A 70,795-nucleotide genomic window follows, 5' to 3' on the forward strand; every position below is an offset into this window, starting at 1 on the left:
AAACCAAGTCGTAGCCAAAATAAAAGAAGAAGAAGAAGAAAAAAATACTCAGCGAGTCTTCTTTAGATAATACATAATATTAATTTACTAATATCGCGGCCGTCTGGCTAAAAAAACGTACATTTTAACGTGTTTGAATTAAAATTGCAACATTTAGTTATCAAGTTCATTCATTCATCTCTTTTGCTCATAGCGAGATCCTGGCGTGTGCGACAAGGACAAAATACCATACATTTCTATATCCTCAAAAATGCTCAACTACCGTCAAAAATCAACCTTATACTGGCGCTAATGTTGAATAAATAACGTACAAAATCACATTTACTTCATTACACATAGTAAACTAACAATAATTTGTGATAACTTATTCGAATTGTAACTTATTAATACCAAATCCAACAAACCGCCACAAACTTGCTTTTATAAATACAAAATTAACCTGTACACTCAGTGTCAAATAGTTCGTGACACCCAAAGTGGCCAAAAAGTTGACAACACAACCTTATTCCAATGAGGGCTATCGTTTTTATACTTAACAGTTGGCACCCCTGGCGATTGACAGGACCTTACTCTACAGTGGCGCCATCTTGATGAGTGCAAATACGATAATCCTCCTACCACTTTAGCGCTCACAAGTTGGCGCCACTGTCTTCGCTACTAGCAAGTGACAGGACCTTACTCTACAGTGGCGCTAACTGGTGAGCGCTAAAACGATAGCCCTCATTGTAACAAAGACGTGTTGCGAACTTTTTGGCTACTTTGGGTGTGACGAACTATTTGTTGCTGACTGTACCTGTAAGGACTCTTGCAGATGCGTTTCAAGGTCCTTTATTTCAACATGCTGACACAAAATAAAACTTAGATATTTTTTGACGTAGAACAAACAAAACGCAACTTTGTGGCACCCAACATATTTCTCAGGTCGATTTCACCAGTGTAGGTATGTAAATAATATAAAATCTCTACAATTAATAGGGAATTGGACACTAATTATCGTTTTTAATTAAAATCAGAATAGCAAATGAACGAAAATAGGCCTTTCTAAGGCGAGAGTGAATAGGCAATAGGCACTTACAGGGCAGATATGTCCCCTCCTAGACTGCATCTCACTTAACACCAGGTGCGATTACGGTCAAATACCTGCCTAATTATGCATTGAAAACATTTTCATAAATACATAATTTAAATTGACATTTACATGAGTTCTTTTATTTATTTATGGAATTATTCTTTTAAATAGTCTCCTATTGGTGTTATATTTACCACATTGATAAATTTCGACCCAAAAAAAGCTGCCCCTCTAATACATAAACTTTCTATACATAAAGATTTAACAATAACACCTGACAAGATATATGCTCACTTAGGACTTACTTCAACAATATTATTCAGATTTTGACCCTTAAAAGTTCAAAATTTTAATTGAATTTGCACCTTAAAGACAAACCCATACGGTTCAAAATTGAGTGAGCCAATGCACTCTTAAGGTGACTTTATTTTGAACATACAGTTGTGTCTTTTTGACAGTTATATCATATTTTTTATAGACCTTAAGGCAAATGAATAAGGCTTACAATATGGTGGGAAATACATTCCCACTGCCGTATTAATCCAATATCTATTAAATAATGAAGAAAGCCCTTTACTTTAAATTACCAATCAGAAATAACAACCAAACAATAGTTGACAACGTTTTTTCAAACTAAAAGATATACTCATTCTTTAGGTTCTTCCCAATTAGAATGTAAAACAAACATACAAGCATTTTAACTCATAATAAACTTAATGTGCATTTATATTCAAGTTCTGTTACATAACTTCAGTAATGTATAGTCAGAGTCAAATAGTTCGTAATACCCAGTGGCCAAAAAGTTAAGAACACAACCTTGTAAAGCCGGGTACTCACCTGCCATGTAGCACGTATCGTACCATGTAACGTATCTAACCTTAGAAGTGAGTACGGCTCGTCCACGGTCATCGCGTATCTGGCTGCGAGCTCCTGGATCCTACTGCGAGCCGCCTTTGTGCTCGCAGTGATACCGCCACTCGGCGGGTCGCTATGATCTCCCTGCGAACCACGCGCGAGCAGCGAGCAGCTGACTCGTGCCTATGTACTCTCTTGATACAGTATCTGATACATTACATGCTACACAGCTAAAGCCTGGTCCGTGAGCACGTAGAAACTTGTCCAATGACCCCAAGCTACCCATCCTTATCGCTCGCGCGTATGTTGCTGTCGCGCTCGCACACTCACTGCGGGTGCCCGTCGCACAGTCGCGACAGCAATATAATTACGTGCGAGCGATAAGGATGGGTAGCTTGGGGTCATTGGACAAGTTTCTACGTGCTCACGGACCAGGCTTTAGGTGAGTACCCTGCTTAACAAAGACGTGTTGTGAACTTTTTGGCTACTTTGGGTGTCGCGAACTATTTGAGGCTGAATGTACATATCAGAACATCGATCTAAATAATATTGTATCTATGTATAGATCAATATGTATAGCGCTTAAGTCAGTGCCTGAGGTATGTTAGCGGCACGGGAGGGTGTTTTTGAGACGGTCAAATAACCGCCTCTGTGGTCTAGTGGTACCACCACCTGCTTCAGACGCAGAGGTCCCGGGATCGATTCCCAGTGGGGGCAGATTTTTCTGTTCGGTTTGGTTGGTGGTAGGGCTTGTTCTAAGTCCGCCTGGCTAGCTACCACCATCTTACCTAAGTCTGTCGCCATAACAACAGTGTTAACAGCATTGTTGTGTTTCAGCAGTTAGAGGTAAGATAGCCAGTTCCTCGGTGGTTGAGGATTCCGGGTGAAGCTCGCTTCCACCTTCGGCCTGATCGTCACACCATCAGGTGAGATACAGGCCAAGAGCTTCCTCTTTGTGGATAAAAAAATATATCACCGAGACTTCAAATTTGTATGTCACGTCATATGTCAATGTCACCCCTCTCATACCTCAGGCACTGAGTTAAGTGCTATATCTATAATTTAACAAACTTGGTTATCAACGTCACATTTGTCACAATATTGTTTATATTTCTTATACATTAGTTATATTAGCATAGTTGTAAACTGTCACTTTATTATGAATCTTGGTACTTTTTGATTTAAGTTCTAAATTATTTACTCCACAAAGATTTCTTCTATACCGTATACCCGTATTTGTTTTTCTTCATTGTGGAATATGCCGTATCATAATATGTTATCACGATTTTCGACCTTAATGCGATTGGATAATGTTCAAAGTTTGATGCCACTTGCATATAGTTCTAAAATACTGAACTGTCCTATCCATGACATTGACAGTGGGGCGCCACCGTCAATACCAGATCGCTGGTTCCGATTTTTGCCATGTTGGAAACCATATAGTTGAACGACGGTAGCGCCCCCCTGTCATTGAGTTTGGTGGGACAGTTCAGCGTGGGTCATCTATACCTCATAAATCAAAGGTTCAGTTTCAAAACCTATGTAACAAATTACTTTTATCAAACTTGATTTTTAAAACAAATGAACAAGACATAAATGCCAATGTTAAATCGAAGGTGCAGTTTCAATACCCCCTATGTAACAATTTTTCATTTTACAAACTTGAATTTTATGAGTAATCAAGAGACAATTTGCAATGTTTGCTATGTCATTGATGTCAGTTAGGAAGTAAAATAATGCATTTTTAGTTTAGCAAATAATTGTGAACGTAAATAATATCTGATTTTGTATTTTTTATGACGTTATAAAACGCCATGTTATCGTATCGACAAATGGCATCAAACTATGTCCATTATAAAAAACTTCTTGACAATAATGTTTATTTAAAAAAAAAACATTATTTCATAAGAGTTTTCGCTTACTTAAACGATCCCTGACTTTCTAGAAAATCCAAAAAAAAATTGGTCGTATGACTTGTTTTCTTAACTTATTGTATTTTCAACTTATAAATTGCCAATTTTTTACTTACATTGTTCAGTCACGGAATGAAAAAGTTCGTCAGTTTTCAAATTGATTCCTTCAACGAATCGCGAGCACATATTACCTTTTGAAACTATGTTACAGAATAATCTCGAGTTAGAGAAAATAATCTTTAACTGTTCGCCAGTAAAGTTCAAAATTATTCAGATCAAAGTTGTTTGACGATTTATCTTGTCAAGAAGATTATTATGATTGATAAACTAAAACCTTCTTGTTGGTTCAACCTGCCATTATTATTTCTATTAAATATAAAAAAACTATTGTCAATATTGGTCAATGTCATCATTGCATTGCACTGATGGGATAGAAAAATAAACAAGCAAAACCTTATTTGTTAGCAAACGTCATATTTATTTAAATGTTAGCAGCACTGTTTCTTGCACTGTTATGTTGGCAGGTTTGACTCTTACAGTACCTAGTGCAAGCGAAAACCGACACTAAGGTGACGAACCTTTTCATTCTGCGACTGTACCAATTTGCCATGCGCCATGTTTAAAATTTTCAAAAATCTTACTTATGACAGTTTACGCCTCGGCCGTGTATATTAGCAGTAAGGCTTCCTGCACACGAAGAAAACTGAGTCGTACTCGTGCTGCATCATGGAGTTTGGGTTTTGTGCGTATTTCGTCTTCACGCCGGTCTGCTCTTTCTGTAAGAAAGAGAGAAAAGTTTTTATTTGCAAAGCAAAGCACCTGTCTCCCTCTCTCTCGAAAGGAGGAAGGAGACCATCCATAAATTACGTCACGCGAATTTCATGATTTCCTTGACACAGCTAAAGCCCGGTCTGTGACCTAAGCTACCCATCCTTATCGCTCGCGCGTAATTATATTGCTGTCGCGACTGTGCGACGCGCGCCCGCAGTGAGTGTGCGAGCGATGGGTAGCTTGGGGTCATTGGACAAAATTCTACGTGCTCACAGCCCAGACTATAGTAATAGTTATTTGTGAGGATCATGTTTTTTTAACTACACTTACACCCGCATTCACAAACGATACTTGCTAAGTGAAGCAGCAAATCGAACCCACAACGTTGAATAGATCTCTGTGATTGGTTCGTGTGGCACCCTGTGAGTCCACGCGCACTGTGAGACCTCATAGTAATGTTTGTGAATATGGGAGTTAGATTAAAACGTTCAAAAAACATGATCTGACCCCTCCCACCCCCCTTGTCACACAAATGTCACACTTTAACGTATAAAGTAATTTATGGATGGCCCCCAGTATTTATATATCACTAGCTTTCCGCCCGCGGCTTCGCCCGCGTGGAATTTTGTCTGTCACAGAAAAACTTTATCGCACGCGTCCCTGTTTCAAAAACCGGGATAAAAACTATCTTATGTCCTTTCCCGGGACTCAAACTATCTCTATGCCAAATTTCATCAAAATCATTTCAGTAGTTTAGGCGTGTAAGCGACACAGACAGAGTTACTTTCGCATTTATAATATTAGTATAGATTTCACTTCAAAAGACAAGCATTTCGCTGAAGAACTCACCAATATATCGAAGCCCACATCTCTGATGATGTCCAGTAGTATATCGTATGGAGGCTCGATGCTGTTCTCTGTCGTCATATCACTGGAAAAGAAAATACAATTCAAATTATTCATATACTCAAACCTCGCCAGGATAAAATCTTAACGATGAATTTAGACGACAAACGTATGGGTTTATCACGTAAAATCGATAACATGGCGCGATAAAAGCTTATCACGGCGGGTACCTATAGTTCTTGCAACTCACGAAGGCGAGTGAGCTTTACCTGTGTGTGTACGTGTACATGCACATAACGATAGTGTAATGTCTATCAAAACTTATGAAAAACGAACAGTAGCGAGCCACCACACATGTGAAGCTCACTCGCCTTCGTGAATGAGGGTTTTCGCGATTGAAAAATCTGCCAGATGGCAATACGTAGACGCGAGGTCCAAATGCTGCATGATTGGTTATTTTTGACATGACATTGACAGATATGTCCAAATCCACCAATCACGCAGCAGTCAGACCCTACATCCACGTCCCGCCATCTGGCGGATTTTTCAATCGCGAACACCCTCATTGCAACGACTATAATATTCAAGGCCTACTGATGAAGGTCACGATACTGCATAACTTTTGCTATAGCATTGGTACCTTTGTCTCGATTGCGGGTCCAATGACAGTTTAACTTTCCCCGGGACAAACTTGACCTTCACTGGTTGGGTTCTTTGATTGGCGGGGTCTGACGCAGAATGTGCATTTCGCAAAATGACCACTTCAAAAAATGCACTCTTTTCTATCCAAATGTAAAGGCTGAAGAGTTTGTTTGTATTATATTAGTATGAAAAATGTGCACATTCTGCGTCAGACCCGATTAGCGGTCAAGCTGTAGATCCTGGCTACACAGGAGTGGCAGCGGTGGGAACGAGAGATGGGAATAGTCCCGTGTACTGTACTGTACCTGTAGTGGTACAGTAGTTGTCCCAGGTTGATCCAGTAGCCCTCAGGCTGTAGTGAGCTGTAGGTAGATTCTCTGGACGAACTCAATGACGTTCGGTGCGCAGTCTTCTTAACTACTCATTCCAAAGCTCTCAAAAAGCCTACCTTAAATGCTCTAAGCAGATCATAGGACTGAGTAGGACCAAAATGCGCATCTTAGTTCGAGCGCACACTGGATCACTGCAGCTTAAACAAGCACTTGTCCACTATGGGACTGTCCGAAACAAGAACGTGCAGGATGTGCCAAGAGGCAGATGAAACGCCACTACACATTCTCACGGACTGCGGACCTTTGATGCGCAAGCGGAGCTTACTCCTGGGCAAACACATCTTAAGCCCACAAGATTTAAAACATATCCCCCCCAAAAGATACTGCACTACCTAATATCTATTAGGTACTGATCTCAGCCTACGTGTCGTAGTGATACTGGGACTTCATAGAACCAGAATAGCCGCTCAATGCAATAAATTATTTATTTATTACTAGCTTTCCGCCCGCGGCTTCGCCCGCGTGGAATTTTGTCTGTCACAGAAAAACTTTATCGCGCGCGTCCCTGTTTCAAAAATCGGGATACAAACTATCCTATGTCCTTTCCCGCGACTCATACTATCTATGCCAAATTTCATTAAGATCGGTTCAGTGGTTTAGGCGTGAAAGGGAAACAGACAGACAGAGTTACTTTCGCATTTGCCCCCAATTTGTAGGAATTGAAATGCGGGTCTAATTCCTACGTATTTATTTGCCCAAGATAGAAAATAATTAAAATAGTAATTGAGAATGTTACTAGGTATGCAAAATCACTTGAAACCTATGTTACAGTTAAGCTTTTACATTTACAAATACATTAGTTTTTATTTCATTCAAAAATACCCAGTAGTTATGATTTTATAGGCATTCAAAGTTCGCTTAAATATTGAGTCCCGCCGACGGTCACGTGACCCCGCGTGACGTACATTCACAGCGTCCGCTCACAAGAAAACGGATATAAACATACTTAAATATATTTTTTTTGTAAATACAAACTTATTATACATATTAAGACCCAGACCCATCACAGAAATTAAAATTGAACCAAACCCAAACTTGATGCGATTGTGTCGTTTTATTGCGAATTACCTTCCAGCTCCATCATTAGACCCTGATTACTATATAGAATTAAAATACTCATCAATACAAAACGAACGAGCCCAAACTCGATGCATTTAAGTCGTTTTATTATAGAGTTCCTATGGCCACCTTCCAGCTCCATCATCAGATCAGCTCCATGTCATCATAATATTGCATGGTCATCCAAATCACATGTGTTTGCGAAATTTCAGCTTAATCGGTTGCCTGGAAGTGGGTCTTAATTCAGCTTGCAAGATTCCACCCATACAAATATGAGCCAGTCGTTGTAATATGACGTCACGCGCATAAAATGGCGGGCCGGCCGCCGCCCGCACTTTTAAAATTCAATATCTTGGAAACTAATTGACGTATCGAAATAATTCTTTCACGTGTATTTTTTATTTTTAACAGAGAATACAGAAAGCTAAAAAACAAAATTAGTGAACATTCTTCATTCAAAACAATCGTCGTTCGTCTACACGTCGTCGTACGTCACACTCACACACTCTTCCTTCTCTTTCACACATCCTTACGTTCCGTTTCGCACTCATATCCTACATTTATAATATTATATTAGTATACAGGGTGGAAACGATAAGTGATCTCACCCGATTATTTCTTAACTATACAAGATATCGAAAAACTGGTTACTGATCCTGAAAGTGCATCAAGAGATCTTTCAAACGGTACCAATAATAGGTTACAGAATAAACTAGAACTATCCGAAAATTCAACGTTTTCAGCTTCCATACTAAATGTATGCAAACCACATAATAATATTAGAAGTGTATTTTTTTAAATTAAATAAATAACTTAAAATAAACTCGTAAAATGCATTATTATTTAAAATTATTTATGGAATACATCAGTTTTTTAGGCTTTACTTGCTTTAATATTATCAAGAGATGAGTGCCATGACTGTGGTAGAACTAAATGTATGGAAGATAGAAACACTGAATTTTTGGATAGATGCACTTTATTCTGTAACCTATTATTGATACCGTTGGATAGAGCTCGTGAAGCACTTTTAGGATCAGTAAATAGTTTTACGATATCATGTGTAGTTTTTAATATTATGAGGCTGTACCAAATGTATGGAAGCTGTAAATATTTAATTTTCGGAAAGATCCAGTTTATTCTGTAACCTATTATTGATAACGTTTGATAGAGCTCATGAAGCACTTTCAGGATCAGTAATTAGTTTTTTGATATCTTGTATAGTTTAGAAATAATCGAGTGAGATCACTTATCGTTTCCACCCTGTAGATGTTACGGTTAATGTGATAAATTGTAAATTATTAATAATAACCGGTTATTATGAATAATTACCGACAGTCGCGGTAAAAGTGATAAATTAATCACATTTAACAGTGATTATTTAATAATTCAACCTTAGTACTAACAAATTTCATAAAAGAGAACAACATCTTGTGTACGTGCTCGTGTACAGCCAAACTTTTGAACGTTTTGATATCATTTATTAATATAATTTGGCATAATGAGTTTGGAATGTTTCTTGCATAATATTACTTTTCCATGATGCCTATAACATAATGTTTTGATTTAAAATGAAAAATAGGTAAGCCGCCTATTTAGTTTTATACACACATAAATGACCTCATATTAATTACATTTACCTACCAAATCATGCGGTAATTATTCATAATAACCGGCGATTATTCATAATTTTCAGATGTATCACTTTGACCGTAACATAGATACTGTACAGTACCTGTAGTGATACAGTAGTGGTCCCAGGTTGATCCAGAAGCCCCCAGGTTGCAGTATGCTATAGATTCTCTCGACGAACTCTATGACGTTTGGTGCACAGTCTATGAAGAAACACGTCGCCACGCAGTCCCATTCCTCGGCCTCTGTGTATACCTATGGATAAAGTAGATAATTCATAATTATTGTCATCGAATCAGAAATGAGGAGATCTCGACTAAGAGCTAGTGAACGCCAGACCTACGTCATTTTATAAAAGCTGAAAGTTTGTCAGCGTATGCTCATAATATATGTTAGAATGCTGGTGAATCATGGAGTATGGGTCATCGTGGCTCTGGCAGCTATCCTAAAAAACTGTCTGGCAAGGAGTTGGAACTGTCAAAACTGTCTGGCTGATGAGGAAACTAATACCAAAAAATCTGATTTTTACGCATAATATTTGGGCAATGATAAGAAGTTGTTTCCACATAAGCCAGATAGTTTTGACAGTTCCAACTCCTTGCCAGACAGTTTTTTTAGGATAGCTGCCAAAGCCACGATGACCCAAACTCCATGATTCACCAGCATTCTAACCTATATTGGGAGCATACGCTGACGAACTTTCAGCTTTTATAAAATGACGTAGGTCTGGCGTTCACTAGCTCTTAGTCTAATCCGTAAACGAACTAAAGTCGCTGATATAGCCCGACGGATTAGCAAGCTGAAGTGGCAGTGCCCACTGCCACTTCAGCTTGAGCTGAAGTGGCAATGGGCAGGGCACATAGTACGCAGAACTGACGGCCGATGGGGCAGCAAGGTTCTGTAATGGAGGCCGCGGTCCGGAAAACGCAGCGTGGGACGTCCACCCGCAAGGTGGACCGTCGACTTCATAAAGGTAGCCGCTACCAACCGGTCATCATCAATCAATAAAAGCTTGTTTTTAAAAAGGTTTTGTCAATATTAATTTATTCACATTTTATTATCATCATCATCATTTCAGCCACGGGACGTTTACTGTTAAACATAGGCTTCCCCCAATGATTCCACATCGCTAGATTGGAATCGACCTGCATCTAGCGCCTTCCTGCTACTTTTTATGAGGTCGTAATGTCGTATCAGGTATCGTAGCAGGTATTTTTATATAAAAACATGTGTAGATAGTTCTATCCACGAAGACGCGCCCCACCATTCTTCCGCTAATGTTTGAGTGTTATCGGTACACGCTAAATCATCCATGAGTGCACACGCACACTACAATAATGACGCTCGGATTGCTCGGATCAAACTCCCCGCAACTCGCGCTTTCCAAAAATTGGTGGGGCGCGTCTTCGTATATGAAACGATCTACTTTGTAAGTTATTTTATAACCAACTCACCTTAAGAAAATCCCCAGCGGTCATCGAGAAGTTATGGTTAGGTCTGTCCCCAGAAGGTCGCACATCCGGAAACTGTGCAGCCAGCAGTTGGTGGTCACATGTCACGTTGTTCACGTATTGGTGCACCCACGGGTGTACTGTGTATTTATTGGCCTGTGCAGATGAATTTAGGTTTTAAACCTGTAGGAGTATGGTGGAAATTCGATTAAGATTTGGAAGCAACAAAGGCGCTTTTTGGTTGAGTATGTGCAGCCAATAGTTGGTGGTCACGTCACGTCACGTTATTCACGTATTGGTGCACCCAAGGGTGTACTGTGTATTTGTTAGCCTGTACAGATGAATTTAGTTTTTATACCTGTCGGAGTATAGTCCACATTTGTTTAGAAGCAACAAAGGTGCTTTTTGTTTGAGGATATAAGCCAATAGTTGGTGGTCGCACGTCACGTTGTTCACGTATTGGTGCACCTACGGGTGGACTGTGTATTTATTGGCCTGTACAAACGAATTTTGATTTTAAAAGTACTTAAACCTATGGTCGAAATTTGATATTCTGTTAGGCAGTATTGTAGGTAAAGGAGTTAGTAAGTTTAGCAGTAGTTTTTTTAAGAGATAAACGGTGTGATGAATGAATCATGAATCCAAACCTTGTTGAGCACTTAAATTCAAGCCTTGTTAAACGCTACAATTTCTGTGTAGCCAGAATCTACAGCTGGACATGTAAAAACGTAACCAGTGAAGGCCAATTTTATTATTAAATCAATCTGTCATAAAATCCATAGCAAAATTAAGTAAAGTTAATAAGGGACTTGTACCAAGCGAATAATATGACAGATGACAACAAAAAAGGTTTATTTCTTTCAAAAATGAAACTAAAAATAGTGACAAAGTTTCTTCCTACTTACCTCCGGACACCTGTTGAGTATAAAGTTGCTTGCGAACAGCATGAACAGCGAAAACTCGTTGCCCTGGCACGCGAACCCTCGCGCCGCCGTCTCCCAGGCCAGCCGGCCCAGCCCTGCTCCCGGGACCAACACCTTGACCTGGCCGCGGTCACTGCAAGGGTTATGTCACGTCACGGTCGCGTCGCGCTACAGTCGCGCCGCTAGCAGCATGAGAGCGAGCACTCGTTCCCTGATTACACTGATTTGGTATTGGCCGATTCTTCATACAAATTAGAATCGGGCCCAACTATCCGCCAATTAAAAGCTTTTAGAGGAAGTTTTAGGTACCTGGCTACGAAGTGCTGGAATAACCTTCCACCACCCATTAGGCAAGCTATAACCAAGTTTACTTTTAAAAGTAAACTTAAAAAGCACATACTGGCATTCCAAAAAATCTCTAATGGCCAGGTATAGTCAACCCCTCTAATTTGACATTATTTATAATACTGACCTGCTAATCCTATTCCTGACATCTAATTTACATAGTTTAATATATCATTTTGACATTAAACTAATTTTCACTTTTTATTTATTTAATTTTTCTTTATCATTTATCATTTGTGTTTTAATGCCCTTGCGAATTGCTGCGGCGATTACCGCCGCTCTCCACTTTCGTCGGCCGCCGTCTGAAAATCAGCGTCCAGACATTAGCTTGTGACACATGCTGAGACGGAGACCTTTTGCTGCCGCAACTCTGCTCACATTTCATAACATTTCTCATTGTTATTTAATTTATTTTATTTTTTTTTTAATGTGCATGTTAAATATTGTATTATGTTATTTTGTTGAACTATGTATGTGACTTTGTGTGCAGCAAATAAATGCTTACTTACTTACTTACTTAAAAGTCGATGACCTGCACTTAGGCTAACATGTTACGGGACTATTCCCACCTCTCGTTCCCACCACTGCAACTCCTGTGTAGCCAGGAACTACAGCTTGACCGCCATAAAAACCCAACCAATGAAGGTCAAGTCCCGGGGGAAAGTTAAACCGTCATTGGGCCCGCAACGAAATTAATCAGAAGAACATAAGAGTTCGAAATTAAGGTTCGACTTCCCTCCATTGCAAAGCGGACTATGATAGGCTAACATGTTGTCTAAATTACGTCAGTAATACGAGTTCGTCTCAACTCTCGCTGCGCGACCTACATGTCACGTCGCGTCACAGTCACGCCATATGCACGCCACTCACCTGTACTCCTCTTTAGGATACCGTTCCTCCAGCTCGTTGAGTATCGGCGTGTAGCACTGTTCCCTCTCCGCCGCGCCGATGTCGCTCCAGTCTCTCACTATGTTCTTTAGCACCGATTGGACCTGCAACCAGTTTAAACAAGAGCATATTTTAGGCGATTATCACACTGCACCGCGCTCGGCCGCGGTACGCGGGACGACAGATTTAATTATTATATTATTATGCGAGTACCTCAGTTTGTATAGAAAACACGCGCAGCACAACACACTGACAACGCGTTTGCGCGCGGGATTCGTTATTATGTCGTCACGCGGACCGTGGCGGAGCGCGGTGCAGTGTGATAGTCGCCTTATCTATCAGAATAGTGAATTGGCAAAAGAAAGAACCTCAGCGGTTACGCTCTACGTTTGATTCGAATTCATCATAATATTACGGATCTAGAAAACTAAGTAGAGAAATCGGATCTAGTGCATAAACCATACAAAAGCTAGTATTAAAATAAATAAAAAATAAAAGACTAATAAAAAAAACTTAAATTGTTGCTCTTAAAGAACCTTTTCTTGTCTCTTTGCCCTACCAGTGCTTCGAGACAACATTTGACAAGTGCTGAGAAAAAGTTTGGGTAAGATTGCCTGGTTCATGGGTTCATGACAGTTACTTTTTTCCTGGGAAAAACCTGATCTACACTGGTTAAGTTTTTTTTTTGTGGTCAAGCTGTACCTCCTGCCTACACAGGAGTTGCAGCGGTGGGAACTAAAGATAGGAATAGCCTTGTATACTTCATTATCACCATTTCAGCCACTGCTGAACATAGGCCTCCCCCAATTGCTTCCACATCGCCAGGTTGGTAGCGGCCTGCATCCAGCGCCTTGCTGCTACCTTTATGAGGTCGTCGGTCCACCATACGGGTGATATACTTAAGTAACGCTAAAGAACTAACCTTCTCAACATCATGCTGCATCTTATGCTGCTTCTGTGAGGCGATCTCACAGTTATTATAGTTGCATCCAAAGCTCTCCCCATTCGTGCCTATCTCCATACTATTGCTATGGTCCACATTCTCGAACATAGTGTCCACATCCTTGATGATCAGGTGGACTATGGTATTGTTCACGTCAAGGCACTGTTCGCAATTTTTTCCACTAAACCTTTAGTTGCATTGGTTTGTCCATTGATGATTAAATAAATACAATTTACCTAGGTACCTAAGTTAGCAAGAAGTGCGAACGAACGAACAGTGTCACTTTCTGTCTTTCCTTTCTCTGGACCGCAAAGAGGTAATCATCATCATCATTTCAGCCACAGGACGTCCACTGCTGAACATAGGCCTCCCCCAATGTTTTCCATGTTGATCAATTGGTAGCAGCCTGCGTCCAGCGCTTCCCTACTGCCTTTATGATGTCGTCAGTCCACCTTGTGGGTGGACGTCCCACACTGCGTTTTCCGGCACGCGGCCTCCATTCCAGAACTTTTCTGCCCCATCGGCCATTGCCACTTCAGCTTGCTAATCCGTCAGGCTATGTCAGCGACTTTAGTTCGTTGACGGATCATAGCTTCACCGGAGGTGCAACAAAGGAACTAGAGATGGGAATAGTCCCGTATACTTCATCATCATTTCAGCCACAAGACGTCCACTGCTAAGCCGCTAAGCGGCTCAAAAACTGAACTCCGACAAACGTTACTTCGACATTACGTTACTCCGACACTACTGAATATCGACATGACTTTACTTCGACACTACACTACTTAGACAAAGGCGAATATCCTTTGTCGAAGTAGTGTAGTGTCGAAGTAAAGTCATGTCGATATTCAGAAATGTCGGAGTAACGTAATGTCGAAGTAAAGTTTTGTCGGAGTTTACTTAGGTAGCCCTGCTAAGCATAGAGGCCTATGCTTAGCAGTGGTCCTATGATTTTCACATCGCCCGATTGGCAGCGGCCTGCATCCAGCGCCTTGCTGCTACCTTTATGAGGTCGTCGGTCCACCTTGCCAGAACTAACCTTCTCCACATCATGCTGCATCCTATGCTGCTTCTGTGAGGCGATCTCACAGTTATTATAGTTACATCCAAAGCTCTCCCCATTCGTGCCTATCTCCATACTGTTGCTATGGTCCACATTCTCGAACATAGTGTCCTCATCCTTGATGATCAGGTGGACTATGGTATTGTTCACGTCAAGGCACTGTTCGCAATTTTTTTCCACTAAACCTTTAGTTGCATTGGTTTGTCCATTGATGATTAAATAAATACAATTTAACTACTTAACTTTTAGCAAGAAGTGCGAACGAACGAACAGTCTCATTTTCTGTCTTTCCTTTCTCTGGACCGCAAAGAGTTAATCATCGTCATCATTTCAGTCACAGGACGTCCACTGCTGAACATAGACCTCCCCCAATGATTTCCGCATCGCCCGGTTGGTAGCGGCCTGCATCTAGCGCCTTGCAGCCTTGCTACTACCTTTATGAGGTGGGAATAATATAAATCATCATCATTTCTTTCACGGGATGTCCACTGCTGAACATAGGCCTCCCTAAATTACTTCCACATCGCCCGGTTGGTAGCGGCCTGCATCCAGCGCCTTGCTCCTACCTTTATGAGGTCGTCGGTCCACCTTGTACTTAGGTAACACTAAAGAACTAACCTTCTCAACATCATGCTGCATCTTATGCTGCTTCTGCGAGGCGATCTCACAGTTATTATAGTTGCATCCAAAGCTCTCCCCATTCGTGCCTATCTCCATACTGTTGCTATGGTCCACATTCTCGAACATAGTGTCCACATCCTTGATGATCAGGTGGACTACGGTATTGTTCACATCAAGGCACTGTTTGAATTTGGTCAGGTAAGTCTTGTATTTGTCGAGGCGCCGCTGGTGCGTTATGGGCAGCATGGATATGATCTTTTCGGACTTGTGTATTCTGTCCAGGCTGCATAATCTGGAAAAAATATTGCAGCATGTAAAATATTTGTTCATAGTCTACCTCAATAGATTAACTGTGTTACAAACATGCCTTTGTCCAACAGTGGACGTCTTTCGGCTGAAACGAACATATAGAACTAATATCAATTTATAGCCACGATAGCCGAACGGTGAAGGGGTCGGAGTGGCCGACTCGAGATTCGAGGAACGCGGGTTCGAATCCCACCACCGTTCGACTATTGTGGTGAGCCCACTCGTAACACAAGCTTATTTAGCTTACCACGAGGGGCTAACGGGACTATTAGTAATTTGGGCAATACAAATTGTTAATAATCTTTAAAAAAAAATTTAACTGCAGACTTTTAGTCGGCGGATAGTTTGGTCAGCTTCTCATTTGTATGAGGCATCGGCCGATACCAAATCGGTATAATGTGCGTACATCCGTACTGTTCATACTGATTAACAGCCTAACCAAACATGTAAAAAAATATTCGCATTGACATACAAATTAAAGTTGATGATGTTTTTTTTACAAACTGTATCTATACTAATATCTATTCTATACTAATATTATAAATGCGAAAGTAACTCTGTCTGTCTGTCTGTCTCTCTTTCACGCCTAAACCACTGAACCGATTTTGATGAAATTTGGCATAGAAATAGTTTGAGTCCCGGGAAAGGACATAGGATAGTTTTTATCCCGGTTTTTGAAACAGGGACGCGCGCGATAAAGTTTTTCTGACAGACAAAATTCGGGCGAAGCCGCGGGCGGAAAGCTAGTTTATTAATAAATGTATGATAATAGTAATAGAGAAGATATAAAACTATTATTCTTATCACACACAAAAGTCCACTATCGCTTATGTAATTAATTTATAATTTTAATAGTACAGTTACACATAATTGATATTAATTACTTTATGACCTAGTTATCACCACATACTATGTAGCTGTTATCAAACTATAATTAATTCTTATTACATTACCAACATTGACGGAATATGTCTAGAATATGTAAATAAATATGTATGGGTTATTTAAATAAAAGCAGGCTTCAAACTCGGTGGACTGACGACCTCATTTATGAGGCTCATTTCACCTCCCATTCCCATCACTTCAATTTAAAGAAAAAAGTGTGGTTGTGTTCCCCAGTCGACGAAGCACATGATGTGGTGCCCTGAGTGCCCAAACAACTGCACGCGGGAAGATTTAATGAAGGCTACTGACAACGCCACTCTTGTTGGGTTGACACTGTGTAGGTTTGTTGTCGACACGTTAAGAAGAACTCAAAGAAAGCCAAAAATTGGCGATAGGTATAATAACATACAACACTGATTAACGGGGCAGAAAAGTTCTCCAGTGGCGACCACGAGTCAGAAACTCAGAAGGCGTAGTGTGGGCAAGCTTCCGAGCAGATGGACCGATGATCTGGTCAAGGTCAGGTTGGGAAAGTAGCTGGGTGCGGTGGGTGGCGGGAAGTAGCTGGGTGCGGGCAGCGCAGGGCCAGTCGTTGTGGGGTGCGATGGTGAGGGACCTCCTCGTGGTGCACCCTGGGCAACGTCCGCGTGGTCTGTTCACGCGGGCGGCTAACTTCTCACCTGCGCGGCAGGTCTCGTCAACTCGGCGGGCCTGTCGGGCAACCCGTAACCCACAATTGAGTGGGCCGGGGGCCGTCGAGGCATTTGCCCGGGCCACGATGCAGGGGACATCTTTAAAACCCCCACAGGTGGGGGCTGGCGGGGCGTTTGCCCGGGCCCATTCTTTGGAGGGCCGCTCTCGGTACTTCTCTGATCAGCAGAGCTGACCGAGCAGCGGCATAGAGCAGACCGTAACCCGCTACGGCGGGCCGGGGGTCGTGTTTTACCAGGGCCGCGAGGAGAAAACCTCTATAAAAAACAACTGGAGGAGGGGATTGGGGGTTCCCTCGAAGCCAGAGGCTTGCTCGTGAGCGAGCCTTTAGCCTGAGGCGGAGCTGCGGACGAATGTCCAACCAGGACAATAACTCGCGGCTCCGTTTCTTTGGGCTCTGGTGGAAACCGTCGGGTTTTAGTGGGTAGGCCCCGCCTTTAGTGGGTAGGCGGGGAGAGTCCCACATAATCCACTGGCCGTCCCCATAGAGCAGTGGGTATGCGCAAAGCATTTCCCGACGAAAAAAAAAAAAGGGCCAGCCGTTGTGGAAATCCTTGGGGAGGCCTTTGTCCAGCAGTGGACGTCATTTGGCTGAGACGAACTAACGAACGAACAACATTGATTGGGTTTCACTGAAGGCTTACATTGGAGGCAAGACTCCTCAGTCTTACAACAGGTAGCCCTTGTTTTGTACTGCTCATTCATTATTTATTGAGTGGTTTAGGTATAAAAACAAGAGTTTATTTAACCTTTAAAAGCGAAAGGTTAATGACTGACTCACTTATCACGAAATCTCAGAAACTACAAGTGCTAGGAGTCTCAAATTTTGCATGGGGTTCCTTTTAGACTAGGCGCAGACCATCGATTTTTAGTTGGCCGATAGTGGTGCCCGATGCTCACTAAGAACGGATTTTACTAAGGCGGTAAAACGGGATCCACGCGTACGCAGTCGCGGGCGGCCGCTAGATCCTACTTCTTCCTACTAATCCTACTAATATCCTACTAAACTAATATTATAAATGCGAAAGTTTGGATTTCTGGATGTCTGGATGTTTGTTACTCTTTCACGCAAAAACTACTGAACGGATTTTGTTGAAACTTTACAGTATTATTGTTTGTAACCCAGATTAACATATAGATAGGCTATACTTTATGCCGATCTGTGACACTAAATTTCACAGGTGAAGCCGCGGGCAAAAGCTAGTACCTACATATAATAAGTAGGTATGAGTTATTGCACCCACGCTAATCTGCAGCCTGATAAGTAGATATCACCATAATACAGTATTATACAGTATTCACAACGATTATAAACTATGAATCACAAGTAAAAACGTCAGATACACGTGTAGCAGTAGTTTATCCATTGTTTACATGTTATAAAATGTAAATATGTTTGTTGTTTCGTCATACAGTGCTTATTTATTCTGTGGTCATACGACATTGTGTCAATGATCTAAGATTAGAAGATTCTAGAATTTAAGGTCTAGGGTGGAACTATTTTTTCTATTCAGGTGAGGAGGACTGCTTTAGTGAACCCCCTTACAACACAAGCATATTTATTTAGATATGCACCATGATGTGATTCTAAAACTACCATCAAGAAGTGAAAACTCCTGTGATGATGAAATGAATCCTGCTTTGCTTTGTAGAATATTAAGTTTTGTAGTACAATATAAGTTGCCCTGTACTGCTGTAAATATTGTTAATGTGTCAATGATTTTATTTTGTTTTATATTCTAGCTTCAAAAATATTAATTCTAATTAGAATATGTAATTTATTTTATCAAGGACTAGCTGACCCGGCGAACTTTGTTCCGCCTTAATGGCAATAAATAAGCAGACTTTTTTTTAATTTCGAACGGGATAAAAAGTATCCTATGTCCTTCTCCTGGCTCTAAACTACCTCCCGGACAATTTTCAGCTAAATCGGTTCAGCCGTTCTTGAGTTATAAGCGAAGTAACTAACATGACTTTCTTTTATATATGGCTTAAATGAGGTGGAGAAGCCATTTTAAAAGGTATGAGCGGGACGGAGAGGGCCATCTTACCAAGCAGGGATGTTATGGATATCCGTAACCGTAACCGAAACTATCGGATATCCGAAATAAAAAAATATCCATAACCGTAACCGAAACTGATTCAAAAGTTACGGATAGTTTCGGATAAAGGCGGAGTCTAAGGGTACAATTATTCCAAACTGCAAAACTCTATGAAATCTGCAGTATACACGCCGCAGCTGCAATGCCGCGCTGCCGATTTCATAGAGTTTTGCAGTTTGCGGTCTGCGGCCCGTCTTGGAATTGTACCTTAAATCTTAATATTTGTTACCAACTTGTCTGGCATTCCCTGGCACCATCTAATATGCCAGCCTGTTTAACCTTTATCATACATAGGTGTCGTCTTAGTTGGTACATAAAGTAGCTATGTGGGTCACGCAGCATCTTGCTATTTGAATTATACCTACATTTTTGAAATTCTAATAATTCCGTAACCGAAATTATCCGAAACTTTCGGATAATCTGAAATGATTTCATATCCGTGACCGTAACCGAAACCGGTATAATATTATTCTAATATCCGTAACCGTATCCATAACCGAAACTTCATAATTATCCTTATTATCCCTGTTACCAAGTACAAGTGCAGGCAGAGCAGGTAGTAACGGCGCGCACGCACGGGTGACTTTTGTCACAGTATGTCAACTACTAATTACTGTCATGGTGACAAAAGTTTCTGTGACTGACTGTACGGTAGTCAGTCACAGAAACTTGAATTTTGGGCACATTAGAATAATAATTTTTAACCAAGGTAGATAAAGTTAAAAACGGGATTATTTCCAAAAAACTAAAAATTGTCGACAATTACAGCAAGAATTTACCAAGTGTTATACCATTTTGGAATCCTTACTAAATGCGCCAAATTATGACGTCACATGCCACACTTCCGTAGTACTTTTTTTTTTCAGTACAGTCAGTTTAAACTAGACAAAATTTTTATTTTGAAATTTTTTTTGGGAATAATGTATTTTTTTTATCCAAACTGGAGCAGCTGGTTTTGTAATTTTGATAACAATTTAGAGAAGCATTATTCAGGGTTACATAACAAAAAAAAATTTGGAAAAAGTGAAGATTTGTGGCAACACGAGTAAAAAGACCGTCACCTGGAGTAGAAATTTTTGATTTTTTTTAAATGCCCATTATTTTGAAAATATGCCACATAGATTTTTTTATATATTTTTCTGATAACCAGCATAACTTGCCTCAACACCCAGTTCCGGCTTGACGTTACATTACGGGACACCCTGTATATAGAAATGCTGAACTAGAATGCTGTAGATAAGTATACCCTAACTAACTTAAACCAATAGTTGACTTTTGTTACTGAATTCTTTTCTTATTGGAAATTAACATTCTAGAGTAAACAATATACTTTATAATTTAAAGTATCTTTAAGAGAATACTGTAACATTATACTAAGTCCAAATCTAACTCTGTTATTAAATAGGTACATCCTTATTTTATAAATCTTTTTTCAAGTTTACTTTCAATGAATTGTGCAATAAATAATAAATAAATAATGCACAATATACTGTTATCTTTTCTTATCATTTCAAAAACAGTTTGTTAGGTTTTGAGATATAAAAATATGAAGGTCATTAAAAATGTTAAACAAAAAACATCTAACATGTGTCCATTTTAAGTGTATTTATTGATTGAGTAAACAATATTTATTTGTGAAAGAATGCTTATCTTGCAGCAAATAAATCTCGTTTTAAAAATAGCTCTAAACAAATGAATACAGACTGACTGAACCATTATCTCTACAGGGTGTTTTAATATTGATGGCATCATTTTAAAATAAGACTACTCAAGATACATAGTACATTTCCCAAATATGAGACAAATCCAAAGAGTTTTTTGTCTTTATTTTTACTATTTATTTGTATTCAATGTTATAGGTGTATTTTACAACAAAAAATTATGCTTTGATATGCTGTTGACTGTACAATTTAAAGTCTATAAAATACAAATAAATAGTAAAAATAAAGACAAAAGTCTAATTGGATTTGTCTCATATTTTGGGAATGTTTAATTACTATGTATCATGAGTAGTCTTATATTAAAAGGATGCCAATGATTTAAATTTCACTTTATATAGTATGTATAAAGCTACTATCAGATGATAATGACTAACTTATACATTTTTCCTGTTTCCAACAAAGACAATGTAACTATGTAGTTAGTGACCATCTAATTGGAGATCTAGCAGAAAATTTCAAGGCAAAATCCACCTAACGACACAGGGAATTAGGACCACACCGCGGCACGTGTACAGGGGAACAACAAAGCGTATTGTAGTATCTAAATAGGTTAATTATATCAGGCAATACAGCGCAAACAAAGACTTGTTGCTATGTCGGTTTTATCGCGATTTATCACAAAAAATCATCGCGCAAACCCTTGTAATGTATCACTAGAGTATTCTAATACATTTTAGGACTATTTTTAAAACAGATTTACTCACTTGTAGTACTTAAATGCGTTCACAACGGCGACGAAGTGGGCCCTCTCTTTTACCTCGTCGATTTCTTCAGTTGCGGCCGCGAATGACATCTTCGGTGATCTAAAATGATCAAATAACTAATGCCGATAGAAATGATATATTATTTGATATCTTGCGACACTAAATACAGTATTTAAATTGAATATTTTGGGAACGGCAAGCAAATAAATAGATCGCTTCCCGTTTGACAGCTAACTAATGTTCGGATACGCAACCTGTGGGTGGACAAGACGATGTTAAGTTTCTGAAGATATCCGAATACGTTCATGTATTATTTTGAAATTAAATTAAAGTGAGAAGTTAATTATAAATGTATTTTATTTGTAATTTAATTAGTCTAATTAATGTTTTTTTGCTTAATTACGTTATGTAATAATATTTTAATGAACAGTATGAAAATCATGAACAAAACGCCACTTTCAATATGTCGGAAAATGGATTGATCTGTGTTTGTCAACATATTATTGATTTTTCTGTTTTACTGTATTTAATGAAATGGTGCGAGTTTAAATAATTAATCAAACCTGCAAATTATCGGTCACCCATGTAAAAGTTTCGTGTGTGAACTTAAAGAACTTTGAACAAAAACTTTTTGCGTATGTTTGAATTTTAATATTGATCACATTTTTGCATATTTCCGTGCATTATTTACGTAAATTAACTTTTGTAATGTATTTCCCAATTGGCAGCTAGATGAACTGTGTTAAAATATAGTTTAATCACCGCAGTAGCTTACGACAGTGTAAAAAATCGATAAAACCTGCAGTGTCTTGGTTGCTAAGCTGTATGTCACATTATGCAGTAAAAACAGATGTTTTATATGTAATTATGGAGAGAGGAGGAATATAAGCTGTTAAACATGATGGAAAATATTTTATCTCAACGGGTAACGCCGCTGTTAAAATGTATAGTGTTGTTTTTGTTTATTTTCACTGCGAAAGTGTTAACTTCGCGGCCGCAAGAGTCATTGGACTCTAGGAATGGGATACATCATGCAAAACCCTTCCACTATGTGAGGACATTCACCAAATATCACCACAGAAGAACTATACAGTGGAACAATCTCCCAGATTTCTACTGGACAACTCAAGACCATCCCAAAGTCAGCAAAAGATCTGCAGATCCTAAAGAATACAACCCTTACTGGCTGGAAAGACATTTGAACAGAAAAAAATCTAGGTTCTTAGGTCCAGTGCAAGAAGGTAACAGAAAAAAAAGAAGTGTAGAAAACTCTTTTGTCAGTGAAGAGAGTGAGTCAAGTTACTACTGGCCAGATCCCCAGATTAAAAAAAGAAGTGCTATAATTCCAAATTCGAATGATTTTATTGGGGCTGGGAATTCAAATAACGTTGCAGATTCTAAAGACGTTGGATCTACGGAGACTAAAGCAATTGGTACGAGTAAATCTGAGGGTAACGTCAAAAATGGTCTTCCAGAGGCCAAAGTTAAGAATAAAAAGGTCGCCACAACTGGTATACCGCCTATTTCTTGTTTGTACAAACTTCATAGAATAGCTGTGAGTGCTACGCCTTCATATGAAGATGAGGAGCAGGCACAAATGGTGGTTGAAAACTATAGCTATGGTTTGTATTTTACTTTGAGAGATTTATAAGAAAATGTACGTCTAGATAAAAAAAAAATTCAATTTGATGTCGTAATATTACAGATATTGGTCCTATATCAGAGACAACGTTGCCTAACGGAGACACAGCTCAAGTCGAACAGTGTACGGACACAAAAGCAACTTGCTACGCTCTGTGGCATCGTCACACGGATGGAAACATCACTATATTGGGACAAGGTAACATAATATGTGAATTACATATTTTTCACAACCAAATAAATACAAAAGGATAAACAGTGCTTAGTTACATAACTGCTGTATCTTCTTTTTACCCGACTGCGCCAGAAGGAGGGTTATTAAATTATTGTAATCAATGTATGACAGCAGATTCCCCAATGTTGGTCCCAACACCACTGTCTGCATCTCACTGTAGATCTAGAAAATTGCTTGTCCAATGTTGTCCAATGCTCTTTCCTCGATCACTGTAAAGCTTCATCGAAATCCGTTCAGTAGTTTTTGCGAGAAAGAGTGACAAGCATGTAGACATCCAGACAGTCGCACACATACACACACATGCACGAATAAACCTCACTTATACCTACTTGTAATTCAATAGTGTACTTAAGATTAAGTTTCATTTTTATAGTAATAACACCTCTATTCTGTAATACCTACTTATTCACGCAATATTTCAATAGTTATTGTATTGTAAACACAGCTCCGCCATTAATTTTAGATTAAGCCAACAGCTCATAACTCGTACCACAAGCAATACTTTTTTACTCGGGCGAAGTAGCTGCTGCCATACATGTGTAAGTTTTTGCATACTACCCGCATAATATTTTTAATACTTTTGATAATGTTTCGAAATTTTGTTTTTTCCTACCTTAAAAAATTTTCATACTGTTATAATGAAGAATGTTCACTAATTTTGTTTTTTAGCTTTCTGTATTCTCTGTTAAAAATAAAAAATACACGTGAAAGAATTATTTCGATACGTTAATTAGTTTCCAAGATATTGAATTTTAAAAGTGCGGGCGGTGGCCGGCCCGCCATTTTATGCGCGTGACGTCATATTACAACGACTGGCTCATATTTGTATGGCTGGAATCTTGCAAACTGAATTAAGACCCACTTCCAGGCAACCGATTAAGCTGAAATTTCGCAAACACATGTGATTTGGATGACCATGCAATATTATGATGACATGGAGCTGATCTGATGATGGAGCTGGAAGGTGGCCATAGGAACTCTATAATAAAACAACTTAAATGCATCGAGTTTGGGCTCGTTCGTTTTGTATTGATGAGTATTTTAATTCTATATAGTAATCGGGGTCTAATGATGGAGCTGGAAGGTAATTCGCAATAAAACGACACAATCGCATCAAGTTTGGGTTTGGTTCAATTTTAATTTCTGTGATGGGTCTGGGTGTTAATATGTATAATAAGTTTGTATTTACAAAAAAAAAACACAGAATAAGTAATAGTACAGGTACAGAAGGATTACTCCGCAAGACGATTTAAATAAATGCGAGTCTTGCTACGACGCGATACAGTGGAATTCAGCTCGCACAGCACTACGTACCTACAATTTTATTCACCTACAAGTTTTGTCTCTTTCTATCGCGTGTCTCTGAACTCTTCTTACGCTGTTAGGGTTGCTGTCTAGTGAAAAAATAATTAATCTACTTATTTGTAATGAGGTACGTATGTAGGTAAGTATGCATTCATTATGGAAAACCTGCATAGTAGGTTAGGTTCCTATACTATCCTAAGAATTATTGATTAACTACATGGCCAACATACCTTTCAGCATCTTTGGGAAGCGAAAAAAAAAGATAAATCCGGTAGATTACTTTTCGAATTTAAACACCCGAACGCCGCACAATATTTCTTTCTCTTTATGTCCATTTTTAAATAATACTTCGATCATAGAATTATAATCATACTACAACGCACGCCAGCGTCCTGACGAGCGAGCGCGTGACACTCGACTGATATAATACCCGCCGGCGGGGCGCTTCGCTGTAGGTAATTATCGGATGTACCGCGCGGAGTGAGCCAGGCCTGCTACTGGGTATTTTTGAATGAAATAAAAACTAATGTATTTGTAAATGTAAAAGCTTAACTGTAACATAGGTTTCAAGTGATTTTGCATACCTAGTAACATTCTCAATTGTTATTTTCTTAAATGTTAATATAATCTATCTATTTATAACATAGACCATTGTATGGGGTGGAGGGTTGGTAACCTGAGACACAGGAATCTTCCTAGTTCAGGTATCAACCCACCAACATTCTTACTTTGTTTTTCCTGATTGTTTGTTACATAATATTATCTGTTATGTTGGTGAGAAATAAACATTACTTTACTTTACTTTACTTTACTTTACTTGTTGACAAAATGGAGTTGGGCCAACATTTAGAACTGGGCTTAGGCTGTTCTGTGCTGCGCTATTGATATCCCCAAACCCAAAAGCCTATTTACATTTCTCAACGATTCCATTCCAGGTTGCTGGCACTCGTCACAGCGGGATGGCCGGAACACATGTGACAAGTGCACGCCCATCGACCAGATGCCGGGCACCAAGTTCTGTTGCTGCACCAGAGAGTTCTGCAACGCTGACTTCTGTGAGTTAACAAGTGTATGACACAGCAGTACTATTCAAATGCCGAAAAGTTAAAAGCTTTTTAGTAATGTTTTCTTTAACCGAGAATAGAAATACACATTAATTTGAGAAGCATTTTTATGTACCACAATGTAGAATGCTCTTACCAATTTGTCTAATTTGTCGTTTAATTCTATCTCAAGTTTCGCGCAAATGAGCCAACAGTGGCTACCGGATTTACAGGATTTGCGTTTACAGGATTTTTAACGCATTTAGTTAGTATGTACATTTATCATGTTACATGCGTAGAAACTGGTGTCCACTCGCGAAATGTCTGTGACATGTCACTGGTGACATCTGGTGGCGGCCACTCAATAGAAATCGAAACGATAGCTCTCATTGGATCAGCTACAAATGAAAACTTCGTTTGAACTGTACCATCGGTGGCTTTGGTTAGTGGCCCGTATTCGCTACACCCTGTATGTATAGTATACTATATCTTTCCAAAATATTGTCCCCAGTGTCCCTCAAAGAAGAATCAGTGACGATCAAAGCGGAGTCCACAATGGACGCTCCGCCACTCTCCGCTCGGTACTCGGCTTTAGCGGCGCCGGTGTTATTGGTGCTTGCCGCTATACTGGTGAAGGCGCTGGTGCTGCGAAGGCTTTATTGCAATCGCACCCCGCCCCAAGACGACCAGCCGGACACCGAGAAAGGTCAGTTTCTTTTATAAGATAGCTATATCCCTCTCGCACTTCGGCTGTTTCTCGCTCGCACATTCTTCCGAGCGACAAAACGCTCAGCTGGTCACCGAGAAAGGTGTGTGACCTGTTTTTTTCCCTTTCGCACTTCAGCTGTCACTCGCTCGCACAATCTTCCGAGAGAGAAAACGCTCAGCTGGTCGCCGAGAAAGGTCAGTGACCTGTATTTGTCCCTCTCGCACTTCGGCTGTCTCCCGCTCGCACGATCATTCAAGCGGCATTACTAGTACCAAAGGTCAGTTATTTATCATGATTTCTCTTTCTACAACTGTCATTCATTCATAGATACAGTGTCTTGAATCAATGGCAGTTCGAATTGTAATAGATCTTCCTTAGAAAAGTATGTAAGCGATAAAGGTCAGTGACCTGTTTTTGTCCCGCTCGCACGATCTTTCAAGAGGCAATAATAGTGCTAAATCAGTTATTTTATTGAATTAATAAATAACATAAGTCTTGTATGTATTGTTTACAGGTGAAGTGATGGGCAGCGGTCCGGACGCCTTGGCAACCGGTTTGCTGTGTGTCGACAATCTCACACTCATCGAACATATTGGTAAGTACACACTATCTGAGGGATAGACAAGTAACAAAAGTGGCGCGGGGAGTTAGATCCGATCAATCCGAGCGTCATTATTGTAATGTGCGTGTGCTAATTCATTTAAAAATCATGGATATTTAGCGTGTACCGATAACACTCAAACATTAGCGGAGGAATGGTGGGGCGCGTCTTCGTGGATGACACGATCTATAGTAATTATTCCCACCTCTCGTTCCCACCGCTGCAACTCCTGTGTAGCCAGGATCTACAGCTTGACCGCCAACAACCCAACCAGTGAAGATCAAGTTTGTCCCGGGGGAAAGTTAAATTGTCATTGGATCCGCAACGAAATTAATCAGAAGAACATAGGAGTTCGAAATTAAGGACCTGCATTACTCTGATGAGATTACAACAAAAAAGAACTTTAGTTGTAAGGAATAGAGTTCATATTTATGTATTAATAATGATGATGTTTTCCAGGCCAAGGCAAGTTCGGATCTGTATGGCGCGGAACCCTAGGTTCGACTCCCGTAGCGGTCAAATTGTACTCGAACGCGGGCGCGTGGCAGAAAGAGGCAGCGATATACGCGCTGCCGCATTTGTCTCACTCTAACTTGCTGTTGTATTACGGTAAGAATAATTATGAAGTGTTTATTGTTGTTTTTGAAGCCTTTTCCTTCACCAGGGGGCTTAATGTGAGTTGAGTTTATATCAAACGTATTTGATGTCGACTGCGTAAAAAAAAATTAAACTAGCTTTCCGCCCGCGGCTTCACGCGCATGGAATTTTGTCTGTCACAGAAAAACTTTATCGCGTGCGTTTCAAAAACCGGGACAAAAACTATCCTACGTCCTTTCCCGGGACTTAAACTATCTCTATGCCAAATTACATCAAAATCGGTTCAGTGGCATAGGCGTGAAAGCAAGACAGACAGACAGACCAGAGTTACTTTCGCATTTATAATATTAGTATAGATGTATGACGGATTGTACAACGCCTCTAGCGGAAACTTTCAAGAACTAAAATCTTCATAGACTTGACGCACTCGATATCGAATACGTTTGATATAAACTCACACTAAGCCCCCAGATCGTAGGCCTAGGATGCGCGCCTCTCTATTGTGCCATCATATTGATATAACGCGATAAGCCCATACATTTGTCGTCCAAAATCAATGATAAGATTTTACCACCACGTGCATCCTAGTCCGGCACGTCTCCGTTTCTCCATCAGTGACGTCATTTGGCTGAAACAAATGAAAAGTAAAACAAAAAGTATTAAAACCTTGTTGTTTTCACAGGCAGCGACACCCGAGCGACACTAACCGAAGGTGGTGGCCGAGAACATTTACTGGTCCTAGAGCTATGCTGGGGCACGTTGCGAGCACGACTCGAGCGCGCGCCGATATCGTGGGCGGAGTTCGCGGCTATAGCGCACGGCGTCGCCGCAGCGCTGGCACATTTGCACACACCTAGTAAGTATTTAGGGTCCTAAGAGGGGCTTGCTGGGTCATAAGTAGGGCTAGCTGGGTCCTAAGTAGGGCTAGCTGGGTCCTAATGGGGCTAGCCGGGTTTTAAGCAGGGTTAGACGGGGCCTAAGCGGGGTGAGCTGGGTCCTAAGTAGGGCTAGCTGGGTCCTAAGTAGGGCTAGCTGGGTCCTAAGTGGGGTAGCCGGGTCCTTAGTGGGTATATACGGGTCCTAAGCGGGGCTAGCTGGGTCCTAAGTGGGATTAGCCGGGTCCTATGACTCCTAAGTGGGGTCTTGAGAGGGGCCTGGGAGCATCTACTGGTCCTAGAGCTATGCTGGGGCACGCTACGAGCACGACTCGAGCGCGCTCCGATATCGTGGGCGGAGTTCGCGGCTATAGCGCACGGCGTCGCCGCAGCGCTGGCACATTTGCATACGCCCAGTAAGTATCTAGTGGAGTTAGGTGGTCCTAAATGATGTCTTAAGCGGGGTATCCGGGCCTTAAGTGGGGCTAGCTGGGTTCTAAGCGGGGTTTCCGGGTCTTAAGTGGGGCTAGACGGGTCCTAGCTAAGCTAGCCGGGTCCTAAGCGGGGCTAGAGCGGCCCTGAGAACATCTACTGGTCCTAGAGCTATGCTGGGGCACGTTACGAGCACGGCTCGAGCGCGCTCCGATATCGTGGGCGGAGTTCGCGGCTATAGCGCACGGCGTCGCCGCAGCGCTGGCACATTTGCACACGCCCAGTAAGTATAGCGGGGCTAGTAGGGTCCTAAGCGGGGCTAGCTGGGTACTATGTAGGGTAACCGGGTCTTAAACGGGGCTAGCGGGGTTAGGTGGGTCTTAAGCGTGGTTGGCTGGGTCCTAAGTGGGGCTAGCTAGGTCCTAAGCGGGATTAGCCGGGTCCTAAGACTCCTAAGAAGGGATAGCTTGGTCCTGAGAGGGGCCTGGGAGCATCTACTGGTCCTAGAGCCATGCTGGGGCTAGATGGGTCCTAAGTGGGCTAGCCGGGTCCTAAGTGGGGTAACCAGGTCCTAAGTGATGCTAAGCGGGGCTAGCCGAGTCCTAAGTTGGGCTATCCAGGTCTTAAGGGGGACTAGCCTGGTTCTAAGCGAGGCTAGCCGGACTAAAGCGTGGCCGAGAGCATCTACTGGTCCTAGAGCTATGCTGGGGCACGTTGCGAGCACGACTCGAGCGCGCTCCGATATCGTGGGCGGAGTTCGCGGCTATAGCGCACGGCGTCGCCGCAGCGCTGGCACATTTGCACACGCCCAGTAAGTAGATAGGGGGCTGAAGATGGGTTGGCAGATCCTAAGAGGGGCTAGAGGGTTCCTAAGCGAGGCTAGGTAGGTCCTAAGGTGGTTGCCGGGTCCTAAAGAGGGTAGCCGAGTGTTAAGAGGGATAGCCGTATCCTAAGGGGGATAGCCGAGTCATTGGGGGGATAACCGAGTCCTATGTAGGGATAGCCGATTCCTAAGGGGGATATCCGGGTCTTAAGGTGTCCAGAATCAAACATGGACAAATCAGATTGTTAGTCTGAATCACCCACACTGAGGGCGCTTTCGCAAGGCGTTTTGAAACGGAAGTTAAACGTGCGATTTCAAGACCGCACACTGTAGGTATAATGGATTGTCATTTTTATTCCAACGCATTCGTCTTACAATTTTCAGTGTGTGGTCCTGCAAACGGACGACAATTAACGTTCTTCTCAAAACGTGTAATTTGAAAGAGTTCAAAAAATTATAAACAAAAATATTTATTCAGTTTAGACCACAAGAAAAGGTAGCCCTTATGGGGCACTTTACATGTCTCCTTATCTTTTGGGCCCTACCAGCGCTTCGAGACAAACATATGGCAAGTGCTGAGAATAAACGCCGGAACAAACTCTAATAAATAATATTTTGCAAAAGTTCTAATAAATAATATTTTGTTACAGCGGCCAGCAAGCCGTGTGTGGTGCACCGAGACGTGAACAGCAACAACGTGCTGATCTCCAGCGACGGGCAGCCGCGTTTGGCTGACTTGGGGTTAGCTCAGATACTGCACCCGAGGAGAGAGACGCCTAGCAGGATCACTGAGGTGAGACAATAATCTACAAGTCATTTAGTCTTCAGAGAAATGATCATCAGTTCATTTAGTGTCCACTGCAGGAGCACGCCTCTCTAATTACTCAGAGGCGTTTCACGGGATGATTTCTGGATAACGTAGGACTGCAGGTCGTTTTTAGCCATCGCCTTTCTATCTCCGAACAACAAGACCACTTTTACATGTTAAATGTAGTCCCCTAGCTAGACAAGTGACACTTTTTGATGGCTCCGAAAATCGAATCCATGAAGCGACGTAACAATACACAAAATAGCCGGAGCGGAATCCTTTCGAAATCACAACTGTCCATTTGACAGTGACAGTGTCAAGTTTTGGCACTTGCCTAGAGGGACTCAAGCGCTATGCTGCATCTTTATAATGCCTCTGCCAACTGGAATTCCTGAAATTATACAGTCAGCGTCCAATAGTTCGTGACACCCAAAGTGGCCAAAAAGTTGAAAACACAACCTTATTCCAATTGTAATAAAGAACTTTTTGGCTACTTTGGGTGTGCAAGAGGTGAAGAGTGAATCTTGTGGGTAAACCATGCGTGGTGCATCGCGACGTGAACAGCAACAACGTGCTGGTCTCCAGCGACGGGCAGCCACGTTTGGCTGACTTGGGGTTAGCTCAGATATTGCACCCGAGGAGAGAGACGCCTAGCAGGATCACTGAGGTGAGGAATGACCATCAGTTCATTTAGTGTCCACTGCAGAAGCACGGCCCTCTAATTCACCTGAGACAAATGGAGGATTTGGCCTACGAGCGATAGATAGTTTTGGCCGAGTTGGGGCTCGCTCAGCGAGAGAGACCCCTAGCAGGATTACTGAGGTGAGACACAGAAGGGCTAGTAATTTTGTTTTTAGGAAAAAAAGGAGCCTCGCCTTTTTATCTTCGAACAACAAGACGCACTGCTGGATACCCTTACATGGTGAGCATACAAGCCCCTCTAGAAGTGACACTCTTTTTTCGCTCCGAAAATTGAAACCCTTCCCGGCGCGCGTCCTGTCATTAGCCGCGCGTCCCGTCATTGGTCGCGCGTCCTCTCATTGGTCGCATGTCCTTTCATTGGTCGCGCGTCCTGTCATTGGTATACTTTGGGTACGCAAGAGGTGAAGTGTGAATCCTCTGGGTAAACCATGCGTGGTGCATCGCGACGTGAACAGCAACAACGTGCTGATCTCCAGCGACGGGCAGCCGCGTTTGGCTGACTTGGGGTTAGCTCAGATACTGCACCCGAGGAGAGAGACGCCTAGCAGGATCACTGAGGTGAGAAACTGTCATCAGCAAGTCATTTCAAGTCTAGTCAAGTTCAGGAGGACGACCCCACTCTAATTCCTTAGAGGCGTTCCACGGGATGAATTTCTGGATAACGTAGGACTGCAGGTCGTTTTTAGCCATCACCTTTCTATCTTCCAACAACAAGACCACCTTTACATGTTAAATGTAGGCCCCTAGCTAGACAAGAGACACTTTTTGATCGCTCGAAAATTGAATCGAAATTTTGGCACTTGTCTAGAGGGACTCAAGCGCTATGCTGCATCTTTATAATGCCTCTGCCAACTGGAATTCCTGAAATTATACAGTCAGCGTCAAACAGTGACACCCAAACTGGCCAAAAAGTTGAAAACACAACCTTATTCCAATTGTAATAAAGAACTTTTTGGCTTCTTTGGGTGTGCAAGAGGTGAAGAGTGAATCCTCTGGGTAAACCATCCGTGGTGCATCGTGACGTGAACAGCAACAACGTGCTGATCTCCAGCGACGGGCAGCCGCGTTTGGCTGACTTGGGGTTAGCTCAGATACTGCACCCGAGGAGAGAGACGCCTAGCAGGATCACTGAGGTGAGGAATGACCATCAGTTCATTTAGTGTCCACTGCAGGAGAACCACCCTCTCTAATTCCTCAGAGACGTTCCACGGGTTGAATTTCTGGATGACGTAAGACTCCGAGGAGAGAGACCCCTAGCAGGATTACTGAGGTAAAAAACAGAAGGGCTTGTCATTTTGTTTTTAGGAAGAAAAGGAGCCTCTCCTAACAACAAGACGTGCTGCAGGATACTACCCTTGCATGGTATGCATATGTACGAGCCCCTCTAGAAGTGACACTCTTTGTTCGCTCCGAAAATCAAATACATTATCGCGAGTGAAGTAACAATACACAAAAACGCCGGAGCGATGGCTTTTCGATATCACAACTGTCAATTTGACAGTGACAGTGTCAAGTTTTGCCACTTGTCTAGAGCCTGCTATAAAATCGATACACAATTCAATTACGAAGTAACACTAATAGACAATTATTGTTTTCTCAGGCTGGAACGCTCCGCTACTTAGCGCCCGAAGCCCTAGAAGGGGCGTTAGACCTAAGCGGCGCCCGCGCAGCGCTATGCGCAGTAGATGTCTTTGCATTGGACCTGGTGCTGTGGGAGGCTCTGTGGCTTACTTAGGAGTCGCTGTAGTTTTCAATCTGGGCATTGAAGTTCTAAGTTTCTGGATCCATATAAAACCTCCCGATGGGGGGGAAATTTTACATCGCAAGATCTTTTGAACTACCGATTCGCTATCGATATGTATGCGGCTAAAGCCTGGTCCGTGAGCACGTAGAATCCCGTCCAATGACCCCAAGCTACCCATCCCTAACGCTCGCGCGTAATTATGTTGCTGTCGCGACTGTGCGACTTGCGCCCGCAGTGAGTGTGCGAGCGCGACAGAAACATAATTACGCGCGAGCGATAGGGATGGGTAGCTTGGGGTCATTGGACGGGATTCTACGTGCTCACGGACCAGGCTTTACACATATTTGGTTTTATTTTAGTATTTATTTCTTTCTTTCTTCAATCAGGCTGGAACGCTCCGCTACTTAGCGCCCGAAGCCCTAGAGGGTGCATTGGACCTAAGCGGCGCCCGAGCAGCGCTATGCGCAGTAGATGTGTTTGCACTGGGCCTGGTGCTGTGGGAGGCTCTGTGGCGCTGCCGCGGCGCGCACCCCGGCCTGCCGCCGCCCTACGCGCCGCCCTACCAGCACCACGGCCTGCCGCCGCGACCTACTCTACAACATATGCAGGTACTGTCAGTAGCCCGGTCTCCCCTAGTACCCCAACCTCCCCTAGTAACCCGACTTCCCCTCGCCCCCTAGTACCCTGGTCTCCCTTAGTACCCCAACCTCCCCTAGTACCCCAGTCTCCCCTCGCCTCTAGTACCCCAACCTCCCCTCGCCCCCTAGTACCCCAACCTCCCCTCGTTCCCTAGTACCCCGACCTGCCCTCGCCCCTAGTACCCCAACCTCCTCTAGTACCCTGGTCTCCCTTAGTACCCCANCCCCGCGCCCCCCCCCCCCCCCCCTCCCCCCACCCCGCCCCGCTCCCTAGTCCCCCGGTCTACCCTCGCCCCTAGTACCCCAACCTCCCCTAGTACCCCACCCTCCCCTCGCCCCTAGTACCCCAACCTCCCCTCGCCCCCTAGTACCCCGGTCTACCCTCGCTCCCTAGTACCCTAGCACCCCGGTCTCCCCTAGTGCCCCAACCTCCCTTCATCCCCTAGTAAGTATCCCGGCCTCCTCTCGCCCCCTAGTACCCGACTTCCCCTAGTACCCCAACCTCCCCTCGTTCCCTAGTACCCCGGCCTCCCCTAGTACCCCAGCCTCTCCTAGTACTCTAACCTCCCTCCGTCCCTTAGTAAGTACCCCGACCTTTCCGAAGCCTTAAAAGGAGCCTTAGACCTAAGCGGCGCCCGCGCAGCGCTATGCGCAGTGCTATGCGCAGTGCTATGCGCAGTAGATGTGTTCGCGCTGGGCCTGGTGCTGTGGGAGGCTCTGTGGCGCTGCCGCGGCGCGCACCCCGGCCTGCCGCCGCCCTACGCGCCGCCCTACCGGCACCACGGCCTGCCGCCGCGACCCTCGCTGCAGCATATGCAGGTAATATTAATAGCCCGGTCTCCCCCTCGCGCCCTAGTAAGTATTACCCCCTAGTAACCCCAACCTACCCAAGTACCCCAACCTCCCCTCGCCCCCTAGTAACCAAACCTCCCCTCGCCCCCTAGTAACCAAACCTCCCTTCGTCCCCTAATACCCCAACCTCCCCTCGTCCCATAGTAAGTACCCCAACCTCCCCTCGCCCTCTTGTACCCCAACCTCCCCTCACCCATAGTACCCCGGTCTCCCCTCGCCCCCTAGTACCCCGGCCTCCCCTCGCCCTCTAGTACTCCGACCTTTCTAAGTACACCGGTCTCCCCTAATACTCCAACCTCCCCTAATACCCCAACATCCCCTAGTACCCCAACCTCCCCTCGCTCCTAGTAAGTATCCCAACCTCCATTCGTCCCCTAGTAAGTACCCCGACCTGTCCGAAGCATTAAAAGAAGCCTTAGACCTAAGCGGCTCCCGCGCAGCGCTATGCGCAGTGCTATGCGCAGTAGACGTGTTCGCGCTGGGCCTGGTGCTGTGGGAGGCTCTGTGGCCGCCGCGACACACACTTCAGCATATGCAGGTACTTTCAATAGCCCGGTCTCCCCTAGTACCCCGAAGTACCCCAAAATCCCATCGTTCCCTAGTACCCCGGTCTCCCCTTGTCCCTAATACCCCGACCTCCCCTCGCCCCTTAGTTCCTCAACATCCTCTAGTACCCCGGCCTCCCCTCGCCTCCTAGTAAGTACCCTGGCCTCCCCTCGCCCCTAGTACCCCACCCTCCCCTCGCCGATAGTACCCCCACCTCCCCTCGCCCATAGTACCCCAACCTCCCCTCCCCTAGTACCCCGACCTCCCCTAGTACTCTGGTCTCCTCCTAGTATCACGGCCTGCCGCCGCCCTACGCGCCGCCCTACCAGCACCACGGCCTGCCGCCGCGCCCTACCCTACAGCATATGCAGGTATTGTCAGTAGCCCGGTCTCCCCTAGTACCACGACCTCCCCTCGTTCCCTAGTACCCCGGTCTCCCCTAGTACCCCAACCTCCCCTCGCCCCCTAGTACCCCAACCTCCCCTCGCCACTTAGTGCCCCTACCTCCCCTTGCCTTCAACCCCAGCCGGGCCTTCCCTGCTCATACATTATAATGGTCCTTCGTGCCGGATGCATATGAAACTATTCGACGTGCTTTCTTTCATCAATATTAACTTCAAATTCAACTATTGTGTATGGAAGCTTGTTACCTACCTAAAATTTGATTTTAATTATGTACCTACATCCGTTTCAAAATACTCGCATACTACTACAGAAAGATTCTAGCCACGTATCCTTAACGAAAATGAACCCTATCCCCTTATTAACAGACGCTAGTATCGCGCAACAAGGTACGCCCGCGCACGCCTCTACCAAAAAGTAAAAACCCATAATATCACTGGAAATTAATGATCAAATTGAAGTCCAAATACTGGCCAGCAAAAAATATTTTCAGAAAATGAAAAACATTAACATTGCATTTCAAACAAAATTGAACCTAATATTCTTGTCGACAGACGCTAGTATCCCGCAACAAGGCGCGCCCGCCTCTACCAAAAGGCCCGGTACCAGAAGCAAGAGCTCTGAAGATCGCCAACGATACGTGCGACGAATGCTGGGACCACGATGCTGAAGCCAGGTGAGTATTTGTCCATTTTGAGCCGTATTGCAACGAGATAAGGTTTTTTTTATTTATTTTTTTATCCACAACGAGGAAGCTCTTGGCCTGTATCTCACCTGATGGTAAGTGACGATCAGGCCGAAGGTGGAAGCGAGCTTCACCCGGAATCCTCAACCACGGAGGAACTGGCTATCTTACCTCTAACTGCCGGAACACAACAATGCTGTTAACATTGTTGTTATGGCGACAGACTTAGGTAAGATGGTGGTAGCTAGCCAGGCAGACTTAGAACAAGCCCTACCACCAACCAAACCGAACAGAAAAATCTGCCCCCACTGGGAATCGAACCCGGGACCTCTGCGTCTGAAGCAGGTAGTCTTACCACTAGACCACAGAGGTGGTTGCGTATTAAGGTGTAACCAGTCGACTTATGGTTCGGGAACGTGGCCTCTCACTATAGGCCTTATACAGAAGCTCAAAGCACAGCGTGCTATGGAGAGGGCTATGCTCGGTGTTTCTTTACGAGATCGAATCAGAAATGAGGAGATCCGTAAACGAACTAAAGTCGCTGACATAGCCCGACGGATTAGCAAGCTGAAGTGGCAATGGGCAGGGCACATAGTACGCAGAACTGACGGCCGATGGGGCAGCAAGGTTCTGAAATGAAGGCGGCGTACCGGAAACCGCAGCGCGGGACCACCCACAAGGTGGACCGACGACCTGATAAAGGTAGCAGGAAGGCGTTAGATGCAGGCCGCTACCAACGTGCGATGTGGAAGTCATTGGGGGAGGCCTATGTTCAGCAGTGGATGTCCTGTGGCTGAAATGATTATAACATAAATATGGATAGATTTTTTTCCAATTTTTTGCTAGCTAAGCAAAAATCTTGGTCTGCAAAGGCAAACCGTATTAATAGTCCGTTCGCCGAGCACGTAGAATTTCGTCCAATGACCCCAAGCTACCCATACTTTTCTCTCGCGTGTAATTATATTGCTGTCGCGACTGTGCGACGGGCACCCGCAGTGAGTGTGCGAGCGTAACAGCAACATAATTACGCGCGAGCGATAAGGATGGGGTCATTGGACGAAATTCTACGTGCTCGGCGACCGGGCTTTAGTACATTTTAATAACAAATTCATATTTGTACACAGATTAACCGCGGTATGCGTGGAGGAGCGAATGGCTGAACTGAAACAGATGCTACAAGCTCCGGGGCCCGTCATACACGACAACAATCTACATCCGCACCCACCAGGTAACAAATAAAATTAGATAAAGTACTACCATATAGGCATTGGTTTTAAAATTGTTTTAATTTCTGTTCATAATTTATTCCTCCTTATAATAAAAAGTTACACCTAGGATGAACCTTTGATTAAATTGACATTTCAATACTAAATGACAATTTAAGCCAAAGTTCAACTAGGGTGTAACTTTTATTGATTATGTTTATCACAAAAACTTATTTTAAGTTAGCGCCATCTATTGACAGAATTGATTGAGATTTTTTTGACTCAGTAACTTTATCATTACTCATAACACTAAATGGGTGGTTCTACTTTTAGAGTCCATCACAAAAATAAGGTTGTCCCCACAATAACGAAGGCTAATACTTAATACAAAATGAAGAAACTATCATTTATTTTATTTAAATAAAGTTAATAACACCTGTTTAGATTATCTAGTGTTAATTGTGAAAAATATAAAACGTTAAAATAGCGGTATCGTTATAGCCAATGAGTTGCTGTCATAGTGACATTGACAATACGTCAATGTCACACTAGGATCAAACGTCAAAATAGAGGGACGATGATGAAATAGATTCTGCCGTCGGTGGTTGAAGGATCCGCGTCGTTGCGATACTTTCAGTCACTATTTGTGGGATTTTCTCTTTCGTTTTGAGTTTTTATTGTGTGTGGGTGGTGGCTAGCCAGGTAAGTACTTACTAACATCTTGTTTGTCTCGTATTAGTTTTATTAAAACCGATTTTGGTCGTTGTACAATGAGCGTCCTCACGCCGGAGCCACCGGACCCTCCGGATGAAGACATGTTGTCGCCACCCGTTTTTTCCTCTGTAAGCCAAGCCAATAGGAAACATAAACTTCCTTCGGAAGTACCAAATTCTACGACGAGCGTAGATAAAAGAACAAGGGGAACGGGAGATGTGGATCCCTCGGCTTCGCAACAATCTATCTACACGCATCCCAGTTTCTTGGAATCCCGTACATACACCAGTGATGACCNTCAAAATGTAACTCGCCCTTGATTCTTAATATAAAGGATTATTTATATAAATGTTACTGTGAGAATATCCAAGTTACTCTCGCTTGGATCCCAGGACATAGCGGTATTCGTGGCAACGAGCAGGTGGATTCATGGGCGGAGGAAGCCTGTCGTCTTGGCTCATCACGACAATCTAATNCATAAATATGTCGCAGGCAAATTGTATGATTCCGCATTTTACAAACGGCGTCGTCAGTTTACAAACGCTCGCTGTTCTATGAAATGCCGAAGGCAAATTGGCGACTCGTTCAATTGATAAAATTTCGACTATGATTGTTGCAATAGGGTGACCATCATAAAACACATGTTGGACAAATCAGACTTAAATTCAGAAATCAGGTAGGTATCTATTCAGGTAAGACAAACCTAAAATACTAGCTACTCCTAAAGTAATTAAAATATTTTCGTAATAAAAACAACACTAAACTAATTTAAACTATTGACGTACGTACCTATAGGTAAAACTCTGACACAAAATAAGTTTCGATAGTCAGTCCTTTAATTCTTACATTTTAATTATACCTAGAAGAAGTCTAGAAGACAACACAATATTTTTTTAAACCAATAATTTGCCGTTTACGTATTGGCCATGCTTGCACACCAAAATTTTTACATAAAATTAAAGACAGTCCTTTTTGTGATTGTGGTACAGATGAGGGTACTACTGACCACATATTCTTCAACTGTCCGAAATATCCAATCTCATTGTACGACGTCCTTCCCTTAAAATATCCCCGTCCTCTAAACTTCCATTATCTACTAACAATATCCTCAAGTATTAAATATATAAGTAAATATTGTTCTGTGTATAACATTAAATTTTAACTTCCCCTTTCCCAATAACTTTGTTTGTGATGTACGTGTACGTTTGCAATGTGTTGTTTTGTTTTAGGTGGCGAGTTTTATGTTAAAGACTCTAAACAATTAAGTTCTCGAGATAAATAAATACCCACTCAATAAATACCGGCCAATAATCAGAAGTCACGTGTATCTCTCTAACTACTTGACATTGGCAGAATCACTGCGTGGCGCCCTGCGCGCTTCAGCGGGACAGTCCATCCCAAAAAAAAAAAANTATGAAGATGTGCAGGGTGCACCTTTTTATTGAAATTGAAACAGCCCAACAGTTTTTTAGATGGTCTACCTGAACTACTAATATTACTTGATAATAACAATTAATATCTTTCACTCTTATTACAATGCTCAAAACTACACTTGATTGAAGCTCAATGAAAACAATTACTGCTATGAGTATATCCTAACAAATTGTATTATTATTTCACAATCTGATTGAGTTCAATATTGTTCCAGTACTTAGCAGCTGCGTACCCAAACAAGTGCGGGTGGTGCGTGCGCTGGTATGATGAGCTGTACCTTCTCTTTGACTGCTGTCTGCAGTACCACTACCTCAAACATTATGGTAAGATGGAGTTACTTGTATAAGTATACTAGCTTACCGCCCGTGGCTTCGACCCGTGAAAAAAGGGCAATTTTCAGGCTTTTCCTGGAGAAAACTTCAACGAACATTTAAAAAACTTGGTAAAATTGGTCCAGGTGTTTTTGAGTGCACTTACCAACACATTTTGCGATTCATTTTTACAAGCTTTTTATTACTTTCACATGTCTGGTGTCTGTCGTCAAATCTTGCAACTTAAAATTGACCCACTTCCCGGTTTCCTATTAATTGAGCTGAAATTTTGCATACATGTGTAAGTCCGATGACAATGCAATATTATGGTACCATTGAGCTGGTCTGATGATGGAGTCGGGAGGTGGCCATAGGAACTCCTAAACAAAACGGCGGAAACTCATCGAGTTTGGGTTCGTTGGATTTGTCTTTTCGAGCACTTTAGTGTTAGATAACGTCCAGGGTCCTGAGATTAAGATATAACTAAAAAGTGTAAAATAAAATTATAATAAAAATAAACTTTTTTAAAAACAAGCTTTTATTCTGAATTTCGAAAGCTTGTAGCGCAAACAGAGAAAAAGAGGAATAAATTCCATGCGCGATACAAACTTTCGAAATTCAGAATAAAAGCTTGTTTTTAAAAAAGTTTATTTTTATTATAATTTACATATATTGTAGGTAACATAGTTTTATAAGCTTGTAACAAGACATCTAGAAAAGATTCATTTTGTAAAATTACATCTGGAGAAGATTTAACAGTATTTCTAGTAGATTGAAGACTTTCTGCCTGTCTCATTCACCACATTTCTCTCATGTACTTCCAGCGGCCTCATTCTCGGAGAGCTTCTACGGCCTGCTGCGGGTGCCAGTGTCCTTCAGCTCAGAGTTGACTCCGCAGCACAAGCGCCTGCCCTACTGGCTGGAGAAGGGCTCGCTGGCGCTGCTGGTGCTTATACCATACTTGAAGGACAAGCTGGAGAGGGTCGTCGACCGCTGGCGTGAGGACGACGAAGACGGGAGGCTTGGGAAGGTATGGCTATTGGGTTTTTCAGTTGTTATAAAGATTAATAAAAGTTTATTTATATTACACCTTTATTTTTGAAAAGTGAGGCTGCATTGAGCAATAAAAGTGGCAGCTTGGTTTTAGAATGTGGAATTTTATAATAGAAGTGTTTTTATAAAGCGACGCGATGTGTTTCAGTTAAGAAGTACAAACAGTTAACTGATTGCCCAACTAATAAACCCAATGTAATTGACATTTAAAGTAGTACAATCACCAAAATGTGTGTTTTGGAATAGCCCATCTCATTTGTACACAATTTCATTCATCATTTGAGTAAAAGGTTGCTAAATAGGGATTCCAGAATAAGTAGTCGTGTTATGTTTAAATCGAGTAAATGTAGACATATCTGAGTGGTTTATACGAGTAAGCCAACTGGACGGGCGGGAGGCAGTGGTTGTAAGGCACCGCTCCCGTGCCCGGGATATGCGGTCAGGAAGGGGACTAACTCCCTAGTGAGCCTAGAGTCCCTATTCCCTAAGACACTAAGTCCCTAGAGCCCTAGCCCTGCCTAACAATATATACTTAGACATAATAAGAGTTTGATAGGAAGGTAGCTGTGCCCAGGTCGCCCAGGGCAGCAGCGTTAGGACGGCAGGTAGGCGGCGGGGACCCGCTGCCAGCCCGGCAGACTCACCGGACTGATCATAGCGACGGCTAAGGGTGTCTTGGCCGCAGCGGGGGGAAATGAGACACAACGACGGACGGTTGATATCTGGTTTATTGGTATTATGTTATGCTATTTATACATGGTTTATTGTTTGTACACATTTAAAGGTATTTGTTAGTGTGCCGTCGGTGTAGAGTGCCGACGGTGCACGCTGAGGGTTCATGGGTCGCCCGGCGGTCGATGCTGACGGTGCAGCAGGATGTACGATCGTGCTCGTACACCAACTTTCTGACATTAACCCACCTCAACCAAGGCACTATTCAAAGCCAATTTACTTACTACTTCCTATGTCATTCTCAACCAGGGCACCCCGGCCAGCGTCCGACGCGCGGCCATCAAGCTCTACTCTCTCGTCCATTTCACGTGCTCGTGCGCGCGGCTCGTGCAGTGCGCGCGCTACCTGACGGGCGCGTCGCGTGCTCACGCGCCCGCTCTGGCCGCGCTAGGGCTGTCGCTGCGCGCCGCGCCGCCGCCGCCGCCGCAGGAACACACGTGGGGTGACTTGGCTAGGAGCGTCATGACTGGACAGATTGGGTGAGTTGATGCACCATGTGCCGGAAACTTTAATTTTAAGTTATCATTGTAATGTTTGTAATGGGGCCACTTTACTGAGCATGATAATTAAGCATGCTCAACACCTTGAGTCCCTAAAGGCTGATTTACACGTGTTAAAGTAGATAAGTAGGTAACTAAATTATTAAACTTAATTTGAAGTGATTAATTACGTGTAAACACACAATTTAGTAGCAAGTGGCAAGTTAAAATTTAGTTGTCAACTAAATTTAAGCGGCAAGTACTGTTTACACGCAATTAATCACTTAAAATTAAGTTAATAATTTAGTTACCTACTTATCTACTTCTATCTATCTATCTATGTCAGCCTTTGGGTTTGCCTTCGAACATAGGCCTCCTCTTCAACCCTCCACCGTTTTCTGTCCCTGGCCACACGCATCCAGTTCACTCCAGCCACAGAATAAGTAATAGTACAGGTACAGAAGGATTACTCCGCACGACGATTTAAATAAATGCGAGTCTTGCTGCGACGCGATACAGTGGAATTCAGCTCGCACAGCACTACGTACCTACAATTTTATTCACCTACAAGTTTTGTCTCTTTCTATCACGTGCCTCTGAACTCTTCTTACGCTGTTAGGGTTGCTGTCTAGTGAAAAAATAATTAATCTACTTATTTGTAATGAGGTACGTATGTAGGCAAGTAAAAATAACATTTCAAATATACCTAATTAGGATTAAAAAAACTTGTTCTATTACAATGTCTTCATTCATACCTACCTATTTTAACATAAGACAGATAAATTAAACATACTATTACAGAAAAAAAAAGAATCCTATACTATCCTAAGAATTTTATTATTTACTAGCTTTCCGCCCGCGGCTTCGCCCGCGTGGAATTTTGTCTGTCACAGAAAAACTTTATCGCGCGCGTCCCTGTTTCAAAAACCGGGATAAAAACTATCCTATGTTCTTTCCCGGGACTCAAACTATCTCTATGCCAAATTTCATCAAAATCGGTTGCGAGGTTTAAGCGGGAAAGCGTAACAGACAGACAGACAGACAGACAGACAGAGTTACTTTCGCATTTATAATATTAGTTGGAATAGTTGGAATTACGTACATGGCCAACATACCTTTCAGCATCTTTGGGAAGCGAAAAAAAAAGATAAATCCGGTAATTTCTTTTCGAATTTAAACACCCGAACGCCGCACAATATTTCTTTCTCTTTATGTCCATTTTTAAATAATACTTCGATCATAGAATTATAATCATACTAAAACGCACGCCAGCGTCCTGACGGGCGAGCGCGTGACACTCGACTGATATAATACCCGCCGGCGGGGCGCTTCGCTGTAGGTAATTATCGGATGTACCGCGCGGAGTGAGCCAGGCCTGCTCCAGCCTGCTGCCGGATATCGTCTGTCCATCGTCTTATCTTATACTTATCTACTTAACACGTGTAAATCAGCCTTAACAGAGACGCGTCACACTTAAATGTAAATTAACTTACAGCAATGGTAGGGTTGGGACGTGTAAAAGTGCTCTTTGAGAGCCTATTTGTATAAACAAACAATTTGAATTTGAACTTCACTTTTGTAATTTCCGTAAGCTAAAAACGTATCACAGTTTGTTTTTGGTTTTCATTTTACCAAGTGATCGTCCCCCCGCACATTTTTCGGTTGGCTGACTACAACCTTTTTTGAAAGCTGGATCCGCGCCTTAACCACCATACATTAAAACGTTTGTTCGCTCCAGGCAAGCCGTGGTAACGTTCCCGATGCTGGGCGGGCTGGCACTACGAGCAGTTGAGTACGGCGCCTTCGGCGTGCAGTTCCTCCGCTGGTGGGACTCCGCGCACCACCACTCGGAAGCGCTGCCCGCGCCGCCGCCGCCGCTGGTAACCATCCATCAGGGTTGCATGATTTATTCACGCATTTTATTGAATTATTTTCTTTAAATAAAAAAAAAAAATGTTTATTTGGCACAACACATTAAAATTACAATCACTTTAATCACTGATTTAAATCAATGACCGAAAATGGAATTAATGAAAGCCTGGGAGTTTATATTAATCAACTGTAATGTTCGAAAACAATGTTAATATTAGGTATTAATGTATGAAATTGACGATTTGAATGAAGAATCTGAAAAAAAATATTTTTCCATACAAACATATTTGTGATTTTTTAGATAACCACATAATTTATTTATTTTTTGGCGGTGTTACCAGCTCTATACATCAATTCTACGTAAATGAAAATGTTTTCCGTAAAAAAATCTAAAGGAATGATAGCAAAACTAAATAAAAAAAAACAAATTAATAAAAAAAAATCTTTATCGTGATTTAAAAAAATGTGATTATTTTGATTGAAAAAAAAATCATGATTTTTTCCACCCTGACCATCATACATACAGGGTGGAAACGACAAGTGATCTCACTCGATTATTTCTAAACTATACAAGATATCAAAAAACTAGTTACTGATCCTGAAAGTGTTTCATGAGCTCTATCAAACGGTATTAATAATAGGTTAAATAATAAACTGGATCTATCCGGAAATTCGTAAAATCTCTAAAGATATCGTAAAACTGGTTAATGATCCTAAAAGCGCTTCACAAGCTCTATCCAATAGTATTAATTTTAATAGTGCCAGAATAAACTGGATCTATCTAAAAATTCAATGTTTCCATCTTCCATACATTTAGTACTATCACAGATATGGCACTCATCTCTTGATAATATTATAGCAAATAAAGCCTAAAACTAATGTAAATAATTTTAATAAGGTACCTTACCCCTAAATGTTGAATTACAGAAAGAAGAACGCCACGAGAGGTTAAAAAACAAATGCCCGATCTGTCTGAGGACGTGGAAGATTCCTACGGTGCTGCCAGTGTCCGGGTAAGATTATTTTTAGTGATGGGCCGACTATGGTCTTTGCCGACTAACCGACTAGTATAGTCGGCTTTCCCGACTAGTCGGCCCATCTCTAATTATTTTTATTCCTTTGATCCGTTTGAGTGTCTACATTTTTTAGATTGCTAACCCATTTGGCCAGCGTAAGGCCCGGTTTCCACTAAGGCGGAGAGGATATATTTTTTTTAATTCAAGTTACTGCAATTAAAAATCATTAAAAAAAACTCATTAAAACTCATTTATTTCTGTAAATAGGCTTAAAAAAAGCACTTTTACACGTCCCAGTATTAACCCTACCACTGCTTCAGGACAATGGAGTGAGACTTAATGACCTGATGAAATCTTGAAATGAGCCCCTTACCAAATATGTAGTATTTGCCCGCGGCTTCACCCGCGTGAAATTTAGTTTGTCACAGATCGTCATAAATTATAGCCTGTATCTTATTCTGAGTTATAAAGAATAATACTGTAAAGTTTTAACAAAATCCGTTCAGTAGTTTTTACGTGAAAGAGTAACAAACATTCAGACATTCAAACTTTCGCATTTATAATATTAAGTAGGATTATTGTCTAATCAGTGACTTGGACTCATTAAATTCATACATGCCTCTGGTTCTCAGGTACGTATTCTGCTACGTGTGCATCTCGCGGCACCTGCGTACGGACCACGCCTGCCCGCTCACGCGCTACCCGGCGCGGGAACACGACCTCGTAAGGCTCTACGTCGACTGATACTAAGGACCTCGTACGAGGCTCTACGGGCACGGCTGGTGGCTTCTATGGAGGCTTGACGTTGACTAACATGGAACTAGCTTGGGCGCTGTGAGTGGTTACATCACTTTTACGGTAGGGTAGCCTACTTATAGCAGAGTAAATATAAATGAGTAGGTCATCTTCATAGAAACATTACAACAAACATTCGGGGCAACTCCCCGCTAAATTTTGTCAGTGTGTGCGTGCGCGCCGCATACGTATTGGCACGCTCACATACAAACTGCGCTCGGTGCGTTTCTATGAAGATGACCTACTCATTTGTATTTACTCTGCTTATAGGCATTTCTACTTATTGTTTTAACAAAACTGCACCTTGCAGTAGAAAATTTGAGAAAATGTTCCCTATGTAGTAAAGTAACATTCCTCAATGAAAAAATACAGGTATTAACCTGTATTTTTTCTGTATCTTTTCGAAAAAAAATATTTCGTTTAGTTTAAGAAATAAAAGGATTATTTATCGGGTAGGTAAATGTTTGTGATAAAACGTAATCTTAAGTCAATTATTTGTTATATTATTTCAATTCGTAAGACTGAATGTGCCAGTAGAATAGAAATGATTTGCGATAAAATACTTTTTGTGACTACGGCCAGTCCACTGACTTCAATTAAAAGAGCGACGTATGGTCAATATGGTGCTTCGCGGTGCAAATTCGAATCAAGATAAAGTCAAGGTTGGTATGAATTCCACAAGTAGTTTTAAGTGGTGTCATGGAGACTTGTAATTAATAGTATGTATGTATTATTTATTCTAATATGTACCTGTTTATGTATTTGGTTCGTTATTAGGCCATAGTAAAGCTCTGCGTAGTTTGAAGCCATGCAGAATAGTTGGGAGTGATTGATCTTAGTTTATTTTTGATGTAGAATTTATGTAAATTACTCTTATTTAATAAAATCAATTAATTTATTTAAAACATACAGTTGATTTAAAATATCTTTACAGATGGATTAACATAATTATATGTTAGATATTTTGAGTACTTTCACTGCAAGGATATTTTAAGTTGACTGTTCTTTGTGGTGGGCGTGGTGATGGCGTTAGTCACAAATAAATTTAATTTAAGGTGAACTGGGACTGTAAAGTAATATTACTGAATCATTTTAAATGTACCTATGTTATTGTTCTGTAAATAAAACACATTTTCGTATAATTAACTTACTTTTATTGAATAAAAAAAGTTTACATCGTAGGATAAGTCTTTAAATATTAACTAAATAATTGTATGATACGACGGCGAGCAATAATATTGGTGATATTTTTGTCTTGTTCTTGCGTATTTAAAGTTGCGTATTTAGGTTAGTATCTGTAGTTAGTTAAGTGGTTTTATTTCTATAGTATTTTAAAGTTCAGTTAAGTCAGTGAAGTACCATAAACATGGTCCTTTAATCACTAGCGAACTTACTTATAGATGTTAGTTGTTTTTAGAACAAACAATGTTATGACTTTATACAGCTTTGAATCATTCTCGAGAATAGATTCGTATCTGTCTTAAGGTACACGTTTGTAGCGGACGACATGGAGTTATAGTCTAGTGGTTTCTATGTATTTTTATGAAATACTATTCGTAGTAAGCGACACGTCGCCTGGAAGTATTTCATAAAAATGCATAGACAGTGACGTGTCGCGGCGTCGTCGTCTGCTGCTGCTGCGTGCACTCGGCTACGAACTTGCACCTTTAAAGGCTGATTTACACGTATTAAGTAGATAACTAAATTTTAACTTGATTTTTCTGTCAAGTTGGTGGACGGGGCATGTCACTTGACACGATTTGACAAGCAGTTTCATAGTAAACAAGAGCTTTGACGTTTGGAATTAAGTTAAAAAGTTACGATGCAATTTGATCTGGTTTGAAACTTGTCAAACTGGTCGCGTCATGTGTGGTCTCTCAACGGATTCTATGGCAGAAACTTAGATGCAACTCAAAAGTAACTAGAAGTTGCAGTTTCGTTGCAATTGCGTTTCACCGTGTGTTCTGGGCCTTAAAATTAAGTTAAAATTTAGTTATATACTTAATACGTGTAAATCAGACTTAAAAACGTCTCAAAGTTACAAGTAATCAATATCGTTCGTGAGCACGCCTTGCAAGTAATGGTGCGCGATCTGCCGTCCGTTGCGCGCCACGAGCACGATGCGCGCGTGGGCTCCTCGCAGCAGCGCCGGCCGCGCGGGCGACGACGCGTCCACCAGCGCGGCTGGTAAAGATAGTAGGTGCTGGCGGAGCGCCTCGCGGTTTGCGAAGGCCTGCGTGCCGTAGATGAGGCCCGAGGCCGGCGCGTCGATGACCTCCCATGGTTCGCTCGTCTCGAAGTACCCGCCTTCGCCCTGCGAATAAAACACTGTATATGAAGAAACAGTTTTGTTTCAAAATCTGTAATTACCCGCTCTTAGCCTGGGGGCAGAATAGTAAATAAAGCAGCAGGACTAAAATCGTTCGTATATAAAATCGTACAAATCGTACCTAAAATTAAAAAGAGTATTTTGTCTCAACCTGACCTTTGTACCTGGCAGGAGTCGTTTTATTTTATTTATTTTATTTTATTTATTTGAACACCAACAAGGTTACATTGAGGCTTCACAAAAGTAACTATAAAAAATGACAGAGTTTTAGGTAGGTATTATAAAAAGTTCATAACACGTTTAAAATCTATCCTTATTTAAAAACACCAATATTTAGTAACCGTTATATGGCTAGATCTTTTTTAATTTCCCCTATTCTAACAGTGACACAACCGCCATTGATGAGCGTGCCGTCCTTTCTGTAATAGGCATAATGGAAGTTCTCATCAGCAAACTATAATTTGTATTTCATTTGAACATACCTCAAACGTGGACACGGCGTAGTTGTTCCCCCGCTTAGCCGTGACGACAGAGACGAGCGCGCCGTCCTTGTTGACGATAGGTGTCCCCGCCAGGAACTGGTTGGCGGACTCGAAGGTGGCTGCGCAGCGCCACTGCGCCATCTGCCCGTCGCTCGAGATCAGCAGGATGCGCTTGCTGCGGTTGATGAACACCTGAGAAGAAAAATAGAAGAAATTATTATTTGGCACCAAATTGCGTGCATTCATTGTCACTATCATTCAGCCACAGGGAGTCCACTGCTGAACATAGGCCTTCTCCAATGATTTTCAGATTGTACAGTTGGTAGTACCTTCCTACTTCCAGGTACGCTAAGGTGGAGCTCGCGGAAAATATGTATTCTATTGAGCGGTAAGGACGAAGGTAGGGGACCTGGCCTTCATTTTTGCAATTACATACGGGCATCCTGGGGCACCAGACCATTCTAGGACGAGCCATGTGGTGTGTACTCAATTGCGAGCAGCGAAGGTTCGAGTGTTGTGGAAATTCTCAGGCGTTTATCTAGCAGTGGACGTCATTTCGCTGAAACGAATATTTAGGAGAAAAGTGGCGTAAATTCGTGAGGCTAATAGTTAAGAGGCGAGTGTCACATTATAGTACCTTCTCGGCCGTGTTCTCGTCGATCCTGACGTAGGCCAGCTCGCCCAGCGGCGCCAGCAGCTCGTCCGTGAACACGTCGCAGTAGTGGTGCGTCGTGTTGGCCAGCTGCTCCACCTGCAACCAAAAAATACAGATATATTCATACCATGGCATTTCAAATCATGTAAGATCAACGCACTGCGCTGCACCCAATATTGACAAAGCGAGAAGAGAGTTAGTAAGTAAAGTAGTCATAACAGGTGCACGTGCGCCCTAAATGCCCGAAGTGCACTATTTAACCAACGTGTTATATGAAACTAACGACTTTTAGGACTTTTAAGTGCTACATTACATCAATCAATTTTAAAGGGCAACCCAGAACGCAGTGCTCCGCGCTCATTTCTCTTTTTCGGAACGGATGCAAAAAAAAATGTAGCAAGTATTTCATGAAAATTGAACAGATGAAAATTGCGCTCACAAAATAATATTAAAAATAGAATAAGCTATTAAAAAAAAATCTATTGGGAAATTGTAGCGTGAAAAGGAACGTCAAAGTTACATACATTTTCGAGGGTTGGTCTAAAAAAGTTTTTGGCGGTAGTGGAAGGAAGAGCAACAATATGGCTGCTCGAGTTTGTGAAATGGGAGGTGAAGTTTTTATGTCCTATATTTTTTTTACATGTACTTAAGTAATTAAAATAAATTAAGTGCGTGAAGGAATCGTGTGTGAACTATCATGGAGATGATTAAGGAATTTAAAGTGGTGGGTGAGTGATTGCATTTTTCCATTTGGATTTAATATTTTGTCGCTAACTAGAATTTTCAGTAATGGTATAGGGTAGGTAGGTGAAGTGCTGCTAACTTTGCGCATTCGAGATTGTTCAGAACACGGTTACTTAGAAAGTGTAACCTATTTCGTAGTTAGTTAATGTATTTAGAAACTTTTGATTGCGGTGGGGTTTTTAGTGTAGTTGTGGTAGAGTAGAATACGGTCGTGCGTGTGTGGTCCGGGCCTCTACTTTCCCCATTCGTACGAGGCTTTTATTGGGCAGCCCTCTAGTCTTGTCTAGTGGGGATAGATGTAGGCCAAATCCTCCATTTTTTCAGGTAAATTAAATTCAGATTTTTCTTGCACGATTAGAATTCGTGCTCCTGAAGGACTATGACGAATATTTATTATTCGGGATTCGCTGTGGTCAGCCTATCTCTCCCTCTCGTCCAGGCGCGGCGCAGTGGATGGGTAGCACGTCGAAGCTGACGAACCCCCTGCCGTACCTTGGGATTCGGCGTGGTCATCCACGATCGACCACGCTTAAGATTGTCTAACTTTCGTGATCGATGCCCTATCACACTGGCCACTCGTCCACGCGTTCTTTCGCTGCTCGCTTAAAGTTGCCTACCTGTTCAGGCGCGGCGCAGTGGATGGGCAGCACGGCGCCGAAGCTGGCTAACTTCTTGCCGTCTCGCTCACCCATCCTCGAACGACCAAGCCTATTATTGCCTAAACTTTCGTAATCGATGCTCTCCCTCTTCGCTGCTCGCATCAACTTGCCTACCTGTTCAGGCGCGGCGCAGTGGATGGGCAGCACGGCGCCGAAGCTGGCAAACCTCTTGCCGTCTCGCTCGTGCAGCTCCGCCGGGATGGCCATGGCCTCCACCAGCCCCTTGTACTGCTCGTTCAGGACTGTCCGCTTCGACATGCTGCTTCGCTGGAAATTAACGAGGTAAGTGTTTACTTTTAACTTTCACATTATGTTATGGTAAATGACGGGAAAACACTGAACTTCAGTAGGCTGATGCGCGCCGCGATAAGCGGTTATCACACTATTTTATCGATTTTGCCCATACATTTTGACGTCGATAAAGTTTACCACGGCGCGCATCCTAGCTGGCAGGCAGGACCGAAGACACTTAATGTACTTCAGACTGTATTTTTTACTTAAGAAGTTAACATAGCAAAATTGCCACATTCTTAGTTATTTTACTGGATGTGCTGTTTTTCCCGTATTGTTTTACCCGGCCTATTAATATTCTAATGACAAAAGTAGTAATTCTTCTCGTATCTACATACCTATCTTTAAATTCAGCCTATGGATGTAGTTTAGTTAGTTATATCACTCAGGCAAGTTTACACTTACAATTCACATTGGTTTGCGTAAATATTGAAGATGGAAAACATTGAAATGAATGGCATACTTAGATACGTCCTAGTCCTACATGAGTCAAAATATTAAAACTATCTCGCGTTCACTTTGCAGAATATTATGTTTTATTCTACAATTCTATAATGTAGACAATCAGACAACACATTAACGTAAATAGTAACACCACCTACCCTCACTTTACTTAGCTCCATCCGGGTGTCCCTTCGCGGCCCGAAACCTTAGATATTATTTACTTCTATTATTCTCAAATAGTACTAATATTCTACAATTCTACATAATAGCAATACGAGTGTTACAACTACAGTCTACGAATAAATTAGAAAGAACCGCGAAGCGCGACGAAATCATTAGCGGAACAATTAAAATGGCTGTAACTATTTTTTACAAAGGTAGGTATACTAAGAGGATTTCAGATGACTTACTAGTACTATACATATTTACTAACTACTGTAACTAAATAAAAAATTGTTGTATGTATACTGTTTATTCTATTAGGGTTTCTGATCCGCACATGCAAACTTGTAGGGTAGGTTTCTTTTTACTTCTCACTGCGTCTAGGTTTCCTTTTTATAATATTCTCGGGAGGAAAGTGATGCACTATCTAGGAATTTAAATAAAAAACGATATTGATCGATGGACTACTCTTTTTTTCCTTGAAAACTAGAGATTATTTCCGACATTTTTGATTTCGATTAAATATATTTTAATTCATATTTCAATCACTGTTTCAAATGTTACTCCAGTATCTAGTCTACTTATTGTTGTAAACCCCGCTTAGCGAGGATTACTGTGAATCTGTTCGCAATCGCGTCGATCGATCACCTTTATCGGGGCGTGGCTTAGAGATTTATTTTGTTTATCAAACAAACACCAAAATGCTGGAATGTGTTATGCAAACAGCACAAACTGGACAACGTTAGACCTGACTATGGAAAGTTAAAGAAAGAAGTAGGTAGGTAGTACCTAGGTAAAGTAGGGTAGATATTCCACATTTTTTTTATATTGTTTATTATTAACTAACTTTTGCCCGCGGCTTCACCCGCGTGAAATTTAGTGTCACAGATCGGCATAAATTATAGCCTACACGTTAGTCTGGGTTACAAACAATAATACTGTAAAGTTTCAACAAAATCCGATCAGTAGTTTTTGCGTGAAAAAGTAACAAACATCCAGATATCCAGACATCCAAACTTTGCATTTATAATATTAGTAGGATTGCGAGATCCTCTTGCGTGAATATGGAGATATTGGAGGTAGGTAGATAGATAGGTAGTATCGTTGATATGACCTTTCTGATCCTCATGGACATTATAAAATAGCTTTCAGTAGATAATAGAGTAGGTAGGATATCCTAAAGCCAACCCTGTAAAATCTTATAACAGTCTCTACAAAACAACGCTTCGTTCAATATTATGAACCTACTCACGTTTTGACCGTCTTTAAGAAAATTGAAAAAGTATCGATTTTAACAATATTGGTCTCTATCATTGTAGTCGGAAAATCCTGTCCAGCCAATCTTGAAAAATTAATGAACACAGGTGCTTCATTGATTTTGAAAAATATAGCCCTTTTTATCTTTTATATTTAGTAGATTCAAAATGCAGTGCCAAGCAAGTATGCCGTAACATTACAAACACAAACATTAAAATCGAATGATGAGCCATAGACTAAACACAGTCGTGAAGTCACATGCTTAGCAGGAGGCGCGCACTTAGTTTCAAATATTTTGTACTACTTATTTAATTATTAATTACCTACTTACTTATGTAAAACTACTTTCTTGCAAAGGTTCGAGTACCTACATAATATTATTGTATTACACGTTACCGTGCCTTAGCTTAAAATAAATATCTTCATTTATGCACTTAACTTTCTCGTATTTTTCCACTGGTAATTATTGTACATAACTCAAATTAATTTATCAAACTAAAAAAACATTTCCCGTTAAAGTAAACAAGTCGAACCTTGACCCAAGAATGAATTATTAATGACTCACTCACCACCTAAGTTTCCGTCCGAAAATTTAACTTCACAGTGGCTGCCTAGTAATTTTAGTTCATAATTATTCAACAGTTACCTGGCGATAAGGTGTGTTTATCTCCGCTGATAGTGTTTATTGCTGCCACTATCTGCGTGCGCGCAACTCGGCCGAGAGGGCGCCACTGTGCGATGCGCGAGCGCCGAATTCAGCATCATCGGTGACATTGGCGCGGGGTCATGACGTAGGTTTTGCGTCGAGTAATAGGTATTAAGTAGGTACTAACTGGCTTTTGTGTTTATAATTCATGGATTGATAAAAAGAGCTCTTTTTGTTGGACAAATTATAATCGATAAAGTCAATAGTTCCGATGCGGAATTTGGTCATGGCCATTGTCTAATGATGTACACAAGGTTTATGATATTCACACAATAAAAGACCTTTAAGCCACAAGTGACTAAGTGGCTATGCATCTTCTAGGCCAGGTCATTCGTCATAAGGCGTCATAGAGGTACATACTACATACCTAAAGCTTACTTAAGCTAAGACGTCGATAACGGTTGCTTCATGCTTTGTGTGGTCTCTAGTACCTACTATTTATTGTGTAATACAATAGCGTAAAAACAAGAAGTAAATTCACCACACACTATGTTATGTATGTGTATGCCTTCATTACGCAGCTGCGCAGGTGTAAGTTGTGCAGGTCTAGTTCGTTCAGATAACTTTTATCAGCATTAGCGAACGCAAGAACGCGTCATCCTACTCGTACCATACATAATATCTGCTACGATTCCCACGGTACCTTACCTAAACCTACTTACATCATACCTCGTAGATACGCACCAAGTTGAAAAAGCTTCTTATCAGTTAAAACTACATACTACATAGTAAAACCCTAATACTGAACTTGACACTGTATGTCGCCCGGCCGCATCTACTTACTCGTTAGTAAAGCAAAGCTGTTACTCAACAAAACCCATATGAAAGCACCCTAACAAACTTAACCTGGCATGGCAGTCCATTTCATAGATTTTTTTATAGCATAGATCATGATGAGATGCGTTTTATTTTATTTTTCAAAAGGTACCTTCTTATTTCGGCGCTCGCACTACAAATTAGGAACTTTCCTCGCACTAAAAAACTTGGCTGTAACAATTACTTATTTAAACTATACGAATGATTCTAACTAAATGGATCAATATAGGCTCAGATTTAATCAAATCAATTAATTAATGACTAAGTATCAAATTACCAAACGGCAACAGTGTACCAATGTATATTTACTAACTTTACAAAAATACACTGAACACATTATTTGCTATTATAAATAAAGTAGGCGTTAATATTTTTAAGTTGCAGTGTTGCAGGCTTTATTAATCTAAGGTTGCAAGAAACAAAGTTTTCACACGTTTTGTAAAAAAAATATACTTATAGGAATACTTATTGTAGGGTAAACCAGAGAGTGATTGCCCACTGGTAGTGATTGCCCGCTTTAAGAATAATATTGTCAGGTTCTGACTTTGAATCACTCTAGTTAGATTTGAATTTACTAAGTAGATGGCTCCGAGATCAATGTAGTTACAGTAGATTTAAAATTTACAATAGGAAACACTAAAAAAACAGTTATGGCGGATTTTGTCAAGACGGGTGAAAATGTTACTCAAACTGGTAAAGACTTTAACAATTTTACTAAGGAGTTACTTGCTTAGAAGTTAATTTTTTTTTGCAAGTCACTTAATATTCAACTAATGGTGTATAGTCGTGATGAAATTATAAGTGTTTTCTCCATTATCAATGAAAATAACTGATAAAATTTGATTTCTAACGGTCATTTTAACGGTGGGTAACTGCACGTAAATCTGTATATTTTTAGTTATTGCCCACCATCATTTCAGTTATTGCCATATGTTAATGTATAGTTATTGCCCAGGGCAATTATTATTAGAGTGTTGCCACCATGCAGTAGCAGTGTTTAAGTTGCTCATTGCTAGACTTGTTTTGCAATTTACAGGCATAAATATTGAAATGGCTTTTAATGTTTCATTTTCAGTATGCCAAAGACTCCAAAAGTTCAATATAGCATAGAAAATTTGCAAAAAGCGATCGAAGCTGTACAAGATGTATCCAACAATTTATCTACAAGATAAATTGCTGAAAAATATGGTTTGGCTTGAAAAAATTGATAAAAATTCAAACGCAAATACAAAAAATGAAAATCCTACGTTAAATCTACTAGTGAAAATGTTAATTGTAAGGAAATAGATACAACTTTAGGGAAGAATAACCAACAGCTAATTGAACATTCTGAGCAACCACTTGAACTGATATCAAAGAAGATAAAATTTACATATAAAATTCAAATTTTTGCGTCATCTATGTTTTGAAGGAGATGATTCTGTCTCTACCGATTCTGACTCATCAACATCAGCTCAAGAAATATTTGATAATATAGTTAATAAGGCCAAACGCAATTTATTTTGATGAAGACTGTACTACTAGAATTTAAGTTTGATGTTTTGTTTTGTTTATTTAAAGCCTAATTTTGTCATTTTAAAATTGATTATTTTGTTTTAAGATACTGGGCAATTACTGTGCTTTGATGTGGGCAATTAGTGTAAGTGATGGGCAATGACTGTACTTTTTGGAGGATTTTAAATTTATTTCAATATTTTCTAAGTTACGTAAGTTTTAACTAAAAACTGTTAATATTTTGTTTAACAGTTTATTGAGTTATAAGAAAAAAGTCATAAATGGTCGATAATTAAAATACTATCTTTAATTTTTCATCTCAATGTGTTTGAAATCTTTAAGTGGGCAATAGCTATACGGTTTACCCTACCTATTTAGATGTTTAGCCAACGTTTAGTTGATTTGAATTGATGATTGAATTAATTTGAAATATGATTTTTGCCGACAACTCGTGTAGTTACTTACTTACTACTAGGTACTAAGTAGTTACTTACTATTGGTGGTGGGTAACAAAGGAACAACGGCCTTAAATTAACCAGAACACTAGCCCCAATATACACCTCACCACAATAAACATGTAAGTAGGCACTTAAAACTTTAAAACACACAAAGGGTCACTTTTATAACAGAGAAATTCCAGTAACCACTACCGAGCTCCCCTCCACGTTATATTTTACAAATACCTATGCCTTCAGTTTAAATACCCATCTACGCACATTCAAATCAAAAACGTATTTCCGATTCTTTCACTGTTCATCGACCTTAAAGAGGGGAATCCCCTGTTCAAACCACAGACAAAACATCTATCCACCAATAGGCAAGGCTTACCTACATTCAACTTGACCTGTTTTTCAGGCTATTGAATAGGGAAAATTTACATAATGATTGCGTTTAATTCAATGGTGGACGCAGTTAATGACATTATATTTTTATTTTCAATCAATTCTAAAAAAAATCAAATAGGTACCTAGTTACTATGTAGTTACTCGTTATCCAAACATTAAAACTTGCAACTGTGATGGAATTCAGCCTCCTCTCCCTTTTTTTTCTTGCCCATTTTCAGTAGTTACCAAAAAGTAACGCTTACAAACGCCCAAAATTAATATTTGCATGCTTCGTGTAAGCAAAACATGACTGAACAGTTTTCTGTGTAACATCTGTATATACCGTGTTTTAAGCAAATAAATGTATTCTTATTCTTACAAAATTACAGTAGAATATTTAATTATTTAATAATAAGCTACCACATTTTAATAATTAATACGATTTCTTATAGAAAAACAAATTACTCACAGCATTTGTGAACGCCACACTAATAAGTACACAGCTCGCAAGATAAATCATGCTCGTCATTTTGGGAGGAATTACCGAACACTATTGGATATTATGTATAGCTAGCTTTGGTTTATATACTGGAAAATTGTTTTGTAGGCATTATTCCTTATCGGGATCCGAATTTCTGCGCAAAATGGGCTTCTTTTCGCAAAGATGCCCAATGCCCATACGGTAGATCATGGTGGGACAAACTAAACAAATGTAACAACCTTTTTTACCTATGATGACGAATAAGTGGGTAATCATTTTATCTCAAGGATTTTCCTTGTGTTTGGATTTTTATTGTCTGGTCTTGTAAGCTCATCATAAAGTAGGTTATAACGAACACGTTATAACTATAAAGTCAATGTTAAATTGTTAAGACCAGTTAAGACTTTCTGAAATCATTACATGCCACAACAATGCACATCCTTGACAAATGAATAGATAGTTTATCTACTTACGAATACGAGATCATATAAAAAAAATTATGTAGGTACTTGCATCTCAAAAAAAGGAAATTCCTGTTAGGATTACTCTAATCTACCAAGACCTGCAACAAGGGAATCAAACCTATTATAGACTTCCAATTTACCTTACAATATCCACTTAACTTTTAAAATAATTGTAATGCTAGTATTTCAGTAGTTTGTATCGGTAAAAATCACTAAGTACTCAAACTCAGATTTATTAGTAGAATCACAGAATAAAGTGCTACTTGGAACTTTATTTAACGAACTATGATTTCATAGAGTTCGTGTTTACCCGACTGCGCCAGAAGGAGGGTTAATTTATTAGGTGCCCTGCGGATGCATATTACATTGTATCCAGTATCTCCCCCATGGAGGTATCTCCCCCTATAGCTGCCAATTACCTATTCCTACTTCGACTAAACTTTCAGTAAATCCGGAATAATTCATGATTGAAGTTAACCTAAGTGGCCTACTTATTTACTCGTAAATCAATACTATTATTATTATTTATCAAAGACAACAATACGAAGGTCAGATAAGATAGACACACGACACTACACGTGTTGGATGCTGCGGTCCCAACAAGGGGAATCACCGCGCATAGACAACGCAGAGATTGTTTCCTGCGATCGGAGTTGATCAGTCAAGTTTCTAATTTAGTACAATTATGTAAAATTCGTTATATTCAGGATTTATGTAACGTTTACGTTACGTAAATTATCTAGATAAATACGTGGTAATATACGAATTTTAATTTCACATGGTTCTATCTAACAATTAGATAGGTAGGATCTGTCTTTCCTTATTTATCCGCATGCATCTCCCTTTTTATGGCTAACAACTATCCTCCCGTATTGTCTAGAAGAGATCGCTCCCTATAGCGATAGTTTATCTGTGGCGATAGGTAAAACCTAAAGAATGCCATTACAATGTTAGTCTTCTTTCTCTTTTAACCTATGGTTAATTTTGTGCATGTGTAGACCTACGGACGTCCGCGAAACGGAGAAAATCTGCTAATGAAATCAAACCGTGGCTGACTAAGACAAAATCTCATATTCTCGTATTTCGGGAACTCTAAGTAAAATCCCTTTCATAGAGTCTACACTCTATATTTTATAGTAGGTACGAGTATGTATTGGTACTTGACAACCATAAATTAAATTGTTTCTGAATTCGTTATCCCCCTTTTGTATTTATTTTTACTTACATTATGATAATTAATAATTCAAATATCACGTCTTACTATTAAAATCACATAAGCTAATTTTATTAAATTTTAATTTTGAACTAAAATAGTATTAATGAGTTACATTATGTACCTACTCACGGCTTGACGGTAAAAAAAATAATTTTGAAGATTTAAAAAAAATAATAAAACAAAACATTGTAACAAAGCTTTATTTAATTGCTAGGCACTTGCTATTTCTTTAACATTATTCTCTCTAATTGAAAATTATTGGTAGGTAGGTAGGTACTGAATTGGTTAATTGGTATTCTAAACTTAATAAAATATACACATAGGTTCAAGTTTCAAGGTAAAGGCGAATAGAAACTTTCAAATCACAAAAAACAGGATAGAGAGCTCATCGCTTAACTTATAAGTAGGCATTCAAAAGTTTTGAAAAACACTCGCGACATCGAAAAATACGCAGCGTGCGATTACTCGCCTTTTTTTATTATTTTGGCCTTGGGGCCAAAGGACAGTCGCAAATAACTTATAGTTTAAAATAAATATTACTACTTAACTACCTACTATTGATGAATATTAATTTGTTTTTTTTTAATATTCAGGCAAAAATTACCCTGTAGCTGTTGTAGTATTTGTGAACCACAAAATAAATAAGTAAAGTTAAGTTAACTTTAATTAATTTTACTTCTAAAATAATTCTATAATTTAACAAAAAAATACCTAATATACACTTGCGAGCAAAAGTATGGAATCACTTACATGAAGTTGTTTCCACGCGATCGTGTGCACTAACCAATTTGTTAATAACAAAAAAAGTAGCACCATTTTAAAGATTAAACTTTTAACTTTAAATTGATACCAAATTCATTTAAATCACACCAGTATTTAAAAAGATATCCCGGCTGATGGGAAGAAGTAAGGAAAAAGACATATATCAACTGTTTGATACGTCGCGAGTTGCGGCCTATTTATCCCCCATAAAAGCAAGTGTTTTCGGATTTTTGCTTTCACACGTTGATCCATACACATCTCCGCTTCTTTTGACACTTTACCTGGGATTCTACACCTTCAGAAGCAGCACATATCGTTGCACTATTGCAAGAAGGGCTCAGCCAGCGGGCTGTCGCACGTCAGCTCCACATAAGCCAGTCCTGGGTTTCGAAAGTTTTAAGACGCTTTCGGGAGACTGGTGGCTTTATCCCTCCTACACATCTCGATGGGAAGTCGAGCAAGCCACCCCCATAAGCCAATGTTTTAGCGAACCAGCACTGCACAAATCGCTCCCCAGGCCGTCTATAGACCCGACCTCTTCGACTGCTGCACTGCAAAAACAGTCTGCATTCATCGGAAAACAAAACTCGCCTCCATTACTCGCCTTTCGAGTGCGAGCTAATTGAAAGCGTGCTTGTGGGTGACCTGCCGTCAGTTTCCAGCCTGTGGCAGGCCTTTTTGAAGTCAAATTTTATTGCTCATATCTTAGACGAACTGTCCACTGGCTAACAGCTATCCTACGAACATTTCTGAGCTCTTTCTGGACGTCGATACCAGTCAAATGACGATTTCGTAGAGAAGTTGACATGAAAAAACGGTTTTCCCTCTGCGATGTGCACCGGCAATGTTCAGAACTTGGTCTCGGGATAAAGCCACCAGTCTCCCGAAAGCGTCTTAAAACTTTCGAAACCCAGGACTGGCTTATGTGGAGCTGACGTGCGACAGCCCGCTGGCTGAGCCCTTCTTGCAATAGTGCAACGATATGTGCTGCTTCTGAAGGTGTAGAATCCCAGGTAAAGTGTCAAAAGAAGCGGAGATGTGTATGGATCAACGTGTGAAAGCAAAAATCCGAAAACACTTGCTTTTATGGGGGGTAAATAGGCCGCAACTCGCGACGTATCAAACAGTTGATTCATGTCTTTTTCCTTACTTCTTCACATCAGCCGGGATATCTTTTTAAATACTGGTGTGATTTAAATGAATTTGGTATCAATTTAAAGTTAAAAGTTTAATCTTTAAAATGGTGCTACTTTTTTTGTTATTAACAAATTGGTTAGTACACGAGATCGCGTGGAAACAACTTCATGTAAGTGATTCCATACTTTTGCTCGCAAGTGTAGGTCTTTCTCTAATAATGTAACTGTCCATCATAACCGAAGAATTAAAGGGGATTTTCATAAACATTTCTTTAAGATGAGAGCTTAATTATCTTGTAATTTATTGTACTATGTTTTGATAACAGTGATAACACAGACCAAAGATTATGTTGTTTATTAAAGTTATGTTGTGAAATTGATTTTAGAATCTTTGTTATTCTGACGATCGCTTGCATTTCGGTTTGTACAGATACTTTATCATAAGTTTTCTTAAACTTAAATTCAGTTTTCAAAAAACATAGGTAGTTAAAGCCCGGTCCGTGAGCACGTAGAATTTTGTCCAATGACCCCTAGCTACCCATCCTTATCGCTAGCGCGTAATTATATTGCTGTCGCGACTGTGCGACTGGCACCCGCAGTGAGTGTGCGAGCGCGATAGCAACATAATTACGCGCGAGCGATAAGGATGGGTAGCTTGGGGTCATTGGTCAAAATTCTACGTGCTCACGGACCAGACTATACCTAATTAATACCTATCTTTTTTTCCTGGGTCTTAACCATTTTCCCTGTAATTTCATGAAAGAGTAAATAAACATCCTCACAAACTTTCACATTATAATATTAGTAGGATATATCCAATCTACCGTCATTTAAAGTCTTTGTACACCAGCACGGCATCGTGGTCGGTCCCGGGCGCTCTTCTCGCGCGGGCGACCGCTTGACGCGGGGGCAGCGCCGGGTCCCGGTACAACACGCTAGCTTAGTGACATAAGGTAGGTATATCAACTGAAGTCTTTGTACACCAGCACGGCATCGCGGTCGGTCCCGGGCGCTGTGCGCGCGCGGGCGATCGCTTGGGGCGTGGCGGCGCACAGGCGCGGCGGCAGCGCCGGGTCCCGGTACAACACGCTAGCTTAGTGACTAGTAAGGTATTAACAACCGTCATCAACTGAAGTCTTTGTACACCAGCACGGCATCGTGGTCGGTCCCGGGCGCTCTTCTTGCGCGGGCGAGCGCTTGGGGCGCGGCGGCAGCGCCGGGTCCCGGTACAACACGCTAGCTTAGTGACTAGTAAGGTATTAACAACCGTCATCAACTGAAGTCTTTGTACACCAGCACGGCATCGTGGTCGGTCCCGGGCGCTCTTCTTGCGCGGGCGAGCGCTTGGGGCGCGGCGGCAGCGCCGGGTCCCGGTACAACACGCTAGCTTAGTGACTAGTAAGGTATTAACAACCGTCATCAACTGAAGTCTTTGTACACCAGCACGGCATCGTGGTCGGTCCCGGGCGCTCTTCTTGCGCGGGCGAGCGCTTGGGGCGCGGCGGCAGCGCCGGGTCCCGGTACAACACGCTAGCTTAGTGACTAGTAAGGTATTAACAACCGTCATCAACTGAAGTCTTTGTACACCAGCACGGCATCGTGGTCGGTCCCGGGCGCTCTTCTTGCGCGGGCGAGCGCTTGGGGCGCGGCGGCAGCGCCGGGTCCCGGTACAACACGCTAGCTTAGTGACTAGTAAGGTATTAACAACCGTCATCAACTGAAGTCTTTGTACACCAGCACGGCATCGTGGTCGGTCCCGGGCGCTCTTCTTGCGCGGGCGAGCGCTTGGGGCGCGGCGGCAGCGCCGGGTCCCGGTACAACACGCTAGCTTAGTGACTAGTAAGGTATTAACAACCGTCATCAACTGAAGTCTTTGTACACCAGCACGGCATCGTGGTCGGTCCCGGGCGCTCTTCTCGCGCGGGCGAGCGCTTGAGGCGCGGCGGCGCACAGGCGCGGAGACAGCGCCGGGTCCCGGTACAACACGCTAGCTTAGTGACGTAAGGTATATCAACTGAAGTCTTTGTACACCAACACGGCATCGTGGTCGGTCCCGGGCGCTGTGCGAGCGCGGGCGAGCGCTTGAGGCGTGGCGGCGCACAGGCGCGGAGACAGCGCCGGGTCCCGGTACAACGCGCTAGCTTCGTGACGCTAGTACTAGTAAGGTATTAACAACCGTCGTCAACTGAAGTCTTTGTACACCAGCACGGCATCCTGGTCGGTCCCGGGCGCTTTTCTCGCGCGGGCCAGCGCGGGCGGCGCGGCGGCAGCGTCGGGTCCCGGTACAACACGCTAGCTTAGGACGCTAGTACTATAGGCCAGTAGAATTAAACACAAAAATGAATTAAATCGGAAATAATTCCTACTAAAGATTTTAGTATAACCGGAAAACCTAAAAAGCGCCCCTTTCGGGGGCCCCCTCCACTTAAGCACAACTCCGTCGAAGTCGAAAACCTAGGAGAGTCTTAATGGGCACCCAATGAAGCCATTAAAGCAATAAAATCTTTTGTAGGAATTATTTCCGATTTAAAATCTAATTCTACTGGACTACTAGTAAGGTATATCGACAGCCGTCATCAACTGAAGTCTTTGTACACCAGCACGGCATCCTGGTCGGTCCCGGGCGCTGTGCGAGCGCGGGCGAGCGCTTGAGGCGTGGCGGCGCATAGGCGCGGAGACAGCGCCGGGTCCCGGTACAACACGCGGCCCCGGCCGAGTCCCACTGCCACGACGTAGTGCCCGCGGTAGCCGCCGCCGAAGCAGCGCCTGGGACAACAGTTCCTGGTGCTTACCACAGATTTGGATTCGGCAAATACGTAGGACGTCCACCCACGAGGTGAAGATAAGCTAACATTTATCTAAAAATATGGTGGTACATTGGTTTGATCACCACAATAGTCGAGCGGCGGCGGGGACCAAACCCGCGTTCCCCGGATCATGAGTCGGCCACTCCGACCCCTTCACCGTTCGGCTATCGTGGCTTCGTGGAAATAGTTACATAGTTCAACATATTCTGCCATGTTTTCTGTCTGCCATGGTGGACCGACGACCTCATAAAGGTAGCAGGAAGGCGCTGGATGCAGGTCGGTATAACAACCGATCAACATGGAAATCATTGGGGTAGGCCTATGTTCAGCAGTGGACGTCCTATGGCTAAAATGATGATGAAATTTGTGGTATTTACCATCATCATATTTCAATCGTAAACGAGCTATAGCCGCTGACACAGCCCGATGTATTAGCAAGCTAAACTGGCTATGGGCAGGGTATACAGGGTGTTAGGTAAATGGGTATATGAGCCGACACTAGCCCATGTTAACATGGGCATATAAATGGTATGGTGAAGTCAGAAAATTGATATCTTAATTTTAATTACTTTAATTTTCATACAAATCGGATTTTATAAAATTTATTTTGTATGAAAATTAAAAATTTTAAAATGATGATATCAAATTTCTGACTTCACCATACCATTTATATGCCCATGTTAACATGGGCNTCGGTCCCGGGCGCTCTTCTTGCGCGGGCGAGCGCTTGGGGCGCGGCGGCAGCGCCGGGTCCCGGTACAACACGCTAGCTTAGTGACTAGTAAGGTATTAACAACCGTCATCAACTGAAGTCTTTGTACACCAGCACGGCATCGTGGTCGGTCCCNAGTCAGAAAATTGATATCTTAATTTTAATTACTTTAATTTTCATACAAATCGGATTTTATAAAATTTATTTTGTATGAAAATTAAAAATTTTAAAATGATGATATCAAATTTCTGACTTCACCATACCATTTATATGCCCATGTTAACATGGGCTAGTGTCGGCTCATATACCCATTTACCAAACACCCTGTATAGCATGAAGAACTGACGGCCGACATGGCAGTAAGGTTCTGGAATGGAGGTCACGTAAGGTCAAGCGCAGTGTAGGACGTCACGTAGTGCAGAAACACATCTCTAATTTCGTTCGTTTCAGCCGAATGACGTCCACTTCTGGAAAGACCTCCCCCAATTTACTAGACGCAAATGGATGGGTTGGGTTGACATATCCTATAGTTTTTTAGTGAATTTTTTTCTCACCTGAACTCGGCCTTCAGCTTATTATGCTTGCACAGGTCGCAGACCAGTAGTCCTGCGTCTACGAGCAGGACGACAGGCCCCGAGCTCACCAGGTGTGCCACCAGCTCGTCGGTGGACAGCGACCGCTGCGACACCTCGATACCAGTGCTGGTCGCCTCGTCGAAGCGACGCCTGACGCGTTCTCGGTCCTTCATTGGTGCAAAAGTTGATACTGCTTGGATAAGTGTTGACTGGTAAAGAATTAAATATAGCTAGAGGCTCTAGAATTGAATACTCTACGAAGGTTGTCTGGAAGAGATCGCTTCCTAGCGCATAAATTATGCTGTCTCTTTTGTCTATTTCTTTCTTTTCTTGTGTGCTCAGCGACCGCTGCGACACCGTCGAAGCCCCGCCAGACGCGACCACGGTTCTTCATTGGTACAAGATAACAAGGTAAGATAATTATTTGCTTTGCTTATTTATTTACAAAGTCGATATTGTTTAGTTAAGAGTTGGTAGAGAACATAGAGCTATTAAGGTAAAATATTAGTCTATCTAGATTGTCTGAAAGAGATTGCTTCATAGCGATAAGACCACCAAAATTAAGTCTCTTTGAAAGTATTTCTTTCTTTTCTTGTATTGTGTGCATTATTGTGTTATCTATCAATGTAGTGAGATTACCAACCCCTTAACCATTCTGAGCTTAACTTTGAGTAAGTAAGCAATAACTTACCAAGTCCAATATCCTATCATAGTATCCATGTTTCTTATAGTCCTCATTCACTCCTGGCATGATGGTGCACATCTGATGCCTAATGCCGTATCTACAAACATGTGAAATGAAGAAATTATAATTTAAAAACTATTCGTTTTATCTATCAGGTACTAGAGCTTTAGCATTGTGCATCAACATCTTACAATTTGTCACAATTTCTGCCTTATCAAAAAACACCTAAACATTTTTGCATACTTTATCAGATGATAGATGTGAGGCACCTTTTGAGCAGGTAACATAAGTCAATGGTCCACGTGGACTGGTTGAAGCCTTCCTCTTGGCAGGTCTCGGCGAACTTGTTCAATAGCTCCCTTCGCTGCTCTTCTTCCAACAGCATCAGGACGCAGGACACGCCACAGTCCCAATTGAAGCGCTGTCGGTAATGCGTTATCTTGTGTTCGATGAACTGTGGTCTACCTAAAATCGTTGCGGTAAAGTGGTTGTTTTTAAGCTAGATATTTTGATAGTTTTTGTAAGTCACTAATTCGTTTTTCAATTAATTTTACATCTGACTCACATGCAAAACACCCAGTATGTTTTAGAGAAATTAATACAGTCCAAAATAAAAGTATTAACATAATACTCTACTAACTTACTTACCTGCCTTTTCAGATGCCATGATCGCTTCTGTGTACACGTTAAAATCAATTCTTCTTCATACTTCTTTCACATGACCATTGCGAGCATAGAACACACAGTCACCACATTTTTTTCAGCTAGCTATTGTCAGCTTTTACTAAGAATTATGAGATACCTAAGCATTTTGGTGACTCAGCTATGTTATAGTCTCTTCTAGATTCTAATACTCAATAGACCCTATACTTATGTTAATATACGCTTAATCTTGATGTTTCAGGTTTATAAAAAGTAACTTTACCACGAATTAGGATGAGGAGATGATTATTTTTGCATTGTTTTTGTTGTTATCAGCACTGTGCATCATTCATTGAAGCTGTCAAAAAACCTTATCACCTACGTTTCGTTTTACTGCAACAGTATTTCCTTTTTTGTTGTTGTTCCCAAAATAAAATGATAAATTACAATCCTGTTGTTCCTCTAAGATCTATAGTTTCTTGTATTTTTTTAATGTAGAACCCTTTATTCTTAGACAATTCCTACTTTTTGAAACTTGAAACTTCTAAATATAAATAAAGTATTGGTTACGTAGAAAGGAACGTGCCAATGTTGCGTTTAGTTTAATTTTTGCAGTATGGACCTAAATAATTGTTTGATTGTTATTTATCAATATATTTTTTGGATTATATTTCATGCCAAGTACGAGAGGTTCTTGAAAATAATTTAATAATGTGCGTGTCCAAATAATGGACCCAATTTATGTTTTGTTTTTAATTCGCAAGCAAAACGCTAATGGACCAGCTGACTGTCAACTTTACATCTGTCAAGTGTCTTGTACCTACCTACATTTTAGTTTTTATCGACTCACCCAATTTTCAGGTGTTTTATAGTTATAAAAATGGCACTGAGAAGAGCGTTTTACAAATTGGCTAGCAGCGGGGGATCTTCCCGCAACGTTAACAGGGTCCGAGCGCTAAGCACACAGAACGCGCACAAGGAAAATGATGGACAATCATCAAAACAAACTCATTTTGGTTTCCAGTCGGTGGATGAGGAAGAGAAGTGGAAAAAAGGTAGGAAAGTCCCTTACCTTCAAAGCTAAAAACTGCAACTTTTATGCTAGACGTTACTTAGTTTTGGTCTTATTAGTACCTAACCTCAAAACATAACTATTTGGATTAAACATTCCAAATAGTTATGTTTTGAGTTTGAATTATATTTTATTCAGCATGTGAAGTCCCTAGAATTTTCATGCAAATCTAAATATGCGGTTAACGAGTTGACTACTAATTGTTTTCAGTGCATGAAGTGTTTGAAACAGTAGCGGAGAAGTATGACGTGATGAACGATGCGATGTCGTTCGGCATCCATCGCATCTGGAAGGACATCTTCATGAACCGCCTCGCTCCCACACACGGCACCAAGCTCCTCGACATGGCGGGAGGCACTGGTAAGTTTTCAAAATAAAACCAACTTGGCCAATGAGGCATGAGGCTTTGTTTATATTTTTTAGGTCAATCTTGTGGGTATTTGATACAGAAATTTAAGCAAATATTTACATGGTGTTCACACGAAAATATTTGCTAATAAAGAGGGTAGTTATGAAAGTCCAGTATGAAGATATTGTGTGTGGTCATTAATGTGAACCAGTTTTAAATGCAAAAGTTTCTAAGTTTTAGATTTTTTTACATTAATAACCACCAAACTCAATGTGTACATTAATTTCTTTTGAAACTATCAAGATCGTCATTCTGTGTCCTTCCTAAAGTTGCTGTGCCCTAACTGGGTCCACATTGTATAACTGCCTAAATTGTAAGACCTTATGTGAATGCTAACTAATGTGGTTATGCAATAAACGATTGAGTATTGAGTATTAATTTACAGTGAGTGAGCACAAACTTTCTAAGTAGTATTGTTCTTGTTTCTAATATTGATTTTCATATTCCAGGTGATATCACATTCCGGTACATCAACTACTTGAAGAACCTGGGCCCCCCTCCTGCCGGCAAGGAGAGCAGCGTCACCGTTTGCGACATCAACCAAGCCATGCTGGATGTGGGCAAGCTCCGAGCACAGAGGTAAGAACACAGAACTGCAGATTTTTTTTTTAATTGAATCATTATGTGGAAGTCTTATGACGTTTTTGCGTAGGCACTGTTAGACGTGTTTGAATTTGTGGAGTTTTGTTCAATATTGTTAAACCTGTGTTACTTATGGCTTACGCGACACAAGCACAGATTAGTGCAGCAGCCTCTAGAAATACAGACTGTTTGTAAACCTTTTGTTGGCAAATAAAATTACTTCATTTTTCAAAGCAGCACACTGAAAAAACAACAATCTTTTAAACTGTGATCTCCAACCCTCCTGCCAAGCGTGGGGATTATGGCAAAACCCTCCACTTTAGTGGAGGAGGCTCTTAGTCCAGTAAAGGGCTGTTGATAATGATGACTTTTTTTTTAAATGTTTTATAGAACGGACTTTATTGAACACAGTGAGCACAATTTATAAATAACAACACAACACGATGCGACATCAAAATCAGTGGGTCACTGGTCCAATAGGCTACCGATGTGTAATGATGGTTGTCCAGACAGGGCTATACCAAGGAGTCATGCGGCGTGGAGGTTAGTTGGGCGTGCGGCGACGCGGAGAAGCTCGCGCTGCCCGACGACGCCTTCACGGCGTATACCATCGCATTTGGCATAAGGAACTGCACCCACATCGATAAGGTAAGCTAATAAGCGCGCTTGTTACTTCACGCTAAAGGACTTTGTTCACGCTAGTGACCCTAACAGCTGATAAGTATTTAGTGATAGCCCTACAATAATTTAAAGGCGATTATCACACTGCGCCGCGCTCCGCGTGATTTCATGTAAAAAACCCCGCGCGCTGACGCCAGGGCCGGATCGTGAATTTGTGGGGCTCTGGGCTGACACTACTTGGGGTCCTATTTTAGTACTCAACTAATAGCCATGCCAAAAAACTGTTTCTATAATGATATATTATTCTTATACATACAGTGTGAGTCACGATAAAGTGCACATATGAAAATAAATGAAACTAGACCTATTTTTATCGACAAAAAAGAGGTCGAAATTTTTTTGAGATTTAATTTTTTTTTCTGCCAATTACTTCTTGTAATGAAAACGTAATAACTTTTAAACTAAGCGGTATATCCTGATAAAATAAAAACAGTAATAATGCTAAATAACAGGCGATGCTAAAAATACATAAAATACCCAGAAAATGCCAACAAATATTAAAAAAATATACTTTTTGAAAAAAATCTGCTTTTAAATTCGTGTTTTTTTGGTTATTTGATAAAGGACATCATCGACGTTTCATATATTTTTGGTCCAAAATCAAACGTGTCGGCCAATAAAAAAAAAAGTGCTGTATCCTCACAGAATACGTCCGCCTTAGCATTTGTTACTATGGCATCAAAGCTGTAGCACCACTGTGTGTCGAGTATTTGAGATCTAAAAGTCATCGACAATTCATAATTTTTTTGTCCAAAATCAAAAGTGTCGGCCAATAAAAAAAAAAGTACTGTATTCAGACAGAATACGTCCGCCTTAGCATTTGTTACTATGACACAAAAGCTGTAGCACCACTGTGCGTCGTAGTATTTGAGATCAAAGTCATCCACGTTTCATATATTTTTGGTGCATAATCAAAAAGTGCTGGCCAAAAAAAAATGTGCTGTATTTTGAGAGAACACACACGGCAACTTCCCTCTCGGTACTAAAGAAATAGACCGACAGTGACCGACACACGCGTGTGGAGCGCGAGACCAGCGGTGAAGGGTTGAGGGGTGTGTGGTCGGTTTCCGGTTCAAGCCAAGTCAGTCGGCCACTAAACTCCTCGTCCTGTCATGTAACACTGTTGAATCCGAGACCATTAAGGTGTGTCGCCTGTTAGGGCACTGGCCACACGGCCTTCAAGTGCGCCGCTGGCATTAACCGCAGTGGACTCTGTTTCCGCTGCGGTGAAGAGGGCCATAAGGTCAAAGTGTGCTGCTGTGTGCTCCCAGATGCTCCTGTCGCCCTGGCGACAGGCCCTGGCGGGCTTGTAGGGCCGGGAGGCTTTGTCCGGAACCCCACAGTTTCCTACCACTTAAGGCGAGCCACGGAGTACCGGGGTCTTTTTAGTGGGTATGCCTCGTCCTTCTGACCCTGTCCCCGCAGGGTAGGTATGCGATGCAACGCATTTTTACCCGTAAAAAAGAGGTGTTATCGTGCGGTGTGGCGGTGTGCCTATTGTATGGCGGTAGGGTAAGGCTATTGGTTTAATTCCTAGAAGTGATAAGCCGCGTCTAGTTTTAACATTCCTTTTTATTGTTTGTAGGTACTCATGGTGCATTTTTTTGGGCATGCAGT

The 70,795-nt window shown here is 41.5% G+C and overlaps 6 protein-coding genes and 1 long non-coding RNA gene across 25 annotated transcripts in view; 4 read left to right on the plus strand and 3 right to left on the minus strand.

Moving 5' to 3' along the window:
• Positions 1–4,437: 4,437 nt before the first annotated feature.
• LOC114353315 (carnosine N-methyltransferase) lies at positions 4,438–22,067 on the minus strand. Its single transcript, XM_028305258.1, has 8 exons — positions 21,843–22,067; positions 15,408–15,702; positions 12,766–12,887; positions 11,533–11,683; positions 10,631–10,783; positions 9,280–9,431; positions 5,458–5,539; positions 4,438–4,613 (listed from the first exon to the last, which is right to left on the minus strand). The coding sequence occupies exons 1-8, from the start codon at positions 21,929–21,931 to the stop codon at positions 4,509–4,511; spliced, it is 1,149 nt and encodes a 382-aa protein (XP_028161059.1). The 5' UTR covers positions 21,932–22,067; the 3' UTR covers positions 4,438–4,508.
• A 254-nt stretch (positions 22,068–22,321) lies between these two features.
• Positions 22,322–38,053, plus strand: LOC114353308 (activin receptor type-2B). The gene is made up of 12 exons (XM_028305247.1): positions 22,322–23,464; positions 23,548–23,682; positions 25,959–26,078; positions 26,578–26,772; positions 27,290–27,370; positions 27,836–27,985; positions 28,656–28,829; positions 30,754–30,896; positions 33,744–33,965; positions 36,350–36,471; positions 37,605–37,708; positions 38,019–38,053. Exons 1-12 carry the CDS (start codon positions 22,741–22,743, stop codon positions 38,051–38,053), a joined length of 2,205 nt encoding a protein of 734 aa, XP_028161048.1. The 5' UTR covers positions 22,322–22,740.
• Positions 38,054–38,274: 221 nt separating this feature from the next.
• On the plus strand, positions 38,275–39,810 carry LOC114353301 (uncharacterized). Its single transcript, XR_003655927.1, has 2 exons — positions 38,275–38,387; positions 39,629–39,810. It is a non-coding gene; the product is annotated as an uncharacterized LOC114353301 (long non-coding RNA).
• Positions 39,811–39,812: 2 nt separating this feature from the next.
• On the plus strand, positions 39,813–47,864 carry Pex12 (peroxisomal biogenesis factor 12). Its single transcript, XM_028305248.1, has 7 exons — positions 39,813–39,820; positions 40,032–40,156; positions 40,969–41,174; positions 42,179–42,408; positions 44,147–44,288; positions 45,208–45,293; positions 45,929–47,864. The coding sequence occupies exons 1-7, from the start codon at positions 39,813–39,815 to the stop codon at positions 46,038–46,040; spliced, it is 909 nt and encodes a 302-aa protein (XP_028161049.1). The 3' UTR covers positions 46,041–47,864.
• Positions 47,287–57,527, minus strand: LOC114353284 (uncharacterized). Of its 19 annotated transcripts, none has more exons than XM_028305206.1 (7): positions 56,625–56,732; positions 51,854–51,900; positions 51,126–51,227; positions 50,919–50,969; positions 49,540–49,653; positions 48,903–49,094; positions 47,512–48,405 (listed from the first exon to the last, which is right to left on the minus strand). In XM_028305206.1, exons 2-7 carry the CDS (start codon positions 51,872–51,874, stop codon positions 48,130–48,132), a joined length of 756 nt encoding a protein of 251 aa, XP_028161007.1. In that variant the 5' UTR covers positions 51,875–51,900; positions 56,625–56,732; the 3' UTR covers positions 47,512–48,129. The 19 variants fall into 19 exon arrangements, with proteins under 19 accessions (XP_028161013.1, XP_028161010.1, XP_028161012.1 ...); XM_028305208.1 differs by lacking the exon at positions 56,625–56,732 and adding an exon at positions 53,761–53,909; XM_028305207.1 differs by lacking the exon at positions 56,625–56,732 and adding an exon at positions 53,684–53,715.
• Positions 57,528–63,496: 5,969 nt separating this feature from the next.
• Positions 63,497–67,042, minus strand: LOC114353323 (protein GUCD1). Its single transcript, XM_028305272.1, has 5 exons — positions 66,441–67,042; positions 66,062–66,257; positions 65,799–65,889; positions 65,087–65,274; positions 63,497–63,779 (listed from the first exon to the last, which is right to left on the minus strand). The coding sequence occupies exons 1-5, from the start codon at positions 66,457–66,459 to the stop codon at positions 63,590–63,592; spliced, it is 684 nt and encodes a 227-aa protein (XP_028161073.1). The 5' UTR covers positions 66,460–67,042; the 3' UTR covers positions 63,497–63,589.
• A 272-nt stretch (positions 67,043–67,314) lies between these two features.
• The window catches only part of Coq5 (ubiquinone biosynthesis protein COQ3, mitochondrial), a 6,942-nt gene continuing 3,461 nt past the window's right edge, over positions 67,315–70,795 (plus strand). The window contains exons 1-4 of the mRNA XM_028305268.1: positions 67,315–67,489; positions 67,717–67,866; positions 68,365–68,494; positions 69,007–69,145. Coding sequence (XP_028161069.1) covers positions 67,315–67,489; positions 67,717–67,866; positions 68,365–68,494; positions 69,007–69,145 — 594 coding nt within the window. The remainder of the gene's footprint in view (positions 67,490–67,716; positions 67,867–68,364; positions 68,495–69,006; positions 69,146–70,795) is intronic.

The sequence above is a fragment of the Ostrinia furnacalis genome, unplaced genomic scaffold (genome assembly GCF_004193835.3).
Source record: "Ostrinia furnacalis isolate ACB-3 unplaced genomic scaffold, ASM419383v2 OfSCF1649, whole genome shotgun sequence".
NCBI classification, from domain to species: Eukaryota; Metazoa; Arthropoda; class Insecta; order Lepidoptera; family Crambidae; genus Ostrinia; species Ostrinia furnacalis.

What these genes read in the sequence shown, in the direction of transcription:
- LOC114353315 (XM_028305258.1), bottom strand. Translation starts at nt 21,931, where the DNA reads ATGTCATTCGCGGCCGCAACTGAAGAAATCGACGAGGTAAAAGAGAGG. An exon ending in CCGCTGGGGATTTTCTTAAG is followed by an intron (nt 9,432 to 10,630) that starts GTGAGTTGGTTA and finishes CTTTATCCATAG; the next exon opens with GTATACACAGAGGCCGAGGA. An exon ending in CCACTACTGTATCACTACAG is followed by an intron (nt 5,540 to 9,279) that starts GTACTGTACAGT and finishes TTTCTTTTCCAG; the next exon opens with TGATATGACGACAGAGAACA.
- LOC114353308 (XM_028305247.1), top strand. Translation starts at nt 22,741, where the DNA reads ATGATGGAAAATATTTTATCTCAACGGGTAACGCCGCTGTTAAAATGT. An exon ending in GTTCTGCAACGCTGACTTCT is followed by an intron (nt 26,079 to 26,577) that starts GTGAGTTAACAA and finishes TATTGTCCCCAG; the next exon opens with TGTCCCTCAAAGAAGAATCA. An exon ending in CGCCTAGCAGGATCACTGAG is followed by an intron (nt 30,897 to 33,743) that starts GTGAGACAATAA and finishes TTCTTCAATCAG; the next exon opens with GCTGGAACGCTCCGCTACTT.
- Pex12 (XM_028305248.1), top strand. An exon ending in GTCATGACTGGACAGATTGG is followed by an intron (nt 42,409 to 44,146) that starts GTGAGTTGATGC and finishes TGTTCGCTCCAG; the next exon opens with GCAAGCCGTGGTAACGTTCC. An exon ending in CCGCGCCGCCGCCGCCGCTG is followed by an intron (nt 44,289 to 45,207) that starts GTAACCATCCAT and finishes GTTGAATTACAG; the next exon opens with AAAGAAGAACGCCACGAGAG.
- LOC114353284 (XM_028305204.1), bottom strand. Translation starts at nt 57,483, where the DNA reads ATGACGAGCATGATTTATCTTGCGAGCTGTGTACTTATTAGTGTGGCG. An exon ending in ACGAGCGAGACGGCAAGAGG is followed by an intron (nt 50,970 to 51,125) that starts TTTGCCAGCTTC and finishes GACGGCAAGAAG; the next exon opens with TTAGCCAGCTTCGGCGCCGT. An exon ending in ACTGCGCCGCGCCTGAACAG is followed by an intron (nt 49,654 to 50,918) that starts GTAGGCAACTTT and finishes TTTTGGTTGCAG; the next exon opens with GTGGAGCAGCTGGCCAACAC.
- LOC114353323 (XM_028305272.1), bottom strand. An exon ending in TTATGTTACCTGCTCAAAAG is followed by an intron (nt 65,890 to 66,061) that starts GTGCCTCACATC and finishes ACATGTTTGTAG; the next exon opens with ATACGGCATTAGGCATCAGA. An exon ending in ATGATAGGATATTGGACTTG is followed by an intron (nt 65,275 to 65,798) that starts GTAAGTTATTGC and finishes GCACCAATGAAG; the next exon opens with GACCGAGAACGCGTCAGGCG.